This window comes from Ictalurus punctatus, chromosome 4 (assembly GCF_001660625.3).
Source record: "Ictalurus punctatus breed USDA103 chromosome 4, Coco_2.0, whole genome shotgun sequence".
NCBI lineage: Eukaryota > Metazoa > Chordata > Actinopteri > Siluriformes > Ictaluridae > Ictalurus > Ictalurus punctatus.
In genome coordinates this window covers 23,975,770-24,037,083 of record NC_071284.1, presented here as the reverse complement: position 1 = coordinate 24,037,083, position 61,314 = coordinate 23,975,770, and the positions used below count along the sequence as shown (strand labels likewise).

Sequence of the window (61,314 nt, the reverse complement as noted above, 5' to 3'; positions counted from 1 at the left end):
AAAATACTATTTTGTTTGAAACAGCTGTGTGCCATATTTTTCAGAATTTCATGTTCCATACTCTCAAACAGAATTATTCACTTAACCAGGCAGATACAAATAAGGTAGATGTCTGTCTTCATGCTGCCGCTGGTTATAGGTCACTTTATTCTTCAATTAATTATGCCTTTAGAGACAACAGCAGCTATAGTTAGCTGTATACCAGGGTGCCAGACATAGCAGGTAATCTTAGTCTTAGGTAAGTGCAAGTTTTCTCAGAAGGTTATTTATATAGGAGCTGATGACATACAGTTGCAGTCAGAAGTTTACATACACTCATCAGGAACATGAATGTCATGGCAATATTGGGGTTTCAATAATTTCTTTGAACTGTTCTTTTTCTGGGGCAGAAGGATTGAACAACATACATCTTTAATTAAAATTTTTTTTAAAAAAAACAAGAATTTGGATCTCAAGTTTTAATTTATTTGGGATTTTCTGTCGTCAATACAAGGTCAAAATTATACATACAAGGTCAAAAATATATATACAGCACACCTAATATTTAGTTGAATGTCCCTTAGCAAGTTTCACCTCGAGCAGAAGCTTTTGGTAGCCATCAACCTGCTTCTGGCAGAATTCTGGTTGGATATTTGACCACTCTTCTTGGCAGAATTGGTAAAGATCAATTACATTTGTCCCTGCCTCAACTTTTACGCAGTCGAGAAATTTTCGATAGGGTTGAGATCAGGACTTTGGGAAGGCCATACCAAAAGCTTAATGTTAGCCTGCTTTATCCATTCCACAACCAGCTTTGAGGTGTGTTTGGGGTCATTGTCCAGCTGGAACACCCAATTGTGTCCAAGTTTCAACTGTCTGGCTGATGGTTTTTGCTGTATAATTCTAAGGTAATCCTCCTTCATTATTCCATCCACTTTATCCCCCAGATCCCCAGAGCATAGTGCTACCACCACGCTTAACAGTTGGTACAGCGTTCTTAACTCCTCCAAACATAGCTCTGGTCATTGTGGCCAAACAACTCAATCTTTAGCTCATCTGCCCATAAAACTTTCCGCCAGAAGGCTTTTCCTTTGTTCATATGGTCAGCCGCAAACTTTAGACAGACTTGAAGGTGTCGATTTTGGAGCAGGGGCTTCTTTCTTGGATTGCAGCCTTTCAGTCCATGGCAATGTAAAACTCACTGTAGACAGTGACACTGATGTTCCAGCAGCTTCCGGTTCATGGCAAGCCTGTGGCTTGGTGGTTCCTGGGTTTTTCCTGATCATCCAAACCAATTTTCTCTCAGCTGAGGGTGACAGTTTGAGTCTTCTTTCAGACCTTGGCAAAGTGGCTACACTTCCCAATAATTTGTACTAACATACAATTGTTTGAACTGATGCTGAATGCTGAATGAATGCCTTTTTATTGTCACTATACATATGTACAATGAAATTAAGAGCCACTCCTTTTTGTTCCGTGCAAACATGTACATTCAGTACACAAGAAGAATAAACAGATAATACACAGATAAATAAACAAGATAAATAAACAAAATAAATAAACAAGATATACAAGATATGCAAGATAGATATTGGGGTGGATGGGGGAGGTACTATGAAATGCACAGTTTTGAGACACTATATACATATGCTGTGGACTCAGTACATGTGTTTGTTTATCATGGTAATAGCTTTCGGGAAGAAACTATTCCTAAATCTACTAGTCCTTGTTTTGATGCACCTGTAACGTCTCCCTGAGGGCAACAGATTGAACAGATCAAAGCCAGGGTGAGAACTGTCCTTAATGATGGTTTTTCCTCTGCTGAGGCAACGGGAAGTGTAAATATCCATCAGGGAGGGGAGAGGGCAGCCAATGATCTTCTGTGCTGCTCTTACTACCCTCTGAAGCCTCTCCCTGTCTGCTGCGGTGCAGCTACCGTACCACACCGTGATACAGTATGTCAGCAGGCTCTCGACGGACGAGCGGTAGAAGATCAGCAGCAGATTGGAGTCCAGATTGTACTTCCTGAGAACCCTCAGGAAGTGTAGCCGCGTTTGAGCCTTCTTGATAACCGCTGTGATGTTGTCCGTCCAGGAGATGTTTGCAGAGATAAGGACGCCAAGAAACCGGACGGTGTGGACCTTCTCCACACACTCACCATTAATGAAGAGGGGGGCCAGCTCCGTGTTGTGTTTTCTGAAGTCTACAATAAGTTCCTTGGTTTTCTTGGTGTTTAGAGTCAGATTGTTCTTTGAACATCAGGCTGCCAAGTTTAGGACTTCCTCTCTGTAGGCTGCCTCCTCTCCTTTTGAGATAAGTCCGACCACTGTGGTGTCGTCAGCAAACTTGATGATAAGATTATTGTTGTAGACTGGTCTACAGTCATATGTGTAGAGACAGTACAGGAGGGGGCTCAACACACAGCCCTGTGGAGAACCTGTGCTCAACGTGCGAGTGGAGGAGAGGTGGGGTCCGAGTCTCACTGTCTGGGACCGGTTGGTGAGAAAGTCCTTTATCCAGGCACACGTGAGGCGGGGGAGGCCAAGGGTGACCAATTTGGTGACGAGAATGTCCAGAATTATTGTATTAAAAGCCGAACTGTAATCCACAAAAAGCATCCGGACGTAGCTCTGTTGCTGCTCTAGATGTCTCAACACGTAGTGGACAGCTACGGCGATAGCATCCTCTGTGGATCTGTTTACACGATAAGCAAATTGAAAAGGATCGAAATCTGGGGGGAGGTAGTCCTTGATGTGCTGAAGAACCAATCTCTCAAAGCACTTCATGATAACTGGAGTGAGGGCTACAGGACGATAATAATTCAGGCTAGTGGTGGGCGACTTCTTTGGCACTGGAATGATTGTGGCTGATTTTAGGCAGGACGGGATGACTGCTTGGGCCAGGGAGAGATTGAAAATTCTGGTAAAGATGTGGGCAAGCTGGTGGGCACATGATCTGAGCACGTTACCAGGTACACCGTCTGGGCCAGCAGCCTTCCTGGGGTTCACTGCCAGAAACATCCGTCTAACATCGTGTTCCCTCACAGTAAGTAGAGTGGTGCAGGAACCAGAAGGGGATGGAGGCAGGGCTGGACTGGTACGGGGGCCAGATGAGGGTGGAGGTGGGGCTGGAGCAGATGAGTGCTGTTGTTGTGATGTTTCAAAGTGAGCAAAGAAGCAATTTAGCTCTTCTGCCAGAATCGCACTCAGGTCTCCTGTTGTTGCCTCACGGCCTCTGTAGTTCGTGATGTTCTGTATGCCCTGCCACACCTCCCGTTTATTTTTGCTGGACAGGTGGGACTCTATGCTCCTCTTATAGGCCGCCTTAGCTTCCTTAATACCACCTTTCAGGTTGGCACGGGCAGCTCTGTACAGAGCTCTATTACCAGACCTGAAGGCAGCGTTGCGGGCTTTGAGTAGTGTGCGGACCTGTTTGGTCATCCATGGTTTCTGGTTTTGGAAAACCCGGATGTTTTTTCCCACAGTCACATTTCCGATACAGAACTTGATGTAGTCCAGTACCGTTCCTGTTAATGTTTCTAGCTCTTGATGTTCAAACAAATCCCAGTCTGTCTGTTCGAAGCAGTCCTGTAGTTTGCAGAATGCATCCTCAGGCCAGGTGGTAACAGTCTTTATAGTGGTCTTGACACTGCGTCTGAGGGGGGTGTAGGCAGGGGAGAGCAGGAGGGAGAGATGGTCTGATTGGCCGAGGTGGGGGAGAGGTATGGCTCTATACGCGTGCTTAATGTTGGAGTAAACATGATCCAGAGTGTTCGCCCCTCTAGTAAAACACTTAACATGTTGACAGAATTTCGGGAGTACAGTCTTCAAGTTCGCCTTATTAAAGTCTCCTGCAATTATGTGAACACCGTCGGGGTAAGCCCTCTGCTGCTCGTTTATGGTGTTCAACAGGAGAGAGAGCGCCGTGTTCACATTGGCGTCGGGTAGAATATACACAGCCGTGATAATCACCACTGTTGTCTCTCACGGTAGAAAAAAGGGCCGACATCTTAAGGACATGTACTCGAGGTCAGGGGAACAATGTTTGTCTATCATTGTTCCGTTGTTACACCAATTCTCATGCACATACATACAGAGCCCCCCCCCCCCCCGCTCTGCTCTTACCGGAGTCCTCAGTCCTGTCCCAGCGAAGCATAGTACGACCTGCTAGCTGCATGCTAGCATCGGGTATCCTTGGATGAAGCCAGGTTTCAGTAATAATCAAAACACAGCAGTCACGAACGTAGCGATTTCCAGCTAGTTGTAATTCCAAGTTGTCGATTTTATTCACTAGGGATCTGGCATTGGAGAGAAACAGGCTCGGTAAAGGTGGCTTGTGTGGTTGTTTTCTTAGCCTTAGCATAATACCGGACCTGCATCCCCGCTTTTGCTTCCTCTCCCTCCTCCGTCTGCGCCGCCTTCTGGACCCGACAACAATCCACGGAGAGCCCGGCAATCTCGCTATGTCGTCTGGGATGTTGTGCGTGTGATGAAACATTCTCGTAATAGGTATGCGGTGTTGGTCCCCAATATCCATAAGGTTCTGACTTGTATAGCGGATGTTCGTGGAACCGATAATGCTCAAACAAATAATAAAGAAATAATACAAAAACAACGAAAGAGTGCACTGGAAAGGAGAGCCGTGAGCCGCAGCAACTGTGTGCGCCGCCATCTTGAAAAATAATTGATGATCTTGGAATCTGCAATTTGTTTAGAAATGGCTCCAAGAGACATTCCTGATTTGTGTAAATAAACCATCCTCTTTTTCAGATCTGCATTGTGCTCTTTGGACTTTCGCATAGTGTGTGTTGGTTAAGCCAATGACTGCTGTCAGACAAACCATTTTTATGTTAGCACAGAGAAGCTGCCAGCTGTAGTCAATCATTATCACTAACAGGAAATTAAGAGGCCTTGGTATTGGCAAATTAAAGGACATTTTGGAACTTTCAGAACCATTGTTTGTATGTATATTTTTGACCCTGTATGTATAATTTTGGTCCTACGTTGATTACAGAAAACGCCAAATGAATTAAAACTTGTGAACCAAATTATTTTTTATTATTAAAAATGTATGTTGTACAATCATTCTGCCCCAGAAAAAGAAAAGTTCAAAGAAATTATTGAAAGCCCAATATTGCCATGACATCCATGTCCATGATGAGTGTATGTAAACTTCCAACCACAACTGTACACTATATGGGCAAAGGTTTGTGGACACCTGACCATCACACCAATGTGTGGTTCTTCCCCAAACTGTTGCCACAAAGTTCTAAACACACAATTCTATAAGATGTCTCTGTGTGCTGTAGCATTACAATTTCAATTTCAAAAGCCCAAACCTGTTCCAGCATGAAAATGCCTCTGTGCACAAAGCAAAGTCCATGTAAACATGTTTTGCCAAGGTTGGTATGGAAGAATACAAGTGGCCTGTTCTGGGCCCTGACCTCAACTCCCCTGAAAACATTCAGGATGAATTGGAACGCTGACTCTGCACAAGGCCTTCTCATCCAACATCAGTGCCTGACCTCACTAATGCTGAATTCCAACAGCCACATTCCAAAAACTAGTGGAAAGCCTCCCCAGAAGCATGAAAGCTGTTATAGTTTCAAAGTGGGGGAACAACTTTTGGAATGGGAGGTTCAACAAGAATATACATCGGTATGATGGTCATATATGCACATACTTTTGACAATACTGCATCTGCCTTTGTCAGGCAGGAATTACTAAGGGTAATATTGTAGAGGTGTGCAAGAAAGGTGCACAGGGCATCTGGTTCAAGAGCTGAATAAAGTAATTTTCTGCAAGTTGCTATAATTTGTGAATAAAAATTACTTTTTTAATGTGTTACAGTGTTTCTAGGGTATAATAGTATGGTTAGCATAAAAAAAATTAATGAATAAATAAATAAAATAACCCACCATCTAGTGCAGACCACATCCACTACTACGTTTAAATCCGAATACAAGCACAGATACAAATAATCTGTGCTTTAAAGTACAGATATGCTCAAAAATATAATCACATCAGCTACTGTACTCAGCTTTATTGTAAATCTTCTGGATTTATTACGATGATTGATTCACCCCCTCACTCCACAGTACTCGATCAAATGAATGAATACTTAGATTCAGTATTTAGCTCCATGGCAGATACTGTTCCAACTGGTATAATGATCACACTTGCACTTTAAAACAGACCACTTAAATATAAATATGGTATCAAACTAAACTGGTAGACTTCTACAATTATTAGCAATGCTAACTAGGAATAAGAGACAATTTGATTTCCTATTTTGAGAACAATATAACTCCCGTTATAAAACCTCATTTGAGTGATTTAAAAATGTTGCTCTTTAACAGAACTTTCTAGATGCTGTGATCATGGGGTAGTTTCCATAGTTATTAATGCACCTAGTAGTTGTAAGATATACTGGTTTAAACTGTATATACTCTTTATCTACTGTGTATTATCCATTATGGAGTGGATAATGTCCATACATAAAAAATGTGTTTGCACCACAGAATGCGTTTCCCTTTAACAATGCCCACATTCTTTGGGTTAGTTTCAAGTCTTCGGTGTGGATTTTGAGTATTGGCTTGGAAATATTGCTGAAACAATACAAGTAAACAAGCTGCTATACTGTATGCTGGATGACTGCCTGTTATGGGGTTACACTAAAAATTAACTAGATAGTCCACTACAGCCTAAGTCAAATGTGATCACACCTTGACTTAAACTCTTAAATTTTGTTTGAGGCTTTGTCACTGTTAATGCTGTCCTGCAAAGATTACACATTATTCTAAATGCTCCCTATAAGTCAGGGGTGTCAAACTAGAAATTCTGCCTAGGCCACATCAGCATTTTTGTCATCCATTTAAGTGTCATAATGTACTTATTTTTTAAACACCAATCATCAATTCTGTTGACAGAATTGATGTCAACATCAACCTAGGCTCTGACAGTTGAATAGGATGACTCTAGCAAAAAGGAGGGCTAACAAATTTCAAAATACCTGCATTGGGATTTCAAAATATATGCGTTTTCCATAAACAGCTGAGGCCTTGCTCAGTGGATAACATACTCTGTATGAGAACTGCTGTTATCAGTCAGTAAGTGCTACACAAACAAAATTCATTTGAATTGTATGCTTGCAAGATAAAACCTGTCACAAACAGAAAAATGCTGATACCCTAGGCAGCATTCTCTTAAATTGAAGGTAGTGATGATGAATCACTATAGGAGGAATTTTAAATGCTCAATTTGGCTATAAATAGTATAACTGGCTGTTGTAAATATGTTCTAGAGATCCAAATCCCCCAAAACCCAGAGCACAACATAGCGGATACTAACAATGAATGAATGAATAGAATTTCCTGTATAATATAGCAATGCTAGAAGTCTATAAATGCCATAAAATCCAAATAATACAATACATAGGAGACCGTAGAATAGTTGACTATTTATAGCAGTCTATTTATTTGAATATCTCTGCTACCAAATATTTATTAAATATACAATCTCCCATCTGCCCATTCTCTTTCTCTGCAGTTTAGAATATTAGACAGGACAGGAAAAGTCCAGTATGTAGCTGTTCTTTTCACCAATGGAAATGGAAATGTTTTCCTTTAAAACAACAAAATGGAGACCTGGAGTCAGATGATGGTAGGAGAGTGGGGGGGGGGGGGGGGGGATAAATTCTTGGTTCTTTACCCAGCTTTTAAAGGAAATTAGAAATCAGACAAGAAGAAAGGAATGAATATCCCAAAGTAATTGGCCCACAAGATTAATAAATTACACAGTCCCCAACACTTTTCCATGTTCACTTGAAGGTTATATTGTAGTTTTTAAAAATTGAAGGCAGAATCAATCTCCTATGCAACTGTCTTGAAGGTCTGGAGGATCAAGTTGGTTTGGTGGATGAGCCGGTTGGCACTGATAAACACGTTTATTGCCCTGGGAGACAGAAACAGAGAGAGAGAAGAGGGATTGAAAACAAAAAGAAACACTGTGACCCCATTTCTGATTTAAAAAAAATCTAAGATATATTTTATTCATGTTATACAAATGTTTTCCCCAAGCCACAGTAATAAATACTGCATGAGAACATTCATGCTCCATTGCTGGTAAAGTTGGTGCCTTTAAAGCCCCCCCCAATGGCAGACAAATTCAACCTATTTTTTTTTTTTTTTTTTTTAAATAGTTAAAATCTTACAAGGGTATAATCCAGATATACAGCACATGAAAAAAAAAAACAGCTGTGAACAGGGTCAGTAGATTTCCTTTATTCAGGCTCCAGCAAGTTTAAGTTTCTTGTTCGTACTCAACCCAATATAAGTATGTACATTGGGTTGAGATCTGGTGACTCCGTAAGGCATCAATATGATTTACATCATTTTCAAACTCAAACTATGCAGTTTCTACCCATCTCTGTGGCTGGGGATATCGGGCCTCATTTATCAAGCTGGATATGAAAAGATTTATTCCATCCTATAAAATGAGGAAGAATTATATGGCAGCTGACATGCTGCAATGGCTAATTTGCATTACTATAAGGTTTAGTGCACTCCATGTCTTCCCCATTTCTTCGTCATTTTCAGCTCTGTAAGCTTTGCCTTGGGATTTTAACATCTGGTTCTTTTTAATATACATTTTTTTGTTTGAAAAAAATTTAAATAAAGTCAAAATAGTCAAATAATTTTTGCAGAGCAATGGTAGACATCAGTTACTACCATTCTAACTTGGAATGCTTTGAAATATATTTTTAAACAGATACTTATACACAATGTTTTGCTACAGAAATTAAATATGCACTGTTTGGGAATATAAGTACATTCTGTCCATAGACAAGTGTTTATTTCACAGAGTGGAGAAGGAGGCTCAATATGGAGGCCAAATGGTCTGATTGAGCTGTGTTTAGATAGGAATCATCAGCTATCTAATTCTTTATTGTGTACATCTATACTGACCAACTTTATTAGGAAGACGTGTACACTTGCACAGCCATGCAATCATCCAGTCAGTTAAATCATGTGGCAGCAGCACAATGCATAAAATCAGGACATGATATGCAGATACAAGACAAGAGCTTCAGTTAATGTTCACATCAAACATCAGAATCAGGAAAAATCTAAATCTGTGACTCTGACTATGGCATGGTTGTTGCTAACAGACAGGTTGGTTTGAGTTTTCTAGAAATATTGACCTCCCACAGATCCTACTGACCTCCTGGGATTTCTAGAGCTTGATGTGTTGGGGCAGTTCTGCAGGCTGAAAAGCCTTGATAATGAGACAGTAATCAAAGGAGAACGCCTGACTGGTTCCAGCTATCAGGAAGGCTACAGCAACTAAAAATCACCACTCTTTACAACTCTGGTGCACAAAAAAAATCATCTGCAAACATACAAATATGGGCTACAACAGCAGTAGAATCTGAGGTTACGTTGGGCACAGGTTCACCTAAAATGGAATGTTATTTTTTTCTCTCCGGTCTAAAACTGTACAGCTTCTGTGAGTCTGTGCTCACTGTAGCCTCAGATTCCTGTTCTGTCCCAGGAGATTAGCAGTTTCTGAAACACTCAAATCAGCCCATCTGAAACCAATAACCACACCACAGTAAAAGTCAGAGATCACATTTTTATGATATTCTGATGTGAAAATTAACTGAAGCTCTTTATCTGCATGATTTTATGCATTGTGCTGCTGCTACATGATTGGATAATTGGAGGAATGAGAAGGTGTACTGGTGCTCCGATTAAACAATAAATGATGAATTCCAAATGAACGGCGAATTTATATTACCCATGTTCGTGCACACATTCCTCTACTGGTAAAAGTTGCATGAAAATACTTTCATAAGCATTTGTCTCAGTACAGTGCATAGAATTCCGATATTGAGTGTGTCGTCTGACATTTCAATACCCGTTATATTCTCATTATTTAAATTTTAATCCCCTCTCATTTAGTAGCATATTATTGCACATGTCTGCTATAATGTCTTGGTATTGTTTGCTGTTGCTTGTTTGCTTTTTTACGAGGTTGCACAACAGCACTTGTGTGTTTGATGGCATAAATAAGGTTTTGCTTTTTTTGTGATGTTATAGATGATGAAAACAGTATTGGCTGCAAAATGATCTGCTACATTTTACGACATGTCTTTCCGACAGACTATTTTATATTTATTTTGTAATGCAAATGAGATGCAATTTAGTGCTTAGCCTGCAACGGGCTGTTAGGTCACACAGACAATATAAGGTCATTCATCAGCCAAAGCATATCAGCGTTTAAATGCCCGCAAACGTTTTATTCAACAGTATTGTTTACAAAAATATCATGCTGTATCCTCTATTATACGGCCACTGAATATTCTCACACCGACCCTCTAGTAAATATGCACTATTAGAACACTCTTAACACAAAGCACCAAATTAATTCTGTGCTGTTTCTGCTTTGGCTAGACAATTCATATTTAAACACCAAACTGATATATGACACAATGGTTTACGGACAAAATAAAGCAGCCTATAATTAAGAATCACAACATGCTTACTTTCCGTCCTTGAAGTATGTTTTCAGAGTGTCGCTGAAGCTTTTGGAGTATTTCACAAACTCTTTCTTCTGGTGCTCCAAGGCCTGTAAAGCACCAGCAACATTTCACAATGACCAGTCTCATACCATGTAGACTGAATTACACTCGTGGGCAAAACAGGCTAAGAAAACGTGTGGGGGGGATTGAGCTTTTTTTTTTTTTTTTTTTTTAATTTTATTTAGAAATGAATAAAAAGTTAAGAAACAATTAATTAATTAACAAGCAACACATACAGAATAGCTTTTCCTTTCAATTTTTTCAAATAATAAAAGTCTTAAACGTGCAGTCTTAAAAGTTGTTCCGTTCCATTTTAATGGCCTTCAATAGATGAAGCAATAAAAATGTGATGTTAGGTGTATTAACATGAAATGGGTCCTAATTTTCAATGATCTGCAACACTTCAGTGGTATAAAGAACTATAACTGTGCCCCACATAATGTATAATTGTAGTATCATTTTTATGGTGTATGTTTTACTGTATATCTCATTCAATAAATAGTGCAACCATCAACTCACCCTTCGGTTCTGATACTGGTATTTCTTAAAGACATTGTTGACTGTATCCAGCAGCTCTTTAATGGCACTGGCAATGTCTCTGTGTGCGGCAAAAAAGAAAGAAAGAAAAACATCGGTATTAGTCATACACAATTGGTATTTAACTTGTGAAGTAGTATGAAATATACCATATTCCAGTCACACCTATAAAGCAAGCACTGACCAACTCAATCAGCACATTGCTGCCTGTTTCATTGCCACCACAGATATATTTTAGTTTATATTGTACTGACATAATATGTCAAATGTTTTATATATGGTCAAATGTATTCCATCCTTGATAAGTAGCCTGTGTGTTTAAAATTACGATGTAATCCTTGTTAGAAGAGTACTACCTATAACTGTCTGTGTGTTAATGTCTTTAAAAGTATGTGTGTTACTCCAGCAGTTATGGTACTCTGCCTGCCCAAGTGATAAATTCAGTCTATTATCAGCCTGGTTCTAACATAACATTACAAATCTTACAGCCAACCCAGAAGAAATTAGCATAATCATAGTGGCAGTGTCTGGATAAACAAAAGCCTCCTAAATGCCAATGTTTCCGAATTAAATATTGCTATATTATGGTGGTTTGGCAAGTCTGGACTTACAAACACATTTTCCAATGAAGCATTGTGTTTATTTTTTCCTCAATAACAATATAGGCTTATGTCATCATGAATATATTATTATCATTATTATTATTAATGTTGTTATATTATGATATAATACTAAAATTAGCCTCAGATTTACAATTTTGTGCATACCGTTATTTTGGTGTAGAACATTTTTCTTTGAAACAACAACATAATACTACTCATAATCCCACACAGGTTTCTTTTAAAAGCTAATTTGAATGCAGTTTTATTCTTTTGAGAATAGAATTCATAATAATATAGAATTTATAATAATAAGACTTCTAACTTTAGTCTGTTAAATGTTATGGTAAAAGTCCCCCCCATCTTCTGAAGAAAACAGATAATAGTCATAATACTTTAGTCACTTTTATCAATTGAATGTATATATACACACAGTTGTATTTTTTATAAGTATATTGTTAGAGATAATGTGGTTATAAAAGATTCTGAATCATTCAGACAAAAACAAAATGCACAGGACTGTAGCTGCACACTAACCTGTGACTGGCTCTCCCATTTAAACAAGGTTTGGATAAATAATGGCCCATTGTGGCAGTTTGGTTTTGTTGTTTGTTCCATTAGGAACCAAAAGAGCAACATTTTTGCCAATTAATACGGTCCTTGTGAGCCTGAAGAGACATCACATTATACCATGATGCATCATGATACAGCCAGAATTTGAAGCTATACAGTGGCAGAAGTTTTAGCCATAACAACTACTACTGCCATGATGCAACCTTAAATACTGTAAACTTAAAAAGTGACAGAGAGAATATCCCTCTCCAAACAGAACTGGAGCCTGAAAACTCAATACACACTCCCATGAAGAACAAGAGTTCTGACAGATTTATTGACTCTTTCAACAAATCAGGAACTCAATATTGGAAAATAAGTCTGTAAAGACAGAGCTGTCATATTGTGTGTGTGTGTGTGTGTGTGTGTGTGTGTGTGTGTGTGTGTGTGTGTGTGTGTGTACTTTATAGTCTGCAGGAAGCGCACTCTGTCGTTAATCTCGTCGGGGATTTTGCTGAGGATCTGTTTCAGTGCTCGAGCTCTCTCGTTCAGCTCTTGAAACTCTCGCTCCGGTCTGTCAATCATATACTCTGAGGACACAAAACACACCCATACATCACTTTAATAACACCTGACATAACATCATAACTTTGCACTAAACTCAAAAACTATTTCTGACAGCCCTTTTTAGAAGTGATGAAAAATGAGAGCAGCTCTGTACTAGGCAAGGCACAAATCAGTCTCACTCGAGAAAGAAATCTATCTGCTTTTCACCTTGTTTCTTTACAGACTGGTGGGTGTCAGAAATCAATCATGATTTCTGATTAAAAACAGTAGGTATGTACTACTCAAACGGCTAAAGGAACTGGAAATAAACCAGTGCTATTTTGCCCATGCATAAATTTACTTTTTTGCTTCCTGTATTCACATCATGTAGTGGAAACATAATGAGGGTTAGGCAAGTTAATTTTATGTCGTTTGTGCGTGTTGAATTAAATAATTATGACATTGAATATGGGTGCAAATCTATTGCTTCAGAGTAAACACAATCCTGCTTGTTGCTCACAGGTTTTTTGCTTTTGTTTCTTTTTTACAACTAACATCTATTTACTGAGCCACTAAGTCTGTTCAAATAATACATCAAAGCAGGAACACACATAATTGGATAATTTTGTTTGCACCTCAGTGAAGATGGAAAAAAAATTCAGACAAATGCTGCTTAACTCCTAAAGGTGTTATTTTCTTGTTTGAAATTACATTTTTCTTATGTGGAATAAACTGTCATTGTTCCATTGTCATGTCGAAGTTTGTCCCTATTACACTGATGCTTAAAGTTCTTACTATTTGCAGTTTCATAGCAAGGTTGAACAGGGCTGTGACGGTGGCCATGACAACCGCGCCACCGCGGTGGTGGAGTGCCACCTGCAGTGGTGTCACATCACATGCCATGTTAACATTTCTGCTTGAGTGAGCACTATGACAAGTACAAAGTACAACGTTTTGTATACAAGTGTAATAATAATAATAATAATAATAATAATAATAATAACAACAACAACGTGTTGCAATACTAATTTGTATTTATAGCCTACCATAGAGTGGGAGATTATATGTTAATACTCAAATTACATAATCATAATCAAGCCTTACATGGTGTTGTCTGTTAGTTTGGAACGGGTTGGTTTGAGCGTGGCAAAATCCAGTCAGGGAAATTCTGCGATTTCACTTCGGGTTCTGCCACTGTGAGAGATCTTGTTGGGAAACCAAATGTTACATCTGTGATCTGGGAATATTTTGGATTCGAGCTGAACCAATAAATTTGGATGAAGCCATATGTCGGCTTTGTTTGGAAAAAACAACATTTGTTAAACGGGCAAACACTAGCCTACAAATCTCAGGATCCATCTCCAGGCATGATGCACAACCACATTTTTCATTTTTTTTAATATTTAGCTTTTTAATGTATTATTTAGGTTACCGTCCTACTAGTATTTATTTCAAAATTTTATAGGCTTGTGGTATACTGCACTTGTAAAAGAAATAAAGTATTCGTCAGAGAAACGTATGTTTCACTTCTTCACCTCTCCTCTGCTGGTCAATCACAATGCCGTATCCCACAGCGCCCTCAGGCTGTTTCTCATTGCAACAACACGACACAACAAGGCTGTTTCACTGAAGGAAGTACTAAAATAAAGCCTCAATTTTTTTTATATCTAGGTTTTTATTTAATTAAAGCCTATAAAATTATATTATTATTATATTATTTCATTATGTATATTTCACTAACACCCCCCCACCACCACTCACTGTGGTAACTTGGTCATTAACCACCGCAGTGGTTAAAAATTTTTTTTTTTTTTATACGACATAATCAAAGCCCTAAGGTTGAAGTATATAAAATGTTAAGCACCTTTGCTGCAGACTCTTCTTATTGCTGTACATTTTTTTAAAATTCTTTTTTTAAGGGAAAAAAATTAAATAAAATCACACTTGCATGAAGTTTTGCCGTGATGGAAATAATTTAAAAACCTGAACGAGCTGACCAGACTCACAATCTCCTTGTTGTTATGGTAATGTTGACCCGAAGCCCCACTCATTACATGCACATAGCTTTGGCTCGGATGTAATGTGCATTTAAATGAAGACTGTCTACCGAGTGTCTGGTTTAGGACACACAAACAGTTCGTCAGAATTCTGCAATCAGAATAAATCCATTCCGGTTGCCGAAATTCTTTGCATGTGAATATAGCTTGATGAAAACTATGAATTGGCTGCAGAATATTATTACGTATGTATAGTAAAACTAATAAGAAAGGTATTACAGTCTGGACCACTGGACTCTAATACTAGGTGAGAAAACACAAACCAAAAAAAAAAATGAGTCTCCAATATTGTCGGATTACCAGCACAGCACAGAATGTGTGTGTGTGTGCGCGCGCGTGTGTGTGTGTGTCTTTTCTTCAAATGCACACAGGAGAGTAAAATCATTCTCAAGAGCTTCGGCTATTGTTATGGCTGCTTTATTATTTTCCATGCCCCATATAAGCATGTTTATTCGCAGTCCCAAACTGCATCCTCCCTCTAGCTTTGTGGATGCAATGATTGGTCCAATTAAAAAAACTGCTTGAGAAAGCGATCTCCCTTGGGGAGAAAACGTTTCAGGACGGACTGTCCAGGCTGAATTCGGCAACGAGTCTACGGTACCATACGATGTTTTTGTTTTAGTTTTTTTTGGGGGGGGGGGTTAATACACACGACAGGCTTAGCAATGGAGGCCTCCATATTTCACTAAACAAACAATCAATGCTAGAACACACACACAAAATGAAGATAAGGATTACAAAAATGGGATTAATGTATGAAAACGGGCCTGGCTTAAAGATGGAGGGAAATTTCACATTCAAACGCAAGTGTGCCTGTGAATTCATTACTGGCATAAATCTGAAGATGTGACAAAAATGTGTTCCAGAGAGCAGGAAATTAAATTATGACAAGGGGGAAAAAATATTACCATAAAACTTGGCGTTTAGATAAATATGCTATTTGTAGGGAAACAGCTCCACCAAGGGGACACACACCAAACTTCAAGCAGTCAGGAACATGCACACATACACTCAAACACACCTTTGACGTCGTCTGCAGCCATTCGCAATAAAGACTCTGAGAAGTTGATCTCGACATTCTTCTTCTCCAAGATCTTCATGATTATCTCCTGTGTGAGACCCGGGTTTTCCTTCTCCGCCTGTGTGTATTTTAATATTGCATTTGGATCAGCAGAGATGAGAAATCTTTGGCCTCATTATAGCAAAGAATTCTAGCACGTTTCAAGCACAGAACAAAATTTAGAACATGTAAAACTACAGCAAAGCGTCAATTGTATCCAGGTGTGCTTTTCTTACCTTTATGAAAGCAGCCCTTAGGGTTTGTGCTGCAGACAGATTCACTCTCTCCAACTGCAATGGCAAACAAAAATACTCAGTAAACATGTTCCTATAGCCATTGAGTCTTTGGAGATCTGTAAAGTAATTAGAGAAAAAAATAATTTTCCTGCGAGAGTGTCTGTAAAGATATACACTCATTATAAATTTATTTAATAACAGTCAGTTCCATCTTCTGGATTTTTTTTTATAATATTGACATTTCTCCATTAATCTGAGGGAGTTTCTGTTCCTTTCTGTCTCCACCAGGATGACTTAAGTATAATCTGTTATGAGTTTAAAAGATTAGGGTCAAATGGCCTTGACTTACTAGGAGTGAAGAGCAATATTAAGAGAGTAAATAAAGGGAAGAGGCAGCAAAGGAGGTTGGAAGGATGACCTGCAGGATTGTATGAAAGGACTGTGGCTTGTAAAGAGCCGTATAAATTATGAGCCAGTGTAATTGTGTATGCACATAAGTGAGTGGGTATGTAAATCACGAAGTGAGATTTACATACCCACATATGACAATCGCACCCTTCACATGCTTGTTGAACATCTTGTTCCAAAACAGATGGAGTTGGCTGCCACTTTGCTCTTACAATAACCTCCACACCTCTGGGAAGTCTTTCCACTAGATTTTGGAGCATGGCTGTGGGGATTTGAACATTCAGCCACAAGAGCATTAGTGAGATGGTGAGCGAGGAGGCTTGGTGCATAGTCAGAATTCCAGTTCATTCCAAGGGTGTTCAGTGGAGATGAGATCATTGCTTTGTGCAAGACTCTCAAGTTCTTCAACAGCAAACTTGGTCAACCATGTCTTAATGGACCTGCACAGGGGTATTGTCATGCTGGAACATGTTTGGGCACCTTAGTTCCAGTGAAGAGAAATCTTAACACTACAGCATACAAAGACATTCATGACAACTGTGTGCTCCCAACTTTATGGCAACAGTTTAGTGAAGGCCCACATACGAGTGTGATGGTCAAGTGTCCACAAACTTTTGTCCGTTTACATACAGATAGTGTATGAAAATGAGTATGGAAATATGCATGTATGTGAGTCAGGGAGCATGGAAACACACTCAGTGGGCAGTTTACTAAATACACCTACCTTGAACATACACTTACATGTCACTCTGTAGTTATACAATTATTCACTGTTGCTCTTCCCCATCAATCAATAAAGTGTTAGAGTGTGTTTCTATGGCGTTGTTATGGATTTGTTTAAACGCCTGAGTGGCTAAACTCAAGTGTCAGCAGCAGTCATTTGCATAAGCTTTTTCACACTGCGAATCAAGTTGCAGCTAGACATGTCGTGTTAGTGTCACTGCTGTGATGGGAATAATCCACTAACCAGAATTATCTGGGCAACAAATGCTTGGGGAAGAAAAGATGAGTTATATTCTAACTGTAACCCATACCAATAAAGTAGGCATGTCTAATAAAGTGGCCACGGAGTGCACTGATGCAAGTAAGCGAATTAGTATGTATTAGTATGTAGTAATATCTCTCTTTGCACCTCATTAAACACAGGGTACATCACGGCGTAGAGCGACATGGAAACCATTGGGGCCGTCTCTGCTTCGTTCTTAATCTCTTCCATTGTCATCGTTGTCGTGGCAATGTGAGGGCGGGCGGGGGTTCATTCACTCCTGAGCGTGCTCAGTTCAAGCCAAAACCACGTCTGCAACTAAAGGACAGGAAAAGCAGTCATTATAGTGCTTTCTTCCTAATATTATTATTTAAAAAAGGAGAGAGGAAAAAGTATATTTAATAATGGTGTAATCATGCATCATTTTCAACTGCAATTAAACATTTCTCCTGTCAGTGGCAGCATACGTTTGTGTGTCTGACAGATATAATATGGAGAATGTACAAAATAAAAAAATAAATTAAACAGCACAGCTCACTAAAATTGGACAATCTATAGCTGTCCAGTTTCAGTGACTCGGTGCCCTCTTTAGCCTCATATTCCTGTTCTTGTCTGACAGTGGAAGCGGTCTTGTTGTAGCCCATTTATGTCAAGGGTTGGCATGGTATGGTTTCAGAGATGCTTTTCTGCTCACCACATTGTAAAAAGAGTGATTATTTCTGTTACTGTAGCCTTCCTGTCAGCCGAATCTAGTCCAACCTCTCAACAACATGACTTTTCTTTCTGCACAACCACTGCTCACAGGATGTTTTTCTTTGCTTGTTTATACAAATTCTAAAGACTCAAAGACATTATTGTCTGATTGGATAATTACATGAATGCGCAAGTGCATAGAAATTCTTACTAAGGTGGTGGGCGAGTATATTTCCATATTATATTTATTGAAACAACTAATGATGACACGGAAATGAATGCTTCTTGTTTCAGTGCTCAGTCTAAAATAAAAACATTTGCCAAGATGGGGCATAAAATGAACAATTCACAAACTTGAGATACTGGATTCGTTTCCACTATAGTTTAAATTCTTTTAATTGAGTTGTACTGCATGTTATTGGAAATAACACCCAAGACTCACTAATATCATATGGATGTAGGACATAAGAAATGACCGAATAGTGACTTCAGTAGTCAAATGGTTAACTGGATATCTGAATGCCCGTGGATGTACCTATTAAACTGCATCATGACTATTACACTATTACACCAAGGTAGATTGTTCTGAGAGTATAACAGGTATCATAAATACTTTTACAAGAAGGTAACAAGCTGCTATTTGGAAGTTAAAATATGCGGATCATCAGCTGTGTAATTTTTCCCCTTTCATGAGACTGAGTGAAATACTAAAGTTTTGGATATGACAAAACTATTTTCATTGTTAGAAAAACATAAGCATGATGGATCATGAAAATGTCTTCACGATATAATATTTTTGCCACACTCACCACAACTTAGTATCAGCATCTTGTTTATCAAACATTAAAGATCCAGCACTACTGTAATATAAACCCATTCAACTGCCTGCCATCCAAAGTGATCACACTAACGTGTGAGGACCGAAAGCAGGGACGAGACTCCAAAAATGAAAAACAGGCATTATTACACCGTTAAATTATATCCGCTCATCTGCAAGGAGCCATTTAATTAAGCGCCAGGCTGTTTCACGCAGTCAAAAATCCTTTATTACATTGTTTAAATTAAGTGGCCTGTTGAAAACTGTTAAATCTCATTTTATGTCCTCTCAAGATTTCATAACTCATATTAATTAGAAACGAGGAGTGATGACTCGGTTGGCTTGAAGCCCTGATGCCATAAACACACAAAAGGCCTTGGAATGAAACATCTGGGGAAATGGCAGAGTCTCCACAAGACAACCTTTTTTTTTTTTTTTAAATATTTATTTGCATACTTCATTAGACTACAAAATCGTGACAGAAATGGACCTAAATATCCCAGGAACAAGGTGGAAAACCTATTGGAGACGTTTAGACTAATTTATTATTGATGTCGCTGTCATCAGTCGTGCCAGATAATCACCATATAGGTATCTCTGCAACTAAGGATTATTTTCATAATCGATTATTTGGCCGATTATTTATTATTATTTGGTTAATCGATTAATCGGATGGGGCAGTGCAAACTTTCAATACACTATTTGTTGTTGTTTATTTAAAATAAAATCCACAAACTGAGTGTTACAAATATAAACTTCAGACTAAAACTTTACGCAACTGTTTGTCCAAAACAGAAAAGAACCCAACACACACACACACACACACACACACACACACACACACCAGAATATATATTATTAATTTAGGACTGTAGCTTAATTCTGTGCTTTTTGCACATCCATTAAAAAAAAACACGCATATATACACTTATATTTATACAATATAAACTAACAAAGGAATAAAGTTATTATTTGGATGCACAAAAAGCACTGAATAAATCTAGTCCTAAACTAATAATAAAAATTCTTGCACTGCACCTTGTGGTTTCTGTTACTCACTGCCTTTAGATTATTTTGCTTGTTTACTTTTGATCATAATCTTTTAATGAGACATTACATATCGTACTCACACTATACTCTGTATCAGCACGTCTACACAGCGCGTAATCAGTAACGTGGTCTCGTTACTAACACATCGCTTCCGTTATAATAAACAACAGAATTTACACTGCAAGCATGCTAATACAGCATATAATGACAGTAAACTGGAATTAAACTAACCCTTTTAAGCAACTCGCACCAGTTTCCCCTGCCCCTTACACACAGTGGAGTATTTTGGATATAAACATAAGTTGGTGGTCGTGCAGCACTGTTTGATCTACGTGGTGTTTAATCTAAAATGCTCCCTTCCTTAGAGGACATTCTTCCTCAGTCACGTGACAATTTCGCCTCCGTCTGATGGTGATTGAATTCATGTTGGGAATAAAAGTTAAGGCTGACAGAAAGTAAACTGAAGAAAGTCATTATCGGTGACTTTGGGTGTCTGCTAATGCTGGCGTGCGTATGACGTCATGCGCCATCGCCTAGAAGCGGCTTATAGTTCCGGTTAGTAAAAATCCGCTAGTGATATATGAGATGATATTACCTTTCTAAAATCCACACACTAGACGGTTGAGTGCACAATGTAAGTGTACAGTACTTAATTTGGGACACAACTTTAGTATCTCTAAAGTAAATCTCCCCCGTCCCGTGCGCAGACCAACTAAACGATAATGCGATTCGTTGACAACAATTTTCATAATCGATTATTTTCGATTTTATCGATTAGTTGTTGCAGCTCTACATATAGGTGTTTGTTTCATATACCATCATGCAAGTCTGGTTAGCCTTTGTATACTACAAAGGTAGTTCATCGTTAGCCTGTTTGCTATAACGCAGGCAAACAGAATTTAACCGCAAAACAAAAAGAAAATTTTTTGCCCCATCATCGGGACATCACAAGTTTGAATTCTGTCAAGCAAAATTGGCCGTGTTCTCCGGGTGGGAATTATGGCATACATTCTCTATTGTCAATCATAGAGACCCTAGTCAATCGTGGTTATCGGTGAGCTCATGTATGTGGAACAGGCCAGAGATCGCTTTCCTCCGAGTGTTACGCTGCCCTGAACAACAGCACCTCAAAAATAGATGCAGATGGCTTCAGGTGTCTCAGACAAATCACATGTTAACCTTCATTATTGAGGCAGAGGCAGAAAAGCAATAGTGCATATAAGGGGATGGGGACATAATTCCAACAGCACAAAATAAAATCACAAACCATTGTAGAGAGTGAACTGATCTTTACCTGCAGAAATGTGTTGCTTTATAAGCAAGTAACTGAGCCTAGATTAAGTTATACTAACCTTACAAAATGAATACAAGAACATTGCTGTTCCACACTCAGTTAACTGACTTCTTTATAGATCTGCGTATCAGCACAGTAAAAAATAATTGGCCTTTACTCTTTTATTACTGACATGATCATAAACTATCTAACAATATGTTTCTGGCAGCTGTGAATTTTGAAAGAATGCAGTGGAGTTTTTTTCCCCCTAAGTATTAATAACAAAAATCAATCAAACAAACAAACAAAAACAGCAAGGCAAAAGTCCAGGTTGAACACTACTTAATAATTAGAAGTTATCCCATTTTTTTACCAACCAAAGACACCAAGGTCCTGCCTTCTTGTTTTCTAGGGCTTGTGAATTCACAAGTCAACGTTTACCTAGATAAAGTCAGCACAGAGTGAAAGTAACTGCTCCCAGAAACAATTTACAGGGCAAGTTTTATTCACATTTATTCTGACCAGTACAGAAAAGTGTTATTTTCAAGTATGTCACCTATCACATACCTGTGAAAAGTGAGAACACCTTATTATACTGTTGGTTCGACAATCATTCTATTTTGGATTTTAAAAGTAAAAAAAAAAAACTTTGTAATACACAATTAAAAAATAAATTGTACACAGTGTTGAGCTTTCTTCTAATGTAGTTATCAACCAAAACTGAAGGTTTGCTTCTTATAATTTTGCACTAGAGCTACAAAACTAATGTTGCTAACACATCAGAGAACAAGAAAGCCGAGAAAAGTTAGAACTATAGTGCCATCCACTAATATTGGCACCCCTGGTAAATATGAGCAAAGAAGGCTGTGAAAAAGTGTCTGTTGTTTAACCTTTTGATCTTTTGTTAAATAAATTCACAAAACTACTCTGCTCTCATAGGATATCAAACAATTGCAAACAAAGAGGTTTGTAAAACTTTGTGTCACCTCCCTTTGTCAAGATAACAGCTCTGAGTATTCTCCTATAATGCCTGATGAGGTTGGAGAATACATGGCAAGGGATCTGAGACCGTTCCTCCATACAGAATTTCTCCAGATCCTTCAAATTTTGAGGTCCACGCTGGTGGAATCTCCTTCATTTCACCAAACAGGTCTTCTATGGGTTTCAAGTCAGGGGACTGGGATGGCCATGGCAGGATCCTGATTTTGTGGTCAGTAAACCATTGTTGTGTTGATTTTGATGTATGTTTTAGATCATTGTCTTGCTGGAAGATCCAACCATGGCCCATTTTAAGCTTTCTGGCAGAGGCAGTCAGGTTTTCATTTAATCTCTGTTGATATTTGATAGAGTCCATGATGCCATGCATCCTAACAAAATGTCCAGGTCCTCTGGCAGAAAAACAGCCCCAAAACATAAAGCCACCACCATATTTAACCGTGGGTATGAAGTACTTTTCCATATGGCTACCTCTCTGTGTGCCAAAGCCACCTCTGGTGTTTATTGCCAAAAAGCTCTATTCTGGTTTCATCTGACCATAGAACCTGATCTTCAGTTCTGGCAAACTGAAGACACTTGAGTTTGTTGAGTAGAGGCTTTTTTCTTGAAAACCTTCCAAACAACATAGGTGATGTAGGTGACTTTGTGAAGAAAAAAAAAAAAAAAAAAAAGAAAAAAAAGGTAGTTTTGGAGATTTTCTGATCCCAAAACACAGCTAACTTCTGCAATTCTCCAACTGTGATCCTTGGGGATTTTTTGGCCACTCGAACCATCCTCTTCACAGTGCATTGACAATATAGACACGTCCAATTCCAGGTTGATTCATAACATTTCCAGTTGACTGGAATTTCTTAATTATTGCCCTGCTTAAAATATTGCCTGTGTTGCCTCATATTTATACCCCTGTGAAACGGGATAGTCATAGTTGAACATGCAGACATCCAAAGTTGTAACAAAATGGCTCAAAGCATGTCTGAGCAAGGAGGCCCACAACCTTAATTGATTTACACCTGTTCTGTCAGGAGGAATGAGCAAGAATTCAAGCAAGGGTAGAGTTGCAGAAGTTTCTCTTTGGTAAAATTTTCCTTTAAAGTCCCCATGAAATGGCTCGAGACCTGTGATTTAATTCCCAATGTTGACACATTTCCTTTTGAAACAGGAATCTGAAGTGATAGGTTGTTTGACAGTACTGAGTGAACTAGCTAAAGATAGAGAAAAGAGTCACACGATGGCAAGCTGGGAAATGGCGGCACAGTAGAGTATGGCTACGGGTACCCACCATTAAATAGATTAGTTAAAATATATTTATTTTGCAAAATGAATCAGACTTCTGCAGATAACTTTGTTTTTTGTTTTTACAAAAAGTGATCAACAAACCACAGGATGACCTCTACCAAGCAACCAATTCGAGGGGTACAGACATGCTTTAAAACAATGAACCCTGAATCTAACCACCCACCATCACCAGAGTCAAATAATCAAAACCAGAATATGAAAGAGCTGTTTACTGAAATTAGTAAAATGAATGCTATTCTGCAATGGGTGGCGACTGATGTGATTACGATTAAGGCGACCACTACAGAACTTAAAGATACGATTAGCTCCATACATGCTAGACTTAGTGAAGTTGAAAATCACATCTCGCACGTGAAAGATGTATCTAACTGCTTAATTGACGATACGAAAAAAGAATGGGAAAAGAGGTGGACAAACTCTGGAATAAAGGTGAGGATTTGGAAAATCACAGCAGACGGAGGTTAGACATCCCCTGGCTCACCCAGCAACACTGAAGTTTACTTGGAAGGGGAAAAAGGAGTTTTACTGATCACATGAGAATGGAGAGATATATAAAGGAGTATATTCAACAACCAAGAGGTCATGAATAAATCTTTGGAAATATGCAAGTTGAAGTATCCTGATTTTTGATGCAAATGGTGGGTCGGGGAATGCTTTGGGGTCTGCCTTCCCGAGTCAACGAGTGCACGTTGACTGCGAGCATCACAGACCAAAATGTGTGGGCCAAAACTGGGTTCAATGCCCCTTAAATGTATGTTTTTCAGGGTTTCATTGTTCACAAAACAGTTTGAGGTTATATTGTTGGTTTTCTATTGGACATGGGCACAATACAAGTTCATATTTTCAAGTTTTATTTATGAACATAAAAAAGGAGTTATATTGGAGCACAACAGGTGTGTAATATTTATTTTTGTGCTGCATAGACAATGTTTAAATATCATAACTTGGAATATAAATGGCTGTGCGTCACATGTCAAAGGAAAAAAAATATCAGAAAAGTTCAGAAAAGCTGATATCGCCTTTTTACAAGGGACACATTATAAAGATGAAAAGGAAGCCTTGAAACTTAGACAAGATTGGGTCGGACATGTTCTTCACAACTACACAACGCTACATCAAGCAAACGGCATGGAGTGGCCATCCTAGTGAGGAAAAAAATAAATTTTGTATTGATGAGTCAGAATAAGGACAAGGAGGGTAGGCTAATCTGAATAGAGGCAAAGTTCAATGGTGTTAAAGTAGTGTTATGTAATATATACACACCAAATAAGGAGGAGCCTGAATTCTTTCATGATGTAAACAAAATATTGGTCAATCTTGAGGGATGTGTCAGACTTTAATCAGACAATGGATGGAATCCTGGACGGAAGTGAAAACATCATTTCAAGTCCTAGAGACAAGGCTATTCACATTCTCAAAGATATAATGGATGAACATATCTAGAGACCGGTTAATCCACGAGAAAAATAATATACATTCTTTTCAAACGGTCACAAGACATTCTCAAGAACTGATTATTTTCTGATCCCAATTTGTTAATTGATGCTGTTGTTGATTGTACAACAGGGGCTATAGCAGTGACAGACGATGCACATGTGGAGTTGAAATGAGATGTAAAAGCAGACCATAGGAAAAGAGGGAGATGGAGACTATGTTTATGTTAGAAGATTGTCTTAGTAGATTCTCTAAAGGAAGATTTTAAGATTTTTTATTTTTTTTTACTTAATATTTGTTCAACCCAGAGATTAGCAACCGTATGCTATGCCTTTAAAGCATCTTTCAGGGGAAAATGTATTGCGTATGGCAGTAGGGAAGAAAAGAAAGTAATGAAAAAGTGAGACATCTAGAAAAGCAAATTTGTGACTTAGAAAAGGAATTAGCAGAAGGTTTCCTGGATTCAAAATTTAAACAGCTGTGTCAATTAAAATTTGATTTGCATAAACTCTTTAATAAGAAATCAGAATATGCATTATTTAAATTGAAGCCCAATTTTTTATGAGAGTGGGGAAAAAGCTGGGAAGCTTCTTGCTAGACAGAAAAAGCAACAGAGTGCATTTAATGTCATACCTGCAATTAGGGAGCGAGAGAGGGTGCTCACTTCTGAGAAAGAAATTAATAGGGTTTTTAATCAGTTTTACTCTAAATTATATGCATCAGATTTCAGTTATAGTCAGGATGAGTTGAAATGTTTCTTGTTCAGCATTATATTACCACTTTATCCTCTGATAAACAAGACTTATTGGATGCACTGATAACTCAAGAAGAGGTCAGAGCTATTACAATGCCTTTGAAATCTGGAAAATCACCAGGCTCTGAAGGTTTTCCAGTCGAATATTATTAATATATATATATATATATATATATATATATATATATATATATATATATATATATATATATATATATATATATATGTATATTCAGAGATAATACGTTGCCCGACAGTTTTAATGAAGCCTTAATATAATTTATACCAAAACCTGGAAGACACAGAATGGATCCTGCTAATTTACGTCCAATAAGCTTGCTAGAAATAGACCTAAAAGTGTTAAAGTTGGCGGCCTCATGATTAGAAGGCATTCTACCTAATATTATATACAGAGATCTGGTGGGCTTCATTAAAAACAGATCCTCAACTGATAATATGAGAAGGTTACTGCATCTTATGTGAATGAATCAGTCTAACGTGAATCCCATGGCTGCAATATCGCTAGATGTGGAAAAAGCCTTTGATAGGGTGGAATGGGGGTTTCTTTTTGCAACCTTGGATAAATTTGTTTTTGGCCCTGGTTGGTGAAGTGGTTAAAAATTCTATACTCCAATCCTAAAGCAGTGGTAATAACTTATGGGATGACTTCATCTTTGTTTAATCTATCTGGCTCAAGGTTGTTCTCTTAGTCCAATACTCTTTACATTGGTTTTGGAACCACTTGCGTCGAAGATTAGAGAAGACCTGAGAATTAAAAGGTATATTTCCAGGGGAAAGAGAACACAAACTGCTTTTATATGCTGATGACATATTACTATTAGTTAAAGACCTCGCATACTCTATCAGTACCCCTTAATGTGATTGAATCATATTCCAAATGTTCAGGATATAAAATCAATTGGCATAAATCAGAGGCTATGCCCATATCAGGAACATGTTTCTCTTCTTCTGTTAGTGCACTTAACTTTAAATGGATGCATAAAGGAATTAGATATCTTGGTCTCCAACGGAGCCCTAATTTACAGAACATAATGAGTTTGAACATGGACCCTTTATTGCAGAAACTACAGATAAAATTAGAGCTGAACTTAACTTTATGGGGAAAGATTACTATAATAAAGCTGGTGGTGGCGACGCAGTTTAATTATATATCAGGAAATGGTTCCTCTAGTAAAGCCTTTATATGGGAAGGTAAAAGACCCAGGACTGGAATAAATAAATTATGTTTACCTAGAGAAAAAGGCAGTTTAGCATTACCGAATGTAGAACTCTATAAAATAGCATTTGAGATGTCTAAGCTCACGAGACACTGGGATGAAAACGATTCGGCTTTAGACTGGGTACACATAGAACAACAACTTACTTTCCCTTTTCGACCAATAGAGGCTCTATCACAAAAACTGGAGGGAGAACTACAACATAATGACTAATCCAATATTGCTTCTTTCTAGAGAGGTGTAGAAGGCTGTCCACAAAAAGTGTCAGATCTCTCACATGTGCCAACACTATTCTTCAGTATGGAATAATCCACATATTAAAATGGGGGCGGGGAGGGGGAGATTGTTTGAAGGCATCGGTCAGCATTGGGCAAGAAAATAATGTTTTCGAAGAGTTCTGCATATCAAGGCCTCTCCAGAAGGCATCTCATTTTTTATCAAAGGTGTATTAGGATTGATGACAGGGACTGTGAAAACCTGAGACTGATTTGGCAAAGAGACCTTAATAGTGACATAGATAAGGATACTTGGAATAGAGTTTTATCCAACAATAGGATGTATATAAAGGAAGCAAGAGGTAAATTTATCCAGCATAATGTATAATACAGGTATTGTTACACACTGGTTTAGCTTTATAAAATGGGTATTGTGAAAAATAATAAATGCTGGAAATGTAAACAATGTAAACAAGAAACTAGATGCTCATCATTTTCATGCTCATTGGGAATGTACAAAGGTTCAGCCTTTTTGGGAAACTATTTTGAAATATCTTGGGAGAGGGTTAGGATACAACCTTCCACTTTCACCAAGGGTATGTCTTTTAGGGGATAAAATTGAGATTCCTCAGATTAAAAACAGTAAAGTTAGGGATGCACCGAATGTACGGCAACCAAAATTAGTGAAATAAGTGAAAAGGCAGAATAAATTTGACCCAACAATGACGTGTTTGTTGACGCGCCAAATAGCTTAGCAACCAGAGTGAGATGCGCGAATGTCACAACCTCCACTTCCGGCAGCGCGCTCGTAGCGATGAGGGGGCGTGTACATGCACGAGCTACGTGCATGAATGGTCAGCGAGCGCATGCTCTTCGGATGTTGAAAACCGTGACATTGTTTACTGTGGACACGTGCATTTGTTTTGTTTCTGTTCCGGAGTATTGTGTCACGTCGCGAGACATAAGAGAGTAGGGTACGGAAGCAGGTGAAGACGTATTTATTTAAGGGCTGGCAGACAAATCCAAATCGTAATCCAAAAAGCATAGTCAAAACAGGGTTGGGCGATCGGCAAACAGGCATAAACAGGGCAAAGCAGGAATCACAGAAAACAGGGTCAAAACACAAAACAAGAAACATGAACTAGGACTATGGACTGGGAGTGGAAACACCAGCAGGGACTAAATGAACTAATCTAGTTTAAACTAACTAAATCTATCAAGGAACATAACATATCTAACTCTACGATATCTACTATAATACTCCGCGAGGTGTACAGGGACGCGAGCGGTATATATCCCCAATATAATCAGCCGTATATAACTGAATATAACCATTTTTTTGCACTCTTGTCAATGCACTTTTTGTTGCAGGCTACAGTGTGTTACATTCTTTCAGCAGTCAGTTATAGGCCTAACATCGGCTATTCAAGGGGGGCTCAAAGACCACATAAAAATATATTTATTTTGGTAATTTATTTATTTAAAGTTATATTGTGCCTTGCTGGTAGCCTATTCCTACTGGAATTTAAAAAAATGTTCAGGGTTAAATAAATATTTTGAAATTGTAGTTTTTGTAATTGATTTTTTTTGAAGAGCAAGACAAAATAGTAAAAAGCACATTTTGACTATTCAATTTATGCAGTGGTGAAAAAAATGGTAAAAATAAATGGAAAAAACATGTTTAGTATTCGGCCTTCGGCCAAGTTTTTCATTGGATCCGGTTTCGGCCAAGAATTTTCATTTCGGTGCATTCTCGCACTGAACAGCTCCAAACTTGTAAAACACTCCTCAGAAAGGTGGGGGGGACTTTTCAAAGTTTACAAAGACGCTATAACCATTTTCTCTCAACCAAGAAATAGCTGGAAAGGGGAATAACATGCATGACAGCGCATTGCTAAATACTCAAATGTACATGATTACGTCTAACAAGCTGCTGCTGTAGAACAAAACACACCTCCAGGGGCGGGAAAAATACTTTCTACAGAACATTTCATTGGTCGAACACAGTAGTACAGTATGAGCATTAAAAAATTTTAACCGTTTTCAAACAAGCGACAAACTATAAAGTTACAATGAAAATAGGTCCTGATCTTTTGATTTTAACCATGACTCAAACATTTACGCCACACGAGAATTCCACAGAATTTGCTATATAAAATGGCATTCAGTGAATAACACAAGTTAAATGACAACCCAAAAATAAGTGTATAAATGTAACAATATATATATATGGTTATATTTATATAAGAATAATCTTGTATAAATAGCAACTAATACATACCTCACTCTCTTACCTCCTTTAGTTAACTACATGGCTGTAATTTAGTTTCTTTTTGAGTTCTATTGTTTATTCAGATTAAACTTTACGGCTGTGACCAGAAAGGTACAGCCAAGTTATTATTGTTGTTGTTGTTTTAAGTTTCTTCATTTTACGTTTTCATTACATTACGGTGAACAACGTACTGGCGTTGGTGAAACTAAACTAGCTTGCTAAACAAAGCTATGTAAATGCTAGCAAGCTAACTATGTAGCCGTGGGAGGACGTATCCTGCATCTCCCTGCGCAGCCTGCATCCCAAGGACCCTTTGGTATCTTCGTGTGCGCCTGATCAAAATCATATCAACTCGTAATCCCTACATCGACGAAGCTGTTTTCAGATAGCAGCAAACGACCATTGTGAGCTCTGAAGTCACGGACTACTTGCAAATATAACAGGTTTTAAACAGGTAAGATAAAATGTAACCTTTAAAGAGTTCAAACGAAGGATTTCTACTGATACTGTATGTCGGTATACTAGCAAATATTTCGTTAGCTAGCCATTACATACATGAAACGTAAAAAAAATCACTAGTAGTGTTGCAATTGGTTACAAAAACCGTCAAATTCAGGAAACAAATACACGTTGTAGCAGGCACATCAAATATCCATCTCAAATGTTGGAAGACGGCTCTGGGTCCTCAGATTCATCCAATGAGATTGAAACCGGAACGCACAGGCGCGCGGGATGTGCAGGAAGTTGCAGCACACCTGCTAGCGAGCGAGCGAGCTAGCTAGCTAGCAAGCTAAGCTAATAGTTTCGAGCTAGTTAAGGCAGGATAAAAATGCATATCTACTCCCTTGATATGTGTCCTTGATAGGGTTTGAAACAATAGTTTCTACAGCCTAGGTAGCACACTCTCTGTTCGATAGAGATACATTTGTAATTCAGTCATTTAAATCGCCAATAAGCAGCACTTTTACACTCGGTAATATGAGAACTGAGTTATTTAGGCTAAATTGGTGACGTTAATCCCATACCTGTCGTGTTAAAAAATAAAGTTGATTTGCGGAACTTATAGTTGTATCTCCCCGATGCTTGTCCGCTGAATTTCCTTCCGAAACGTTTAGGCTAAAAGACGGAAGTTGTTTTTTCTTTCTTTATTTATTTTGGTCCCAAAATCCACAAAATATAGATGAGGATTTCTGCTTCCAACAGCAGATGAGTCGCAAAGGTGTGGACAGAGAATTTGTAGTCTTTTCAAAGCGTAAAAATAACCGAGAAGGTGCACCGCGGGTCAAAAAAAGAACTACACTTCCCAGCGAGCTCGTTTGATTGGCTGTTGCCAGTTCGGAAGTCATTGGATGGTCTTCCGGTTTTCCAAATACGTTTTTTAAAATTGCTGTCGTCTTTCTTTCTGTATATTAACAGCGTGACTAGGTGACATTATATAGTGTCATAAAAATATATCAAACTTGATGAGGAAAAGTCATTTCTGTGGTGGTATATATGACCAATGGTGGACGAGAGGGGGTGGAGCCACTGCTGAATATATATATATATATATATATATATATATATATATATATATATATATATATATATATACATACATACATACATACATACATACATACATACATACATACATACACACACACACACACACACACACACACACACACACACACACACAGAGAGAGAGCAGTCACAGCCACAGCCACCTGCCTCCGTGTTAGTTGAAGGGCGAACGTGTGAGAGAGAGAGAGAGCAGGATATTTGCTTCCATTTCGGCTTCATCATCTTTACACAGACGGTAAGGATAACTGAAAGTTATTTGAATGCCTCGAGAACATGTGATTAAAATCTGAAATAGACATACACGATGGATAACCAGATGTGTTTATACGTATATAAAAGCAGCATGGGCAGACGGTACAGTAAACGATAAATAAACAACATGGTAATACCTTCACATAAGATCAGGATTGGGATCTCTACTTCATTTGAAATACACATACCACGCTTTAATTTTTTTTCATGTACATACATAAACGTGTGTGTGTGTGTGTGTGTGTGTGTGTGTGTGTGTGTGTATGTTAGAATCTTTGAAATTCCTGCATGTATTTCAGAATTTGTTATTATTTGTTATGTCCCCCTTTTGCTTTAATGACAGTGTGCACTCAAGCTGACACAGACTCCACAAGTTTGTGCAAAACCTTATGATCCATTTTATATCAAATCCATCAGTGTGTCATCTGAACACATGCTTCAACAGAAGAGATTAGGCGTGAGGCCCTAATCCGACTTTATGTACAAAACTTTTAACGTGGTCAATATCACAATTTTACTTGCATTTAAATGTGGACCTAGAAATAGTGCAGAATCTTGGATATTATTAGGCAGCAGGTGAACTGTCAGTTCTCGAAGCAGGAAAAATGGGCAAGCGTAAGGGCCTGAGCGACTTTGACAAGCTTGGTCCCAATTGTAATCGACGACTGAGTCAGAGCATCTCCAAAACAGCAGGTCTTGTAGGGTGTTCTCGGTATACAGTGGTTTGTGACCTTGGGTCCTGGCTTTCATGCGGATGTTATTTTGACACATAACACCTACCTAAACATTGCTGCCGACCAAGTACACCCCTTCATCACAGTGGCGTTCCATAATGACAGTGGACTCTTAAGCAGGATAATGCGCCCTGCTACACTGCAAAAATAGTTCAGAAATGGTTTGAGGAACAGGACTTAAAGGATCTGCTGTTAACGTCTTGGTGCCATATACCACAGCACACCTTCAGAAGTCTTGTAGAGTCCATGCCTCGACAGGTCAGAGCTGTTTTGGCAGCACAAGGTGGACCTACATATTATTAGGCAGGTCGTTTTAATGTTACGGCTGATACGCCCTAACTATGAGCCCCATGACATTTTTATCCAAAACCCTGCCAAAATTAAGAGTAACTGGTGAATGTTTATTATGTATTAAAAGCATTCTTTAAAAAAATTAATAAATCACCTAGCACATAAGTGATGTGGCACAATATATAATTTGTGGCAACATCATGTCACTTTAATCTTATTTTATTTTTTATTTAATAATTACTTTTTATTTACATTTGTCTGTTGCACACTGGCTAATACAAACTGCCGCTAGTGTTACTTCTAACAGCGCATCAGTAAAGTTTCTATTGCAGTAAAGTAATTTCTTTTCTTGAAGCCAAGGGAATTGGGAAAGCGTTGGTGTAATATATTTCTGGCATTGGTTGTGCGATAACATCATTGTGGAAACAGAGAGGAAGATGATTTGAGCGGACACTGGCGTGAACATGTTGCTCCAGAAAATCTTGTTTCATGCTTCTGTAAATAAGATTTGTAAAAACAGACATGGAGATGGGGGATAGAGGGAAATAATGGGACAGAAAAGAAAGTGAGACTGAGACAAAAAGGAGATGTGGACTGGACAGAACAAAACCACAAGGAACAAGGTACTTGAACAAAACCACAAGGAACATTAGTTTTTTCAGTCATTTATTCAACAGAAATGTCAATAGATGTGAGATTCTTAGTAAGTACACTCTTGGCCTCATAAGCTAATATTGCCCCTTTTAGCAGAAATAACTTTTTGTAGCCGTTTTGCATAGTTGTCCACCAGTCTACAACATCAGCTTGCTGGAATTTATGACCACTCTTCATGCAATATTCTTTCAGTTGCAAGATGTTTGAGGGTTTTCTTGTATGTACTACCTGTTTCAAATCCCCCCACAAAATTTCAATGGTATTCAAACCCGAGTTTTGACTAGGCCATTCCATAACCCTTCATTTCTTCTTTTTGAGCCATTCCTTGGTGGATTTGCTAGTGCGCTTAGGATCATTATCCTGTTGAAAGGTCCACTTTCGGTTCAACTTTCGGACAGATGACCTCACATACTCTTTGATATGATGCAAAATTCATAGTTGAAGCAATGAATGCAAGCTGTCTAGTCTCTGAAGCAACAATACAACCACAAACCATAACATTTCCACCACCATGCTTAACTGTTGGTATGAGGTACTTCTCCTGAACAGATGTCTTTGGTTAGCGCCAAACATCTCTGCTGTTACTGTGGCCAAACAACTCTTTCCAGAGCACATTATTCCAGAAGGAATGGTCTTTGCCTATATGCTTATTGGCAAACAGTAGTCTTGCAAATGCTTTTTCCTGGAACACCTGGACACGTCTGTTCTGCACAGTAAAACACAACATACACATAATCTAAGAAATGATAACTCTGTTTGCTTTTCCTGCTGGAAATCCTGCAGTTATAAGAAGCCAAATGTCATGGAGAGATGGAGGGAAAAAGTCATTTTTTTATATGAAATGTAATGTTTTCAAGAACTTAAGTAGAAATATTTTAATGTTTAAAAACTGAGAATGTGAAAGAAGTGCATGTAAAAGGGATTGGGAGGAAAGGAAGGAAGGAATGGGAAGAAAGAATATATAATGGTAGTTTTACGCTCATGTGTACACCCAGAGCCTTGAAACAGTGACATGCTGGAATTTACAAGGTTATGTCTTATTACATTAGTTATAAGGCACATAATTGGACCTTAAGGATCACCCCAAGTGACAAGCAATGGTACAATTTAGTATTTATTTTCTTGAAAGCTCTCTGTGCTCACTAGACTGTGCACCTCTTTCATGTGTTCTGGTACGGTTGGACTAGTCTTCAAAATGTGTTGCTATGTCTGGTGAACCTGCTGAAACAGTGAAAGAAGGATTGATGCTGCCAGGTCTCCTTGGCAGCCCATAACCTTGTTTAATGGGGAAAATAAACCTGTGAATGTTTGAGGAACGTCTCAGACCTTACATTCCAAAAGCTAACTGGAGGTCGTAATAATCACATGCATGGTCTCTCATGGTTTCTAATGCAACAGAACATAAGTGCCATTTCTCAGTGAATATGTTGGAGATTCATAGGGCTAAGAATACCAGGTAGTGGATGTCATAATGCGACATGACTAAGATGTAATTGTGCCTTCAAGCCAAACAAGGCAGCAGCGTAATTATATCCATGCCCAGGTAATCAAAGGGCTTGACAGATGTTCTCTATGGGGTGGCGTAAGGGTAGAGTGAAGGTTTTTAGAGGTTACATCCACTGGAAGGTAGGCCACATTTGGCAAAAGTTTTGGACTTCAGATAAGGAATGGCGGTGACCATTATTTAACATAGCGTCGACTGTGAGTTTTGGCATTATCTCTCTTTTTATCTTATTTCTTCTGATAAAGCAAAATAGATGCACACAATCTTAGAGAAGTCTTAAGGTCCTAGTGAAATGCTTTGAAAGGTGCAGCATTGTTTGATGTGTTGGTGTAATTTCCACTGAAACAGGAATTCAGGGCAGAACACAATGAGTGGCCCCTCCCCCTTTTAAAAATAGACAGTAGCCTTTAGCTTACCTCACAGCCCGGGCTAAGCCGTACTTGACAGTTAGTACTATGGATGTTTAATGTTTATAATGTTGGGGCGAGACATTTCAGATTCTAGAGAGCATTTGATTAAACAGAAAATCTGATGAGAAGCTGAAGTGGAGAATGATCATCAAAATCATTGATTATCCATAATGGTTGTAGAGAGAGACTGTAAATTCTGAATACATATATCTTCTAAATGCCAAATCTGTCTTTGTTTTGGAGTACACTAGCTTATAGATAACCTTAAGGCTAACATATTCATACTAAAAGCCACTAAACTTGCATGTTTTTCACTCTGTTATCATGGATATTTACTTTTGCTGTTAATAAAGCTAATGTGGACTTGCTGGTTATACAATAGAAAAGAAAACAATACAAAATTGACAAATTACAAAAATTAAGAAGGACAGTAAAGGAGTAACATAATGAATCCAAAACAGAAACCCTGAGTGATTGTGGAAGAAAATCCACAATCAAGTTATTGAGTATGCAAACAATCCACAGTCAAGTTATTGAGTCTGCAAATAATCCACAGTCAAGTTATTGAGTCTGCAAATAATCCACAGTCAAGTTATTGAGTCTGCAAATAATCCACAATCAAGTTATTGAATATGCAGATAAACTAAAAACAAAACAGTATGCACAAATCCCAGTGATGGGCTCCTTAGTCGTCAGTTTCATCTTTAGTATATCTTTACAATCATACTTGCTTCTGGTTGGAGTGCATTTAAATTTGAGTATATATGAATTGAAAAAGGCTTGCTTACAGTTAAATAATTAAAATCGAAATCAGTATCATAAATAACTATAGCAAGTACTCTCTTGTCTCTTGAGAACTTGAGATTAAAATATAGGTAATAGGATTTAGTGTGAATGTGTAATCATGTCAGCAGAGGGGAGATACGGCTGGTGACATGATCAAGTCCTGAAGGTCATTATGGTCAACAGCGCAGGAGTTTAGTGGAGCAAGCAGTCCCAGAGCTGACTCGACGCCAAAACTTCTGATTAACAGCTTCTCACTTCCGGTGTAAAATTTTAGCAGTGCAGAGCTTATAAACAGCAGTTTTGTCATCATTCCACACAAGAGACATCTTTACACACAGCATGAAATCGATGTGTTTTCCCGCCCTCTTTTGATTGACATTTTATAATCAGCCTTGATTATCGGATGTTTTTAAACTATCGGCCAATGGCCCATAGCGGGAAAAATAGCCTTTATCCGCCAATACCAATTATCGGCTGATACATCGGTGAATCTATAGTAAGAACATCTGCAGGAATCTTGACCTCTGCAAGGGACTGGCACCTGTTGCTAGATCTGGAGTAGAAGCTCAAGTTCCTGCAGCACATTGCAGTCACCACCTTGAGACCAGACACCATTGTCTTGTCTTAATTCACCAGCCAAGAGCTAACAGTCCGTTGGGATGATTGCTTAGATGAGTTCTTTGAAAAGAAACTCGCCAAGTACAAGGGGCTGGTCATTGTGTGCGGCAAGGTGCTACCTGATTGAAGTCAGTTGCAATCTTTGGCCAGAGATTTAAGCATACTGGACATCAAAGGGCAGAAGAGAAGAAGAGCCCTGATACTACCAATGTGACAGAGAGAGTCTCTACATGTCGGTGACTCAAAAGAGGAGAACCATAGGGCAAAGTCATTTGCTAGCCATCTAGATACAATTCTGATAAACCTCAGCTGGATCATCTGTTGATCGGTCTATGATGTTGAAAGACCTGAAACACAGAATGATTCTAGGAAATGAAAATGTCTCCAGAAGCATCAGAAATGTTTATATTTCTTCATTTAAATTTTAATCAGAACATGCAGAAGTGGATATTCATCAGCTTATTATTGCTTCAGTCAAAATTTGCATGCAAGAGAGATTGTGACCATTTAACTTAAGCTGAGTCACCATTTGGTTTGTACATTATTTTGTGTACTCAAACCAACACTCAGCCAATATCTGAACCTCTTTGTCAAACAGAAGTTGTGGAATTGGTGTTTCCTTAACACATTATGCACTGTTAACTTCTGATATTTGGTTATTCTCAGCTAGGATTCCTGCTAATTCCAACTCTTTGTTTTGGAGAGAGTATTCACCCCACACAAATCAGTGTCAGTGTTTCTATACCTGAGTTGTCCCCCACCCCACCCCCAATTCACTTTGTATTGCTAAGCATGCTATAGTGCTAGCCCTCATGCAGTAATAACGGAACCTCTTGGTAAACAATGACAATCAACTGTGTCCACTTCCTTGGCATTGAGCTGATATTATTGATGTTATGTCTGGCTGTGACTACATCTCCTACATTGACTTTAATGCCAATTCTGGAACACATGCTTGGTTAGCAGACATGAATCCTTGTTCTCATCTGTTCAAGCTTCTTAGTCTAAACCGCCTATATGTAGTTTGTAAATACCAGGCCCTGTAACAGCACATAACCACCACAACAAGCCAAGAACCCTGTCTAGACAAATAAATAACTTTTCAGCAGATATAGGACATGGCGTAGCTGAAATTAGTGGTCTAAGAGTGTGTCATAGAGCCACGATTCCAGACACAAGTGACCTTTAAATTGTTACATTTTCTTAATTATATGCAACTTAGGTATGATGCAGTAAAGTGACAATTTCAAACGATTGGTGATAGTGAACTTCCTGTTGTTCCCAGAAATCTTTGTTCCTATCATTGTTCCTGCCCATGAAAATGCATTTGCCTTTTAAATACAATATAAAATATTTTCAAAAAATTTAACACCCTGGTGTGGATAAATTTGCAGTAGAATGTATAAATGGCTACTATCTTACAGTGCTGTGAAAAAGTATTTGCCCCATGCTGATTTCTTCTGTTTTTGTGTATATCTTATACTAAATTGTTTCAGGAATTAAAACAAAGTCAAAGATGAAACAAAGGCAACCTGAGTAAACACACAATATACAGTTTTTAAATTATAAAAGCCCCAACTGGGGCCTGTGTGCAAATGTATATGCCACGTAGTTACGAAGTCCCCAAGTCTATGAAACTACATTCATAATGGGGTTCAGCTGGACTAGATACCACCAAGACTGATTACTGCAAACCCTGTTCAATCAAATGAACCTTCCCAGAACTGGCCGACCTTCCAAAATTCCTCCAAGAACACAGCAACTACTACTCCTGTCCTGTTCCTCATGACATTGTTGGGAGATGTTATCTAGGGGTTATAAAGCCCTGCTGGCAGTTAAGAGGGGTGAAATAGAATGCTAGTTGCATATGTAACTATGGTTCTGTGAACCCCTTATATCATCCTTGTCATTTGGATCCAATACCATCATGAAGCTTGCAGATGACGCTGCAGTGGAATGAACCGAAGGCCTATATGGATGAAGTGGAGAGGCTGGCCCAGTGGTGCAAAGCCAACAACCTGTTTCTAAATACCAGCATAACAAAGGAACGGGTTGTGGGCTTCAGAAGGAACAGATGACACACACCTCAAATGATCAGTGGGACCTTGGTGGAGCGAGTGATCAACATCAGATACTTTAATGTAAACCTCAGCGAGGACCTGTCAAGTACTCGTCAAATTTCAATGCCAGTATGGAAGAGAGACAGATCTCCTCAACTATCCAGAAGACCTTTTTATCCTGCCATTATAAAGAGCATCCTCACTGGGAACATCATGCACTGCAGCTGTGCAGCAGCAAAGATCTTCAAGATCCCACAGACAACAGGTTATTCTGGTGGCTGTGCGTCAGAAAAACACCTCCACAACTCCGCCATGGGTGAGAGACTAAAAATGAGCTTCTTCCCAAGACCATCAAAACCCTGCACTTATGTCCACTACTCCAGCTCCTAACACTAATGCGCGCACACACACAGCGCACAAGGAGATACACTATAGTGTATATAAATATGTACATAATGTACGTATAGATACACAGATACATACATACAGTCATGGGATAAAGAAAGTACACCTTCCTTCAATTCTATGTTTTAGCACCTAAATAACAATTGGGTGGTCCTCACTAACTTCTATAAACAAACAAATAACCAGACAAAAAAAAAAAAAAAATTCAATATGTAGTCATTTTTCCCCAAAAAGTAAACCAACATTCAGAAACCAGGTGGGGGAAAAAAAAATAAGTACACCCTTCCAACTTCCACAATCATTAAGACAGTATTTAGCAGTCAGGTGTTACTAAAGAAATGTACAAGATCAGTTAATCTTAAAGAAGTGTGACTGTCTCTATGACATAAGTTTGAAGCAGCTTGAAGCACTCAGGTGTGTGTCTACATCATACCAAGAAGAAATTACATCAGCTATGACCTCCAAGAAGCAATTGTTGCTGCTTATTAATCTAGGAAGGGTTATAAGGCCATCTCCAATCAATTTGAAATTCAATATTCTACAGTTGGAAGGATTGTTTACAAATGCAGTGCCTTCAGGACAGTTGCCAGGAGTGGGAGACCCAGTTATCTAAGTCCAAGGTAAGACCATTTAATGCTCATATTCATGCCAGCACAGCACATCAGAAAAAGACATGGTTTTCATGGAAGGGTGGTTAGGAAAAGACCCTTCTCTCCAAAGAGAATATGGCAGCATGACTTAGGTTTGTAAAATTGTATCTGAAAAAGCCACAATTGTTCTAGAACAATATCCTTTGGACTGATGAGACCGAGGTGGAGATGTTTGATCATCATGCACAGCACCGTGTTTGGTGAAAAGCCAACACAATGCCACAAACACCCCATACCAACTGTCAAGCATAGAGGTGGAGGGGTGATAATTGGGCTTGTTTTGCAGCCACTGAGTCAGAGACAACAATGAACTCCACCAGGATATTCTTGAAACAAATGTGAGGCCTTCTGTCCAGCAGCTTAAGCTGGGCAAAAATTGGGTCATGCAACAGGACAATGATCCCAAGAACAATGGCTAAAGAAGACAAAAATAAAGGTGTTGGAATGGCCAGGTCAAAGTCCAGACTATTGAGGTACTGTGGTGGGATCTTAAGAGATCTATGCAAAAACGAATGCCCTCAAACATAAATGAACTGAAGCAATGTTTTAAATAAGACAAAATTCTACAGTATTTTGTGTAAATACTACCATAGCTCACTACAAATTTTTGTCGCAGTATCTTGGCATTTGTGCACACATACACAAAGAGATATTCTGGATGTAACCAGTGTTCTTGAAATCTCTGGCTGAAAACAGACATTGCTATTTCACTTGTGCAAGAGAAGCCAAACTTCATGCTCAAAATATCATTTAAGCCTCTGCCCTTGAGCTCTCCCAAGTTCATCATAAGGTTTTATTGTTGTGTAATGGTTGTTTGGTGTTTGTTCCAGATTAGTAAAATATTTTATGCTGGTTATGGTTAGAATGTGAAAACGCATTTTAATCATTTAATGACTATAATCTGATCATTTAAAACTTGACCACGTTATATTTCACACAATAAAAAAGGTGAATAGCCTTGTTCTAGAATTATAGAGTTGACCATGGCATTGAGAACAGTGAGATAATGGCCTCGCTTCTGGTAGACTGTGTGTGTCTGTGTGTGTGTGTGTGTGTGTGTGTGTGTTATTTTTTGAAGTGTGTCTACACTCCAGATGGAGATATGGAGGAGGTGGTTGCGTAGGTGCACAGTCAGCTTGATAGGGTGGCCTTCATGCTCTAGTGTTAAAAATAACTGTCTTTTATAATTTGAACAATTTGAAGCCACTTAGGAGAAAGGTGACAGTGAACTACACAGGAGAAAATGCAAGGGTGTACTGCACAGCTTGGTGTTAAGGAGGGGGGTTGGTGTAGAAACTATAAACAGAGGTTTAGCTGTAACATTTTTAGCACACCATCCTATATGGGAGATACTTGAAAACTATGCTTTTTTGTTTTTTCAGCTGAAGTAGCAGTCAGACCAAACACAAATAAAATTCACATTGTGGAAAAGCCAATATACTTGAATGGGAAAGGATGTGATATTTTATTTGGTTGTGGTGGGAGTTACTTTCTATCTAGAAAATTAGTTAGACAGCTGATGTAACCCATACATTCCTTGAAAAATCAGAACAAGTTTACATATTAATATGATTACATGATCATGAATTTATAAATACAACAAAACCATCATGATATTCACTCGGGACTCCTTCCATAGATGTTAAACAAATGTTTCCTCTTTGGACTTGTTTGTCCAGTACATCCCACAGATTAGCACATTGGCCTCACACCTCCAGGGTTGGGGGTTTGATTCCCGCCACTGCCCTGTGTGTGCGGAGTTTGCATGTTCTCCCCGTGCTGCAGGGGTTTCCTCCAGGTACTCTGGTTTCTTCCCCCAGTCCAAAGACATGCAAGGTAGGCTGATTGGCATGTCCAAAGTGTCCATAGTGTGTGTGAATGTGTATGTGATTGTGCCCTGCGATGGATGGGTACCCGTCGAGGGTGTACTCCGCCTTGTGCCCCATGCTCCCTGGGATAGGCTCCACGTTCTCCGCGAGCCTGTAGGATAAGTGATATAGAAAATGGATGGAATTTATAGGCCAGTCATTGTAATGTTCCTCAAACCATTCCTAAACAATTTTTGCAGTGTGGCAGGGCACATTATCCTGCTGAAAGAGGCCACTGGAAATACCTTTAGGAAATACCATTACCATGAAGGGTGTACTTGAACTGAAACAATGTTTAGATAGGTGGTATGTGTCAAAGTAACATGAATTTACACATGAATGCCGGGACCCAAGGTTTCCCAGCAGAACATTGCCCTGCGTATCACACTTCCTCTGCCTGTTTGCCTTCATCCTGGTGACATGTCTTCCCCAGGAAGGCGATGCACCTGCTCCCAGCTCTCCACGTGATGTAAAAGAAAACATGATTCATCAGACCAAGCCACCTTCTTCCATTGCTCCATGGTCCAGTTCTAATGCTCACATGCCCATTTCAGGCGCTTTTGGCGGTGGACAGGGGTCAGCATGGGTACTTTGACCAGTCTGTGGTTATGCAGCCCCATACACAGCAAGCTGTGATGCACTGTGGTTTCTGACACCTTTCTATCAAAGCCAGCATGAACTTTTGCAGCAGTTTGTGCTACAGTAGCTCTTCTGGGGGATTGGACCAGACGGGCTAGCCTTTGCTCCCCACTCGTGTCAGTGATCATAGGGCGGACATTACCCTGTCACTGGTACACCAGTTGTCCTTCTTTGGACCACTAACCACTGCATACTGGGAACACCTCACAAGACCCGCCGTTTTGGAGATGTTCTGACCCAGTCATCTAGCCATCACAATTTGGCCCTTTTCAAAATTGTTTCAAAGTCCTTAAGCTTGTCCATTTTTCCTGTTTCCAACACATCAACTTCAAAAAGTGACCATTCACTTGATGCCTAATATATCAAACCCCTTGACATGTACCACTGTTATGGCTGCACAATTAATCAGATATCGATCGCGATTATGATTTTGACTGCCCACAATTAAATGAACATGATCGACTGCGATATTGACGTTTAAAGTTCGTCCTACGCTCATAGAACACCGCTGTTTTCTCCACTCAAATCAAGCACTTCCTACACTTACAGCCAATCACATAGAGTGGCGCATAGAGAGAACATCATCTGCTTCTCTCAACTTCCCGATCTCACAACCACCATCATTGACCACATGTTCCTAAATTCTGTCATAATTGACAAGCTCAAGTTTCCTCATGCCTACTTGCATGTTATATTGTGGCACATTAACGCTACCATCTCTTAAATAAATAAATAAATAAATAAATAAATAAATAAATAAATAACCACTAAACTTCAACTGTGCTCCTAAATTTTTGTAATCTCCTAAATTAAATTCGTTTGCATCTCTCCTCCTGTAAACACTGTTATTGCCTTTTCTGCATACGCCTGAATTGTTTTCATTTAGTTGCATATTTTCATTTGGTTGATGGCATTTTTACTTATCCTATATTTTGGGTACAATTTTATTTATATTTTGCTTCTACGAGATGATGCACTTTAAGGACCAGTCTAATTTGATGCAAAGATTTGTATATTAGCAGGAATGTAGCACAACATGGAGGTGAAAGCAGCGGTCTGTTTATTTAAATGTGAAAGTACAATAAAAATATGTTGTCACTAAAATCAATGAATAATCGTGATAAATAATCGAGATCTTAATATTGATCAAAATAATCGGGATTATCATTTTGGCAATAATCGTGCAGCCCTAACCACTATAACGAGATATTCAATGTCGTCCCATTCACTTGTTCGTTATTTTAATGTTATGACTGATCAGTGTATACTGTAAGTCATAATGAATTAGCTGTTACTATAGAAATTATTGCATTTTAAAATGAGCACATTAATTCACACAGATCATTTGAACTACAGCTGGCACTACTGCCAGAACCATGTTGTTATAGAAAATTAACCAACATCCTCTGACCAGTCAGATTTGAGAATTCAACAGCTCTGTGGAATAAAGTAGTTTATCAAAAGTAACAACAGAAAAGCACTGCTAGAGATGTAACAGCCATATTAGCTAAGCTTATAGATTCTCCGGCTAATGTTAGTGTTGTGCTGCATTTTGGAAGATGATGGCTTAGCTAATTTTGCTACTAATATTACGTTGCAGAACTAAAACCAGCATTTTATGCTGAGCAGTGTGACATGTCAAGGAACTGAAAAAAAATTAAACGATAAATCCGGTTTTTACTGGATGGATTATATTAACTTAAGCTCCAAACTTTAAATAAATATAGATCTGTGTAAGATTTCCTGACACACAATGTCAAGAAATCAAGCTGACTTTGAGCCTAAAGCCACCAAGTTTAACTGAGTTCCAGTGTCGTCTGGAGTTCTCCGTTTGGCTTGTTCAGTTTCTCCCTGGTGGCTGGATGGCTTTTATTCACAACTCGGTCTTACTGAAGGAAAAAAGGTCACTGGATCTGCTGTTTTCAGGCGTCTTTTCTCCTCCGTTCACAAGCGAGTGTCTGTTTTCATTGCAGCTCCAGTTAGGCCTTTGTGCTGTACAAAACTCGAGTCTCATGGCTCCTGAAACGAACTCCTCCTCTAAAAGGTATCCAAAAAGGTTCCGATTACACCTAGGTGCATATTTAACTAATGTGCGAGAAGAGAGTTATGTTTTTATGTTGTGTCTTATTGCCGCTGGCATGAGTATCTCTCCATAGAACATAAACATCTTTTTGTAATATATTTTAGAAGCTGCAATGTGTAAGGTTTTAAATTAAAGATGCTGAAATGAAGATTTTGTCTCTTTCTGGCAAAAAAAAAAAAAAAAGGTTTGTGCTACACTATTATGCTACATGGATTAATTTCAAGGTTGCCAGTGCCAAGTTAATACCGAGAAGAATTCAAGGCTGCATCCCAAACTACACAATGTTCACTAAGTAGGATGCCTATATAATGACACCAAAGGTATGCTAAAATATTATTTATTACAGCAGTATGCAGTCCAGGTATTTATGACACTGAGGCTATAAATAAATGTTGCCATAATGGTGTTACAGAAGTTTTATGAGAAGACTTTATTGTGTACGTCAGTTTGACTGTCAGGTTTACTGACTATTAGGTAAAAAAGCAGAACTTGCTTTTTTAGGTGTAAGGTACAATATAATCAAGATATATTTTCATAAATGTTAATTTTATTATACACAGGGTCAGTGGTTAAGGCTTTGAGCTACTAATCAGAAGGTTGTGAGTTCCCAGCATCACCAAACTGCCTCTTTTTGGACCTTTAACCCTCAGTTACACAGTTGTATTATGTCTCAATCATATGTCTCATCACTTTGGATAAAAGGATCAGCCAAATGCAAATGTAATTTTTGGCCCTATTTCAGGGAAAAAATGTCAGTTATTATTCATTGTAATACCCTACATAGTGTAGAGACTACATTTCTACAAAATGAAATTAATTATCCTGACGTGGACAAAAATATAGATGATCCAGTGATTCTGGTATAATAATAATAATAATAATAATAATAATAATAATAATTATTATTATTATTATTATTATTATTATTATTATTATTATTGACATTTTCTTTAGTTAATCCTGATTTATTTAACAAATTGACAGCTCCAATGTTTATTAGATTGAAATTTAAGTATATTTTTCTAATTTTTTGATAACACATTTTATTGAAATTCAAGACACACACACACACACACTCTCACACTTCTTTCTCACACATACACTCAGTTTTGCTACATCACATTTACATTTATGGCATTTGGCGGTTTCCCTTATCCCGAGCAACTTATAGAAGTGAAAGATTTTACATTTACATTTCTCATTTATACAACCTAGCAATTGAGGGTTTGGGGCCTTACTCAAGGGCCCAGCAGTGACAGCTTAGCGGTTCTGTGATTTTAACTCACGATTGGGACATGGATTAGAGACAATTCACAAACACACACACTCAAACTCATGCACATTTCTGCTCATACAAAAATATTCGTTTCTCTCTCGGCACAATAAACAATGTTGCCAGGCAACTGGAAAACCAGAACTGAAGAGAGGATTATGTATTTGGATATGGATTTGTGTGTGTGTGTGTGCTGGTGTGTGCGTTCCTCTATATGCCAATGTATGCTTGTGCAAATGTGATTCTCTGAACATCATATGCAACATGTGCAATGAGCATTAGTGGATTTTATCTATGCGTGTGTGTGTGAGAGCGAGAGAGTATGCAGCAGAGTTGTGAATAATCAATCATTCATGACACATACACACTGCGCAGAGGCTGGAGTCAGTCATGTGTGCTCTTTCGTACAGATGTGCTATACACACACAGCTTCCTGGAAATGTAGTTGAATCCACTAGCATATTGTCTGTCCTCTTATGTAGATATCTCCATCATCTATACCCTTCTCTGTCTTTCTCCCTCTCTCTCTCATCATTGTGCACATGTATGCACACTTCACTACTTAATAACAAAGAGAAAAGAAAAAAGTAATCTAAGCGTCAGACTTCCAGCTTTTGCCAGAGAGCTTTAGAAGGAGTGTCTGTTTTGAATGTGTGTTGAATTATAATGCAGCAATAATAATACAAATAAATTAGGCCCAGAAACACATTGGATAAGCCTGATAGCCCCCTCTAATCTAAATGGTGAAAGGGTGTGCATGGCACACAATATCATAAGACTACAGTACACAACAAAAGGAAAATAACTTGACACTCTGTGATGGGTGTAGAAGAAATTTGGAAATGTGTTTATTTTATCAAAGAAAAGTCCTCCTGTCTTGAAAATTTTCATAGTGGAGGAAAAAGTGTACTTCTGCCTCAGTGACCACACTGTCTGTCCTCTCTGGGCAGTCCGAATCTACTGTTGTCCCTTTTCAATAAGAAGTTCCTGGGGCACTGATACTGTACTTCGTCAGAATTTATCTCAGACAGTGAACAGATACTCTGCCAGTTTATACTCCCTGTTTAGGGCCTGATAACACTGTAATCACAACCGGGTGTGCGAGCTGTCTCCGTTCCAAATAGGTTGTTTGGATCAGTCTGATAATTTGGTTTACTGTGATTAGACTGATAAGCAGTGCTAGTCTAAGCCTGCTGGGTGTTGTTCTTTACACCTTTTGATATTTCTGCAGAATTCTCATGCTTGTCCCACCTACTGTAGTGTAGCCCCCAGACCTCACCTGCATACAGCTGAAAAGGTGCATTAATGCAGTCAAAAAGTCTGCACCAAATTTTGATTGCGATGTCCATTTTGATTTCCCCCAAAAAAAGAATAAATAACAACATGAAGAAGAAAATCGATTTCTTACTTTTTAGTTTTCAGTCCAAAGTATTGAACTACTTTGTACAAAGTAATGTTTACCCACTGTACCACTATAAAATGGGCAAATGGACTTGGTAGAATAGTCCATTTTGCCAAACATAATTAAATGCTTATTTAAAATGTACATATACATTGTATGGCCAAAAGTTTGTGGACACCTGACCATCAGACCCATATGCAGGCTTTACCCAAATTGTTGCCACAAAGTTGGAAGCACACTTTTTTATAGGATGTCTTTTGTATGCTGTATTCTCGATTATAACCGTGCCCTTGTGCACAAAGTGAAGTATATAAAGACATGCTTTGCCAAGGTTAGTATGGAAGAAATTGAGTAGCCTGCACAGAGTCCTGACCTCAAATCCACTGAATACCTTTGGGATGAATTGGAATGCCGAATGTGGCCCCAGACCTCCTCACCCAACATCAGTGCCTGACATCACTAATGCTCTTGTGGCTGAATGGATTAATCCCCACACTCTGAAATCTAGTGGAAAGCCTTCCCAGAAGACTGGAGGTTATTATAACAGCAAAGGGGAATTAATCTGGAATTGGATGTTCAAAAAGTACATACGAGTGTGACAGTCAGGTGTCCACAAACTTTTGGCCATACTGTATAGTGTATTTGACTGTAACTAGAATTAGTTACACTAATTCACCCATGGTCAATTGACGTTCTATGGTCTTGGGAGTTATTTTTCACCATAATTTTGACATCAGGAAAACCAAAGGATGCCACAATAGCAGCTGCCAACTGTTAAGTACAGATCATAATGGTATGGGCAGCATACTCATGGAAATCATTAGGTCCAGTGATTGCCATGCATGTTCATATCATTTTACAGAACCAGAAGCACCATAGGGTGTTAACCCTCTTTCCAGATGATGTTCCCATACTGCTACAATTATTCAAGAGTGGTTTGATGAAAAGCAGGATGAAATGAAGTGCTCTTCAAGGCCTAGCTGAATCACTAGTCTAGAAGTAGATAACTAGCCTATCACTCTCATTGCTTTCTGTCCTATCGCTCTCATCTTTTTTTTCCACTCTTTTTTCTCCCTTTGTCTGTTTGTTTCTCTCCCCCTTCATTCTTCCCTGTCATTTCTCTCTCCAGCTCTAGTCCTCTGTCGTCCACCATGTTGGCTGTCGGCCTCTTCATTCCCCTGCTGTTGCTACGGGTTGGCTGTTGCCGGGCGACTGAAGTTCCAGAGGATGCAAGTGCCGAGTTCTGGGTGAGATTATACCATCAGCTCCAGATGGCAGGAGCCGATGACAATATCATCTTCTCTCCACTGAGTGTGGCTCTGGCACTGGGCATGGTTGAGCTCGGAGCTCGGGGGTCGTCACTGCAGCAGATCAGACAGGCTGTGGGTTACACAAACTACAGGGAAGGTAATGAAGTGGCCTAAAATCTGAGATTTATCGTCACATCAAAATATAATTACTTAATTACAGAAAATCTAGTGCATGGATAACTACACAATTAGGTTAGTGTAATTCTAACGAGCAAAAGGTTCAGAATTAAGAGCCTCTAAAAAATGTTATTGATAATATAGAGGGGTGTGTGGTGTGCTCTCACAGACGAGGAGTTCGCTGTCCTCAAGAACCTAACCCAGGCTCTTATTGGAGATGAGGCCCAGTACGTGGTGCGTTTTGCGAACTCCCTGTTCCTCCAGACTGGCATTCACTTTAGCCCTGAGTTTCTGAAGCTCGTTAAGCTTTATTTCCATGCTGAAGCAGAAACCGTGGACTTCAACGAGTCAGCTGCTGTGGCTCAACACATCAATGCCTGGGTCCAGAACCACACCGCAAGTAAGTACACAGCCATTGCGTTTATTTCACTTGAGATCACTTAAAGCAAGCAAGAAAGCCCCTCAGATTCAAATGTCTCATATCCAGAGAGACCTTATGATTACGACACAAAGTAATACAGAACATTAAGTCTAAAGATTTTCATATTCTGCATTTTTCCCCTTCTGTCCTCTGCAGGTAAGATTCATGACCTGGTTTCGGCAGAGGATTTCAGCAGCTTGACAAGAATAACGCTGATTAACGCAGTTTACTTCCGAGGCAGTTGGAAGAATCAGTTTCGACCCGAAAACACAAGAACATTTTCCTTTAGTAAAGATGATGGCAGTGAGGCGCAAACGCTGATGATGTACCAACAGGGTGACTTTTACTACGGTGAGCAATCCAGGCAGGTCTGAATGTACTAACAGTAATTTTTCATTTTATCATTTATAAACCAAATATAATTTTATACCAATATTTTCTTAAAGGACACTCATATCATTGGTGCATGCTGTTATAGGAAACTAATAAACCACCCTAAAGTGATTTTAGAAGAATAAAACCAATTAATTCCTCTTACACCACAAAATTTTGCCAATGTTAATAATTTAAAAAATTTATGAATGACACAACTTAATTTTTAACAGTTTATTAAGCTATGGTTAATGCTGTCTAGAAAAAGAAAAGTTAGTTCCTGTTATAGCATCTAAAAACAGTCAGTTACTTGCCAGCCTCTCTCTTTTTCTTTTTTTTTTTCTCTTCCCTTCAAGTTGATATGACCAAAAATAAATATAAAAATGCAGCTTACAGAGAAACTACAAAGCCGTCTGTCTTGAAGACGTTGGAAAAATTCATGGACCAAGATTAGATTATACTGCTCCGATGGTTTCAAAGTACTGATACTGCAGATTCCATCTCAGAATGCTAAATAGGGTTTCCTCATGAAGCACTTTACGTTTCAACTGTTACACACCTTTTTCAATTTAAGTTATGTAAAGCATCTGCCATACCTTACCCTATGCAAGTTATTACTATAGAAAAGACAACCTATTAGAACAAGCACATCTGGAACTACTGCCAAATCATCCTAAATCTTCTGATCAATCAGAATGAAGAATGCCACAACATTGTGGTATAAGTTAAATTAATCAGTCCGTCCAGGATTTTGTGATTGAAGAAAAGAATGCAAGATCATGGAAACTCTGCAATATTTGGAGGAACTAGTAAGGTTTTCGAAATTACCACAGATTTTCTGCAGATTTGGGCCAAGACGCATCATGTGACGTCGTCACGACACTTTTTTTTACGACACGAAAAAAAGCATTTTTGGCCGCAACAATTACAAAAAATAAATGTAATCTAGTACGGACAGTACGGCAACATTTCAGTGCTTCTCATAAATAAGGGCGTTCTTTATGTATCATTGGCAGTATTTCTCTGTACACATGCACTTCATGCAAACTCCAACAAACGCACTGTGCAACCAGGCTTGCGATTGGTCATTACTAGGGCTGCAACTAACGATTATTTTCGTAATCGATTAGTTGGCCAATTATTTTTAATTATCTTTTAAATTATTATTATTACACACACACCCCCCCATTAATCGGGGGGGGGGGGGGGCTTTCTGTACCCTTTTTTCCTTTATTTAAAATAGAATACATAAACTGAGTGTTACAAATATAAACTTCAGACTAAAACTTTACACAACTGTTTGTACAATTATATACGACTGAAAAGAACCCAATACACACACACACACACACATCAGAATATATATATATATTATTAATTTAGGACTGTAGTTTAATTCAGTGCTTTTTGTGCATCCATAAAAAGACAATGCATAAATACTTATACACACACACAGACATATATACAGTATCTCACAAAAGTGAGTACACCCCTCACATTTTCTGCCATGCAAGGTGCTAACTTGCCATCAGGAGCAACTTGGGGTTCAGTGTCTTGCCCAAGGACACTTCGGCATGTGGAGTCATGTGGGTCGGGAATCATACTGCCAAACCTACAATTAGTGGACAACCTGCTCTACCACCTGAACCACAGCCGCCCACTGAAAACAAGATGGAGGGAGAAAAACAGGGAAACACGGGGAAACACACAGGAGTTTTCGCACAGACCATGACATCATTAGCAGACCACATGATCTAAACTTTTGAAATAGCCCACACATAAGATAGGAGTCTCATGTACAGTATCTCACAAAAGTGAGTACACCCCTCACATTTTTGTAAATATTTGATTATATCTTTTAATGTGTCAACACTGAAGAAATGACACTTTGCTACAATGTAAAGTAGTGAGTGTACAGCTTGTGTAACAGTGTAAATTTGCTGTCCACTCAAAATAACTCAACACACAGCCATTAATGTCTAAACCACTGGCAACAAAAGTGAGTACACCCCTAAGTGAAAATGTCCAAATTGGGCCCAAAATGTCAATATTTTGTGTGGCCAGCATTATTTTCCATTATTATTTTCCATTATTTTCCAAATTGGGCCCAATTAGCCATTTTCCCTCCCCGGTGTCATGTGACTTGTTAGTGTTACAAGGTCTCAGGTGTGAATGGGGAGCAGGTGTGTTAAATTTGGTGTCATCGGTCTCACACTCCCTCATGCTGGTCACTGGAAGTTCTACATGGCACCTCATGGCGAAGAACTCTCTGAGGATCTGAAAAAAAGAATTGTTGCTCTACATAAAGATGGCCTAGGCTATAATAAGATTGCCAAGACCCTGACACTGAGCTGCGGCATGGTGGCCAAGACAATACAGCGGTTTAACAGGACAGGTTCCACTTAGAACAGGCCTCGCCATGGTCGACCAAAGAAGTTGAGTGCATGTGCTCAGCGTCATATCCAGAGGTTGTCTTTGGGAAATAGACGAATGAGTGCTGCCAGCATTGCTGCAGAGGTTGAAGGGGTGGGGGGTTCAGCCTGTCAGTGCTCAGACCATACGCCGTGCACTGCATCAAACTGGTCTGCATGGCTGTCGTCCCAGAAGGAAGCCTCTTCTAAAGATGATGCACAAGAAAGCTCACAAACAGTGTTCTGAAGACAAGCAGACTAAGGACATGGATTACTGGAACCATGTTCTGTGGTCTGATGAGACCAAGATAAACTTATTTGGTTCAGATGGTGTCAAGTGTGTGTGGTGGCAACCAGGTGAGGAGTACAAAGACAAGTGTGTCTTGCCTACATTGAAGCATGGTGGTGGTAGTGTCATGGTCTGGGGCTGCATGAGTGCTGCCGGCACTGGGGAGTTACAGTTCATTGAGGGAACCATGAATGCCAACATGTACTGTGACATTCTGAAGCAGCGCATGATCAGTATGCAATATTCCAGCATGATAACGACCCCAAACACACCTCCAAGACGACCACTGCCTTGCTAAAGAAGCTGAGGGTGAAGGTGATGGACTGGCTAAGCATGTCTCCAGACCTAAACTCTGTTGAGCATCTGTGGGGCATCCTCAAACAAGGTGGAGGAGCACAAGGTCTCTAACATCCACCAGCTCCATGATGTCATCATGGAGGAGTGGAAGAGGACTCCAGTGGCAACCTGTGAAGCTCTGGTGAACTCCATGCCCAAGAGGGTTAAGGCAGTGCCACACAAAATATTGACACTTTGGGCCCAATTTGCACATTTTCACTTAGGGGTGTACTTACTTTTGTTGCCAGCGGTTTAGACATTAATGGCCGTGTGTTGAGTTATTTTGAGGGGACAGCAAATTTACACTTTACATTATATATATATATATATATGTGTGTGTATGTGTGTGTGTGTATATATATATATATATATATATATATATATATATATATATATATATATATATATATATATGTGTATATGTATTATAGTGTATATATGCATTATTTTTATGGATGCACAAAAGGCACTGAATTAAACTACAGTCCTAAATTAATAATAAAAACTCACTTTCACTGCGCCTTGTGGTTCCTGTTACTCGCTGCCTTTAGACACATTGTTTTAATTCTGTTTACTTTTGATCATAGTGTTTTAATTAGACATTACAGATCGTACTCGCTCTCCCAGTGTGTATCAGTGTGTATACACTGCACGTGATCAGCAACGCGGCCTCATTACTAACACATCACTTCCATTATAATAAACGACAGAAGTTACACTGATGCAGCATATAATGACAAACTTAAATTAAACTAAACCTTTTAAGCAACTCCTGACAGCATCACTGTCGTGCTCATGCTACACAAACTTCGCTTTATAAAGTTTGATCTTCTCCACAGTTTTTAATATAAAATGCACCCCTGCCTTAGAGGACTTGGAGGTCGCACACTTTCTTCCTCAGTCACTTGAAATTTTGCCTCCGTCTGATGGTGGCTGAGGTCATGTTGGGAATAAAAGGTAATGCTGACATAAACAGTAAACTGAAGAAAATTATTGTTAGTGACTCTGCGTATTAGGCTAAAGCTAGCAGCGTCGAATTACATGCGCATGACCTCATGCGCCACTTACAAGGAAGCGGCTTATACTTCCGGTTAGTTAAAAAAAATGCTAGTGTTTAGACGATATTACCTTAGTACATGAAGTATAGTGCATAGTATAAGTGTATAGTGCGTCATTTGAGACGCAACTTTCGGAAGAGAAGTAACATCATGAGTAAACACACCCGGTGCCGCACGCAGACCAACTAATTCGTTATTAACGAATAACTAATTAACGAAATTCGTTGATGGTGATTTTCATAATCAATTATTATATATTTTATCGATTAGTTGTTGCAGCTCTAGTCGTTACAAATGAGTTTTTGCTGTCGGCACATTGCAAAAGGCAATCTTTTTCCGTGGATGAAATTTTAATAGTGTCGTCAGTATTGGAGCACTATATGTGATGGTCAATATCTGCCTTAATAAAGAAAGTGTACACAGTGATTAAAAAACCAAGCATGTCTCTAAAGTAGATCTCATAAAAACGTTGATCAGAGTTCTTAATCACTCCCTTTGGTACGACAGTGCTCATGTTGCCGTTTCAGAATGTATGCCGGCCGGCAAGCATAATTTTTATATATTAAATACAAATAATTGTTTAGGCTTATATTATATATAGTAAGCTTTACTATTGCCTTGACTATTACTAGTAAACAAGAAATGTTATAATTTTTTGTCATAATTAAACTAACAATTACATAATAGCAAATATTTACTTCTACAATATGTGCAGATATTTTAAATGAAAGCAGCCATAATAGATGGAGGTACAGAAGGGGACCCCTGTACGGTTCACATGTGACTGTGTTGCCTCTCTTCAAAATATCAGCTTAACAGAAGCTGAGAGAAACACTGCATACTTTCTTTTCACCACTTGTGCAGGTGAGTTCAGTGATGGCAGCTCAGAGGCAGGAGGAGTGTATCAGGTGTTGGAGATGCCATATGAAGGTGAAGACATGAGCATGATGATTGTTTTGCCAAGACAAGAAGTTCCACTGGCCTCGTTAGAACCGATCCTTAAGGCCTCGCTGATTGAGGACTGGGCCAATAACGTCAAGAAGCAGAAAGTGGAGCTTTACCTGCCCAGGTGAGAGACTTGGATAATGGAGTGGGAATTGATGTTGATTAAATGGGGAGATAAAACGCATGAACAGTTTTGCCTAGACAATTCAATTAAAAATAGTATACAGTGGGAAATAAGTATTGAACGTGGCAACATTTTTTGCATAAATATATTTCCAATGAGGCTATTCACATGAAATTTCACCAGACTTTGGTATCGAAATGTGGGTGGACCTTCCAGCAGGGTAACGATCCAAAGCATACAGCAAAGGAAACTCTCAATTGGTTTCAGTGAAAAAAATCAAGGCGTTAGAATGGCCCAGTCAATCACCTGATTGAATCCAATTGAACAAGATTTAAAGACAATATGTTTAGAAGAATGGGTCAAAATCACACCTGAATACTGTGGCCTATTAATTTCTTCATACAGGAAGCATCTTAAAGCTGTCAATACAAACAAATTTCAGTTAGCGTGTTCAATACTTTTTTCCAGTCTCATTCCGCTTTATTACACAACTTTATTTATGGACTTTAATGTTGTGAATTATTTATATTTCCAGATTTCTTGAGTTAATACTGATGTCTGATGAAAATTTTGTGGGAATAGCCTCGTTGGAAATATATTTACTGAACAAAAATGTTGACGTGTCCAATACTTATTTCCCCCACTGTAAATTAACATATTTAAGGATTAGAAATAAAAGCTGCATTCCAAACAGGCTTTCAGAGAAGGATGACTGCATCTTGGCATGAATTCTACTGGATTCTGGTTGTGCAGGAATGTACCATTTGAAAATTACTGCAGAGGTGGAGTAGGCCTGGGGGATAGTGCGATGTACTCACATATTGGCAATGATTGACACATAACAGGATGCTGATGTCTGACAGACAATAATCACCCATGCTGCAGAGGGGAAAAGAACTAATAGAGACAGTACCATTTTTGCATGGAAAAGCACTGCCTGGAACACGTTTAGTGTTTATATGAAAAAAAACAGCTCATGCCACAGGACAGCATCACCATAACATCATGACAGCGCCCACTGTAATAACAATGAGAGAAAAAAATGCTGGTTGCAGTGTTTTTTAAAAGCTGCTACATTCTGACTGTCTTGAGGCATTTTCACATAGAATTAGTTTTATAGGGCAGCTAAATATTAACCTGTAATACATTTCCTATGACTGTTATTAACCAATGATGTTTAAAAGGTCGAATTGCAACTGGGTGAGCCTTTTTTTTCACCACAGCAATTTTATCCATGTGTATAAAATTCTAAGCATTATCTGTGTAACTTGGGATGGGTTGCAAAATTAGGAGACTATAATGCTCCCCGTGAGTGTGCATTGTAACTTTGTGTACTGTCTTTTTATGCCGGCACCACTAAATGGTATAGGCATTATTTTTTCAGGATGTCCGTCCAAGAGTCTCATTAATGCAGATGAACTGATTAAATTTTGCAGTTGATCCAAACAGGATCAAGTTCACTTCAAGGTCAAGTGTCTGAAATAATTGTTCTTCACTAGCTTCCTTCCTGTTGGAAGTATGCTGTATTTTAATGGTAATCCTGGAATACAAATTAGTAAGAAGAAGGACTAAAGTCATGGCAGGGGCATCCTTGTCAATTGCTTTTGTATCTTTTAACACTGGCATATGGTGTGCGAATTGAGGGTTGACTAGTTCTCAGTTCATGCCTTAGTGTGGCTGCAAAGCTAGGTCCACAGATTCTGTAAAATGGTGTACTTGGATATGGGAGCAAAGATTGACGTTTGAGCATCTCAGGCTTTTACCTTTTTTTTATTTTATTTTATTTATTTATTTGTTTGTTTGTTTGTTTGTTTGTTTGTTTTTGCAAAACCTACAAATATGTTCAGGTGGATCCCCCTGTTTCCTCTTTCGTTTGGTTTAAAACAAAAATACTGCCAAATGGAGGGGGAAGGTAATGAAGGAATCTGGCAATGTTGTTGATTATCTCACAATTTTAATAAGGAAATATTGTGATAATTATTTTAGATATTGCCCAGCCCTAAGGTCTAATGATTAGACTGGGTGCCTGGAACATTCAAATTGTGCGTCTTGGTTAGTTGCCTGGCAAACAAGTACATTAAGTAGGTTAGCAGTAGGTAGTTGCCAGTGCTTTTTTATTTTATTTTATTTTTTTCCCTCCTCCCCTGTCCACAGAAAAGCACCCTGTTTGAAACCCTATAACTGAAATGTTAGTGATGATTTATGATCGAGTGGCACACTATTATCGTGTACTGCAACAAGCAGAGATATGCAAGTGATGACAAACTTTCAAAGGTATTATCAGGAGTGACTAAAGACTATGGCTACACAGAATCTTCCCCTCACCAGGAATTTGACTGCTCACTTATTTTATATACTCAGTATTATTGCATTTGACTAGATTGTCAAACTTTAGGGTTAAATTAAGTTAGCTGCTATTTTTACTCTAGTTAAACTGGTTCCTGGACAACTAACACACGAGTGTGTAAAGCACATTGGGGCTATGACTTGCCCAGTGGGCTAGCTAATGAATTTATGATGGATTATGTTGCAGTGTGCAGCATATTGGACAGTTGTACACTAATCATTTGGTGATGTGTTCCATGTGACTTGGTGTATGTCGATGTGAGTGTCGTCATGAAGGGAGGAATTCAGTGATGTCAGTAATGATTTTCAGATCAATGGTTTCTGATTGTGTCCCACATCTCACTGCCACCTGCTGCCCTTACTGATCACACCAAATGGATCGATTCCATGGACTGCCAAATTCATGATTCAAAAGGAAGTTGGATCTATCCGAGCAGCCTACTTTACGGCCCAGTTTTATGCTTCTGTGCCCACTGATGACGCACTAAATGCAACAACGGATTCTTAATCTGTCTGATTTCTACCACACACTACAATCAAGCTATTACATATGTACATTTTGCGTTAAGGATGGAAAAACTGCCATCTCGTTCTTAACTCTGTGCATGATTTTATTCTTTTGTTTATTTTGATGATGATGTAGGTTTAAAGTGGAGCAGAAGATTGACCTGAGAGATGTATTAAAGCAACTCGGTATTAAGAATATCTTCACCAAGGAAGCAGACCTGTCAGCCATGACAGCTGAGATAGAAGGTATGTGTAGGTATTAACATCTCTCAGAACATTACAAGCACACACAGGAAGTGTCATACTTCTGAGTCTTACAGTGTTGCTTGAACATTATTATTATTATTATCATTACTATTATAGTAGTGTTTCCTTGTGTTTATCCCTATATTCACAATCATCCTTTTCTTTTTCCTGTTCCTGCATTTCATTTATTTATCCATCTTTTGCCTTATATCTGCCGTATAATCCTTACATCCCTCTCCCTATACATCTCTTCTCTCATCATGTCTTTTCATCCTTTGTGCTTTCCATTTCACTCTTTCCATTCCCCTTTTATTTATTTATTTTTTTGCTTGTTCTCTCTCCTTCCTTCTGCCTTTCCTATATTGTCTCCGTCATTTCATCCCATTGCTCCATGACTCTCTACCTTAACATTCTGTCCTGTTTGTTTGGCCTACCTTCTGGCCCTCTTTCCCTTTTTTCTCCTTCCTTTCACACCTCTCTCTGTTCTGATCTGCAGAAGGGAAGGATCTGTTCATCGGGAAAGCTGTACAGAAGTCTTACCTGGAGGTGACCGAGGAGGGAGCGGAGGGAGCTGCCGGATCAGGTGCACTTAGTCATTTTATCCCTCCCCCTCTTTCTCTCATTATTTTATTCTTTAATGTAACCACACAACAGTGACTTTTTCATTTCTCTTTCTTTTTTTTTACGTTCTCCATCATACATTTGGCTCAACGTCAACCAGATCACAATAAGTTAGAAGCTAGTAGGTGTTCCAGGGTTGAATTTATTGCTGATTGCCATAGTTTAATAGTAGTGCCTCGATAGTGCAGATAGAAGCCATAGGCTGTCGATACATCTATGTGTTGATAGGTGTGTATCATTTTTACAACACAAAACATACAGTCACATCATGTTACATTCAGGGTGAACACACTGTATAATTGTTCTACTCTACATGCGCCCCCTCTCTCTTTCTGTCCTGCCACAGTTCACGTCTTTCTCTTCACACTTTAATATTCCTACCTCTCTCACCCTCATCAGATTGAATATTCATTTATTGTAAGAGCACCTCTGGAATATTCATTTTCTGACAGGACCAAGAGCTCAGTTCAATATATCTTATTAGAGTTGTACATATTTGCTTCCAAGACTCAACATGTGATTAACAAGACCAAACTTCCTTTTCTGGAATTGGCATAGAGGCCACACCTCTTTAACTGTGACAGACTCACATAGAAGCCATGCCTCTTTCTCTGGGGCAGACAGGTACAGAAGCCACACCGATTTCTCTGGGACAGACTGGCATAGAAGCCACACCTCTTTCTCTGGGGCACACCGGTACAGAAGCCACACCGCTTTCTCTGGGACAGACTGGCATAGAAGCCACACCTCTTTCTCTAGGATAGACTGGCATAGATGCCACATCTCTTTCTCTGGGGCACACAGGTACAGAAGCCACACCGCTTTCTCTGGGACAGACTGGCATAGAAGCCACACCTCTTTCTCTGGGACACACTGGCATAGAGGCCACACCTCTCTCTCTGGGACACACTAGCATAGAGGCCACACCGCTTTATCTGGGACACACTGGCATAGAGGCCACACCTCTTTCTCTGGGACACACTGGCATAGAGGTCACACTTCATTGTCTGGGGCACACTGATACAGAAGCCACACCTCTTTCTCTGGGATAGAATGGCACAGAGAACGCGCCTCTCTCTCTCTGGGACAAATAGGGACACATGCAATGCCTCTTTCTCTGGGAAAGACTGGCACAGAAGCCGCACCTCCTTTCTTTTTTGACAGAATGGCACAGAAGCCACACCTCTTTCTCTGGGACAGAGTGCACACCTCTTTCTCTGGGACAGACTGGTACAGGCCATGCCTTCTTTATTGAGACTGACTGGTGTCAGACTACTTTATTAGTACAAAGACCTCCAGATCCATTTGGTCATGATTTGGCAGTGAAGCTTTATGTAATACATCTTGTTTTATCAGTTATTGCAACAGGTACACCAGTTCAAATGAGTTGATGGGATCTATTTTCTTCCACAGGAATGATTGCTCTGACAAGGACTATGGTGTTATACCCTCAGGTTATGGCTGATCATCCCTTCTTCTTCATCATCCGGAACAGGAAGACAGGTATAATGTACCTGCAATCTGTACCTGTTTTATGTTTAATAAATATCTCCTTTGTAAAAACAAGGCATATCTGATATCTGCCATTTGCTTCTTTAGTTTTACACTGGAACCATGAGGCTAATATAGCTACCAAGTAATGGAAGCTCACAGCTTCCAGTTTAGCAAAATGTCAAACTTTGTTTGGCTCAGTAATTAAATTTAAGATAAACAGATTTATATAGAAGTAAGTCTGTATTAAAATGCAATATGCAAATCAATTTTTTCATCCAATTCTTTCACATTGTGAAAAACTGTCGATTGAGGAAGAAAATGTGGAAGAATATTAAAGCCTTTTAATATGGCTTTAATATAATCGTTACTGTTTCTTGTCTGTTTCTATAGATAACATTGTCACATAGTGCCACACAAGTCTGTTTGACATACTGAACAACCTGTCAAAGCCGTTTCAAGCAATTGTGTGAAGTGTTAGACATCTACAGTATTAGCACAGTGATAAACTGAAGGTTCTGCTCCATTACTTTGTAGCAGAACTAAAAAAACAACAACAACAAAAAGATATTTAAGACACTGTGCATGACTTGGTTGTTTTACATTTATATTTTGGGTAAGGAGGGGCTGTTTTCACTTGTGACTAAACTGTTCCTTTAATATTAAATATGTGTGTTATTGTTGTGTTTTTGTTTGGTTGGTTGGTTGGTTGTTTTTTTTTTTTTGTAGGCTCCATCCTTTTCATGGGCCGAGTCATGAACCCAGAGGTCGTCGATCCCTTCGATCCTGATTTGGATTCTATTTAATGCATCACTGATAAAATGTAATGAGGCCCAAAGAGTGCCAATGCCATTTTTTTCCCCTTCATGGTTTTCTAGAGGGAGAACCCTGCATACACAAATTATACTCTACATAATATGTGATTGTATTTTGATACTCTCAGCTTTAACCACAAGAGCAGATGTTGTAAATATATCTGAGATAATGGTCTCTGTGGCCATGATGGTAAAAGCAGCACATGCATTTATACGTATTTATTGAGATAAGTAACTGCATTTCTGTTTCACCAGCCTCAGAGTATGCACTCTTCATTACTGTAAATTTGCTGTTGTGTTTACAAAGTAGATATTTATTAAATATAAACGTGCAGTTTTCTCTTACTTCTTTCCTCCCTCTTGCTTTCTATCTTTTTCCTCACCGTCCTGAACTTAGTACGTTTACTCTTCAATGTGGCTAAAGTACTGCTGAAATATTGACATGCCTTATAAATGAGTTTTCAATTTTATGAATGTACAGTTATGGAAGCAGGATTACCATGTTGACTTGGTGTGCAGACCATCTGTTTGATGTACAGGGATTTGAATAAGAGACACACCAGCTGTATTCTTGATTTCAGAAATAAATATGAATGTGGAAAAGATGTCTTTCATTCAATTAAGTCAATTCAGATAATGTTTACATTTCATATATGAATGTACTGATCAGATACAGCATGACCGAATACCGGATAGTCATTATGTAGCTATGCTGTGGATGTGTATGATGACTAATAACGGTCTTGTTTGTTTCTTGTGACAAAGTCTGCTATGTTTGTTAGGATTTTTTTTTTTTAATTTAAATTCCTTATACCATGACAATTTAAATAATTCTATCGTTGGCTTCTAACATTGATTGAAGATTCTTTTATTGGTAGTCATTGAGTTCAGTATAGCTTATCAATCAACAGTAAATAACACACTAAACATTAAAGTGCAGGGCAAGACAGCAGGACTAGACAACACGTGCAAGAAATACGCATTAATACTTAGTCTTTGAGCGAAAACGTAACAGAAGTGTATGTGCAAATATTGCAGTAGTACAGACGGACTGAAATCTGTAGCAGCAGTAGTCATTACTGTATAATCATTGTACAATCATTGCTGTATAACAGTAATTACTATACATTGA

General features: G+C 38.7%; 2 protein-coding genes across 4 annotated transcripts; one reads left to right on the top strand and one right to left on the bottom strand.

Annotated features, from left to right (window-relative positions):
• Nucleotides 1-7,425: 7,425 nt before the first annotated feature.
• Nucleotides 7,426-30,825, bottom strand: pdcd10a (programmed cell death 10a). Of its 2 annotated transcripts, none has more exons than XM_017466315.3 (8): nucleotides 30,604-30,825; nucleotides 17,688-17,858; nucleotides 16,148-16,201; nucleotides 15,873-15,990; nucleotides 12,712-12,838; nucleotides 11,080-11,158; nucleotides 10,525-10,607; nucleotides 7,426-7,931 (listed from the first exon to the last, which is right to left on the bottom strand). In XM_017466315.3, exons 2-8 carry the CDS (start codon nucleotides 17,775-17,777, stop codon nucleotides 7,850-7,852), a joined length of 633 nt encoding a protein of 210 aa, XP_017321804.1. In that variant the 5' UTR covers nucleotides 17,778-17,858; nucleotides 30,604-30,825; the 3' UTR covers nucleotides 7,426-7,849. The 2 variants fall into 2 exon arrangements, with proteins under 2 accessions (XP_017321804.1, XP_017321805.1); XM_017466316.3 differs by lacking the exon at nucleotides 30,604-30,825 and adding an exon at nucleotides 29,588-29,835.
• On the top strand, nucleotides 29,873-60,785 carry serpini1 (serpin peptidase inhibitor, clade I (neuroserpin), member 1). Of its 2 annotated transcripts, none has more exons than XM_017466314.3 (9): nucleotides 29,873-30,032; nucleotides 47,903-48,180; nucleotides 48,370-48,600; nucleotides 48,778-48,972; nucleotides 53,952-54,156; nucleotides 57,146-57,255; nucleotides 57,752-57,838; nucleotides 59,290-59,379; nucleotides 60,097-60,785. In XM_017466314.3, the coding sequence occupies exons 2-9, from the start codon at nucleotides 47,925-47,927 to the stop codon at nucleotides 60,171-60,173; spliced, it is 1,251 nt and encodes a 416-aa protein (XP_017321803.3). In that variant the 5' UTR covers nucleotides 29,873-30,032; nucleotides 47,903-47,924; the 3' UTR covers nucleotides 60,174-60,785. The 2 variants fall into 2 exon arrangements, with proteins under 2 accessions (XP_017321803.3, XP_017321802.3); XM_017466313.3 differs by lacking the exon at nucleotides 29,873-30,032 and adding an exon at nucleotides 31,228-31,379.
• The last annotated feature ends 529 nt before the right edge of the window (nucleotides 60,786-61,314 follow it).

Bases quoted from the DNA above. Each gene is read 5' to 3' on its own strand.
- pdcd10a (XM_017466315.3), bottom strand. From the start codon at position 17,777: ATGACAATGGAAGAGATTAAGAACGAAGCAGAGACGGCCCCAATGGTT. The intron at 15,991-16,147 runs GTAAGAAAAGCA...AAATACACACAG, and splicing joins TAAGGGCTGCTTTCATAAAG to GCGGAGAAGGAAAACCCGGG. The intron at 7,932-10,524 runs GTAAGCATGTTG...TCTGTCTCCCAG, and splicing joins ACATACTTCAAGGACGGAAA to GGCAATAAACGTGTTTATCA.
- serpini1 (XM_017466314.3), top strand. From the start codon at position 47,925: ATGTTGGCTGTCGGCCTCTTCATTCCCCTGCTGTTGCTACGGGTTGGC. The intron at 48,973-53,951 runs GTGAGCAATCCA...CCACTTGTGCAG, and splicing joins ACAGGGTGACTTTTACTACG to GTGAGTTCAGTGATGGCAGC. The intron at 54,157-57,145 runs GTGAGAGACTTG...ATGATGATGTAG, and splicing joins GTGGAGCTTTACCTGCCCAG to GTTTAAAGTGGAGCAGAAGA.